The sequence below is a fragment of the Protopterus annectens genome, chromosome 5.part0 (assembly GCF_019279795.1).
Source record: "Protopterus annectens isolate FY-2018-M chromosome 5.part0, PAN1.0, whole genome shotgun sequence".
Lineage (NCBI taxonomy): Eukaryota > Metazoa > Chordata > Ceratodontiformes > Protopteridae > Protopterus > Protopterus annectens.
In genome coordinates, this window is record NC_056735.1 from 1,160,027,258 (window position 1) to 1,160,099,346 (window position 72,089).

Genomic DNA, 72,089 nt, shown 5'->3' on the forward strand with positions numbered 1-72,089 from the left:
GTGTATTACAGCTGCTGAAGACATTGCAGTGAACCAGAAGACACACAAAGAGAGGTTAACTTGCCTCGGAGAGGAATGAGATAACTATGTATCAGGCCTTACTGTAAACATAATAACTATTGTAATTGTATGCACTGTGGCAATACTGTAATAAATAGTTTTATCTTTGATATCATATCAGTGCAATTGATTAATGGTACAACAGATTTAAGACCTTCTCATCATACCTGGATGTGGCAAAGGTGTATAGATTGGATAATCATAAGTCTTTCTTTTCTGAAATTATATAGCCATGTGATATGCCATATATCTAATTCTCTCTCTTATTTGCCTCACCCACCCCTTTCTCTCTCTTTTTGTTTGGGGAGGATAGTTTATATGGTTTAAAAATGTTTTGTTGTCATAAATTTCTGCTTACAAACTCTGACATACAGTATGGCACAGAGAGACCGACCACTGTGTATTGGCCTGCCCTCCCTCCACAGGTTGCAGCACCTACACCCAGCACTTCATGGTCCCAAGCTGTCAGCACTTCCTCACAACCCTTGCTGTATCTGCCCCATCTGCATCAAGTTGCTCTGCCCTTTCAGCTAGTACACTGGTACTCTCCAGAAGTAGTATTAGTGGAAGTGGTGAGTTTGTCACCCACTAAGAGATGACAGGTCTGGTGGAGGATACAATGGAAAGGGGACCTATTGCCCTAATCAGCCATATAGAAAAGGTGCTTCATCACATTGCAAGGACAATGTGCATTGAACACTGACAAAGGAAATTGAGACAGAAGACAGTGATGACAGTTCTAAGGGCAATGACTAGATTCTTACTATTATCAGGCTTGACAAGGGTGCACCTCTGATGTCCCCTACCTATCCCCAATTATGGTGACCCCCAACCTTCTGTGCCCATCACCATCCTTGTCTGTCTTGTTTGTCCTGTATGTCTGCACCTGCTTCCTCACCTAACCTTTTTACCTCACTCTCACTTTCCTAAGCACCTTCCCCAGCATTCCTTTATTTGAAATTACAAAATGTAAACAAAAAGGGCAAAAAATTTAAAAAGTTGGGTATCTGCCCCACAAAAAAAGAATGACCCATACATAGCTCTCCACTTTACCTATGTGTCTTGTTGACACACTTGATTTGATTCAATTGGCTGAACAACATCATTCTGTTGTTGTCACCTACCCTTCATGTGCTGACATTCCAAATTCAGCAAAGTCTGGCTACACTTCTACATTTATGCTTTGAAGATGTGGACAGCTATCGTTCTCTCTCTCACTACCTTCCTGCAAATTCCCCTATTGCTTCCCCTCTGTCCTCACCTCTGCTTGCCCCCCTATTTCTTAACTTTTCTGTCAACCCCATTTTCACATGTTTAACCTGGTCAAAATACAGAACCGCACATAATACACATAACCAGAAATGGCCTATAAGAAAGCCTTCAGTTTCTGTTCTCAGCCTTTGTACAGAGTTTGACATTATGCAGCAATGCTGAGTGATGGTGAATGGCTGTTTATGCAGCAGTAATCTGGTTCTCCACGTGCAATGGTGCTTAATCATAGGTTCATAGGTGTGTACTAGGCTAATGGCCCTAGGGCCTTTACAAGCCTAGCCCATAGGATTACCCTGGCATCATGCCACCCAACCTTGTTTCCCAGTGCCTCTGTCGAGTAAAGCCACTGGAGTGATCCCAGGGGTGAATTTTCTATATCCCATCCACTTATCAAGATTTCTCTTGAAGAGGGCAAGTGAGGTGCTCTGCTTGACATGTATGGGAAGTCTTTTCCATAGCATGGGCAGTTTCTGGTTATGAACCTGTCCCTCCAGCATGTTCTGCTGATTGTGGTAATGAGTTTGAGGTCTCTGGAGTGTGTGGTGTGGAGAGATTGGGATTTCATTAGATGCAGCATTTTTAACAGAGCTGGGTCAGACATGGCTTTGTACGTCAAGCAGAGATCACCTCTAAATAGGCAATATGACACAGAGAATAGTTGGAGCTTTTTAGTCTGTCCATATAGGACAAATGTTTAAGGCCTAGGATCCTCTTTGTGGGGTACTTTTGCAGCCTCTCAGTTGTTGCAGGTGTTTAGTGAGGTACATGACAAATGGGGCATTGTACTCAATGACTGGCCTAATGAGGGAAGAGTAGAGGGAGACAATAACTTCTTTCTTCCTGGATGAAAAACTCTTAATAATGAGATGTGCCACATAGAAGGACTTTCTGACCACAGTGGCAATGTGGTGGTCAAAAGAGAGGTTGCTGTCAACCTGTGTTCCCAGATCTCTTATAACACCTTCTGTGTTCAGTGGACTACCATGGATGTGATAATTCATGGGAACTGGGTTTTTCCCAAAGGGGATGATGACACATTTTTTGGCATTGAGCTTAAGGCCATGGTTCTGACACCAGTCGTTGGTCTCAGTGAGGCCTTTCTGTAGGATGGCATCACTTGGGAGTTAATAATAGCTCCCAACTTGCAATCATCTGTGAACTTTGTCAGACAGAGTCCCTTCGTGTTGGCCTGGACTTCAGAGAAGTAGATACCAAAAAAGAGAGGACCCAGGACCAAACCCTGTGGGACACCACTTGTGAATGGTCAGCAGTCTGACTTGGAGTCAGCTACTTTCACACTGTGGGTTCTACCTGTGAGCCAGTTTGCAACCCACCTAGTGATATAGGAGTTGATGCCTAGCTTAGTGAGTTTTTCTATGATTCCTGAGTGGGGAATGGTATCAAAGGCCTTGGCCAGATCAAGGTAGGCTGTATGAACCACCTTGCCTTTATCCACATCTCTGGTAAATGACTCAAACAAGTCAACCAAGTTGAGCAGGCATGATCTACCCTTCAGAAAACTAAATTGTGTGGGATCCAGAGTTTGGAGATTCCCTATATCCTTGTTTATTAGGTCCATGATGATGCGTTCCATAGCTCTGCATATTAGACTCATCAGGCTAATGGGGAGATAGTTCTCAGGGTCTGTAGTTGCTCCTCCTTTGTGAAGAGGGATGACTGTAGCAGTGTGCTATTTGGTAGGGACAAAGCATGAGGTGAGGTTGTGATTGAACAGGGCACACAGTTGAGGTGCCAGTTCACTCTGTAGTTCATGTGGAACACAGCCAGGGATATTGTCAGGTCCCATAGAAGCTGTATTCTTGGCCTTGGACAGTGCTGTTTTAACCTGTGCAGCAGTAGTACTAGGTGTCTGGCAATCTACTGGTATTGTGACTGGTCCCTGTGGGGGGGGGGGGGTAAGTTGGCACTGAATCTGTCGGTCAGTATATTGGTAATATCTGTTGGCTCGGTATAGGAGGTACCATTGTGCAGTAGTTCAGAGCAAATGTGGGTATTGCCTTGGAGATTCTTTACATAACTATAGAAGGCCTTGTGGTTTTCTTTACTATCTGATGCAATTCTGTTTTCATAGCTATCTTTAGAGGATTTGATGAGGGATCTCAACTTTTTGTTGAGGCTGATAAGGGAGTTTTTCCAGTCTTGGGACATCACCTTATTCCGCATCAGTTTCCTCCTTCTGTTGCAGAGTTTGCTTATGGCAGGAGACCACCAGATTAGCTTCCTTTTTTTGGAGGACAGTGTCTTGGTTCTGTTGGGTCTGGTAAGATCCATGTATTTGTGTACGTTGTTCATACAGTGCATTGGTGTATGATTCGGTGGTTATGCAACTGATCTCCATTTGCATGGGTGCCATGAAATTAGCCACCTCTTTTTTCAGGAGCCCAACGTTAGCTTTGGAGAAGGTTTTCATGGTGATTACCTTTACAGGGGAGTGGGTGGAAGGGATTTGGATTTCCAAGGTGATTAGTTTGTGGTCAGATCTAACCAGGGAGGAAATGACTATTGGTGTAGAGCAATGGTTGCAAATGTTAGTAATAACAGGTCAAGGATGTTGCTACCTCTAGTGGGGATCAGAATGAGTTGGTCCATAGCACTGGAATTAATGAATTCCAGGACACGTTGGGCAAGTGTATTGGTACATGAGTAGTTTTCCCAGTTAATGGAGGAGTAGCTGAAGTCGCCCAGTACGAAAGTGTTAGGTTGCATCCTAATATTCTCCAGGGTGCGTAGGAAAGTGGAGTGTGAGTCTTGGGACATAGTTGGGGACCTATAGCAGGCTAGGACCTGAATCACCGTCTTACCCAATGCTAGCTGCACCTGAGTACCTCAGATGGCTTATGTTGGGTTACTAGTCTGGAAGTGTGTGCATCCTTTATGAATATGGAAACACCACTGCCTTTTGAGCTTCAGTCCAAGTTCTGGGGCCAAAAGGTGTGGAATGAGTTATAGCCTGGTAGTGCAAGGGTGCTTTCTGCTGCCTTGAACCAGGTCTCTGTTACTGCACAAATGTCAATGTTCTCCATTTTAAGGAGTGCTTCAAGCGAGTGCATTTTGAGATTTAGACTTCTAGCATTGAGCAACATGACCCTCAGATTGTATTTGTTTGTAGCTGTTACGGTGGTAATGTAGTCTTTGGAACACTGCCTAAAAAAAGCACTATAGGGGTGGCAAGAGCCTTGGCCAGTATCTGAAAGCCCAGGGGTGACAGATGCAGGCCATTTCTGGCAAAGCATCAAGGTCTATCAATCATGTCATCCCAGGCAGACAGATACTGGATCCCCTTAGAATGACACCAGAAACTTAGCCAATTGTTGAAATCAATCATTTTCTGCTTGTACTGTGGTATCATTCTGGGTGATGGTAGGATGCAGCTCAGGGCTAGGGTCATGCCCACCTGGGCTACATAATCCGAGAGCTCCTCCATGTCTCTTTTTGTGTAGTCCAGGGAGGTATATCTCAGGTCATTCACACCCACATGTTCACTAACAGAGTCATATTTGTACCTGTTGTTAAGGGACCCAAGTGCGTGCATTATGTGGTGGATCCTGGTGCCTGACAGGCAGCTGTTTGTTACTTCCTGGAAGTAAATGCACACACAGCCAGGAAATGGAACAGCTTGTTGTAAGTTCACCAAGGCAGATTCAGTAAATCCAGGTAGGCACCAACTTACAACAAGCTGTTCCATTTCCTGGCTGTGTGTGCATTTACTTCCTGGTTTGGTTCTCTGCTGTTTGTTTGACTTCTTTGTTTGTTACTTCCTCCTTATTCAACCTAGTGAGTGGGACATCAGTGTACCTCACTATTGAGTCACCTATGACTAGTGTATTGGGCATGCTGTTTTGCCTTAGGGGCTTTGGTTGAGTGCCATGCTGTTTAGGAATGTTATGTGTCTCGTGATTAGTGTTGTGTTGTGGTGGTTGAGTGCTATTCTGCCTTGGAGGTCTCTGCTGTTTGGGTAGATTTTTATTGAAAGCCTCCATGAACGTGGGTGTGTGGTTTGTGTTTTTATGTAAAGGCAGTGCTGGTATGTGTTCTGGAGGGCTATGTGTTCCATGTGGTGTGGTGCAAGTGTTAACCTTCTCCTCTTGACCAGCTATTCTGGTCTTGGCTGGAGAGTGCGTGGCTTATAAATATGGATATACAAGTGCATCTCTCACAAATCTGAGTGTTGGGACATAAGAGGAGAGGGTTGTCAGTGTACATGAAGCAGTTGCTACATTGCCTCAGGATGCCCAAGTTCACCAGGTTAATAAGAAAATGCACAGGGAGCTGACTTTTAGACATGCCTGGAGGGGTGGGCATTAATAATAAGTACTGGAGCTGTTTCCTTGTAGAATGTTTAGTGCTGGTAGCACTTTTGTGTGCTACGATAATTGCTACAAAAAGTCTGGTAAAGTGCTAGACTAATAAGTTAGTAAATGTGCAGGAGAAGAGAGAACTAGTAGATCTAAGGGAAAATTGAAGAACAGACTTTGGCACCATTCAGAAGCTTACAAACAGTCTTGGATAGAGTAAATCTGTATCTAGACTTGACTAGTTACAGGGAATGTGGGAAACAAGCGCAAATGCAGGCTTTTAAACAAGAAAGTTGAAAGAGATGGAAAAACTACCCAAACGGCCAATAAACTACAATTTCTGGGCCAGAAACCACTCCTCTTGTGGTAGATAGGCTACCTGGTGCTTACCACTCTCACTGATAAGCTAGAAGGCTTCCCTCTAACACAGAAAGGCTTGGTGGGCTCAAAGGCTTACATACAGTCCTGGATACAGCAAATCTGTATCTGGACTAGTCTAGTTACAGAAAAGGCAGGAAGAGTGCAAATTCGGGCTTTTAAACCAGAGAGTTAAAATAGATGGAAAAACTACCCAAACGGCCAATATACTACAACTACTGGGCCAGAAACCACTCCTCTTGTGGTAGATAGGCTACCTAGTGCTTACCACTCCCACTGATAAGCTAGAAGGCTTCCCTCCAACACAGAAAGGCTTGGGGGACTCAGAAGCTTACAAACACTCCTGGATACAGCAAATCTGTATCTGGACTAGACTAGTTACATGAAAGGCAGGAAACAAGCTTATAATTTGGGGGGGGGGTTTGTTAGTAAAGTAGAAAGGGAGAAAAGAAGAGCAGAAGATAATTCAAGGTTAAGAAACTAAGTGGGTTGGCCTTCTCAAGTGTTCTCTCTGTATTAGGTAGAATGAGCTAATGACACTAGACTGAGAGGAGTGTCCCAGATCAAATTTACAGTAGCAGCGGGCAACTGCAAAGCCACCAAGTATAAGAACAGGATACCAATAGGAAGGGAGGGTGGGAAACTAAATCAGTTATATGATACACTCCTTGGCAGGAAATCAGAACAAACAAACTCAAACAGATGTTTAACAAATGGAAACATTTTCCAGTTAATACCTCACATACAGTGAAACTAGCTAGAAAAGATTTACAGCGTGACAGTAAAAACCTTATTTATCAGGCCCTGTGGGGCAGACAACTTTAATACAAGTGTACAGATTAGTTTATAGCTATAAAATACAGTAAAAAGTATGCAGCAGACAATAAAAGTGCTCTAAATAACTAGCAAAAATGAGGATACTTATATATATCACAGATCAGAGTTTTGCTCAGTGCCCTTCCTCCAATTAGCTCTGTGTGAAATGGCAGAAACACTCACAAGGTAACTTCTTCAGTAACAGAAAGTTGAAACCTGAAACAACTTTTAAAAAAGCTCAAAAAAAACAATGAGGTGCTTACTCCAAGCCGTAGTCCAGGTAACCCCAAATAGCCAATGACCATAAACACGTCACTCTCACTGAAAATGCAAAATGGATTTTGCTAAACTAAGATGGCCTCGAACATGTGCTGAGACACACAGCCTCTTAAAACAACCAGTTATATGATACACTCCTTGGCAAGAAATCAGAACAAACAAACACAAACAGATGTTTAACAAATGGAAACATTTCCAGTTAATACCTCACACACAGTGAAAGATGCTTATATATCAGCGATCTGAGTTTTGTTCAGTGCCCTTCCTCTGATTAGCTCTGTGTGAAATGGCAGAAACACTCACAAGGTAACTTCTTAAGTAACAGAAAGTTGAAACCTGAAACAACTTTAAAAAAAGCTCAAAAGAACCAATACAGTGCTTATATCAAGCTGTAGTCCATTGGAATGCAGACTAAAGGCAGAGTAACAGAAATCATTGGCAACCTTTATTCTAATGGTTGTTTGACTATTGGATGTAGCCAAGAGTGTGTGGTGTGTGTAGGTAATTGTGGAGATATAGCATTAACTACTGGTGGCTTCAAAGAAGTACTGTAAGGTGAGTTCACATCCATGTCTGTCCCTTCTGCCAACATCACCTTCTTTTTTTGACACAACATTTATATGATCCTCTATAAAGTTCACTCTCACACTATAAAACTCTGACTTCTGTGGTGGCACATGTGTTATGTACTCTGTCCTCTAGATTGTATAACTAGATTAACTAGATGGGCAGGGAGCTAATCTCACAACAGCCAACATGTGTGTGTGTGTGTGTGTGTGTGTGTGTGTGTGTGTGTGTGTGTGTGTGTGTGTGTGTGTGTGTGTATACAGTTGTGTAAATATGACATTAACTACTACTGGCCTCAATAAAGCAGCAGCCTAGAGTAAATGATACACTGCAGGGTGAGTCCACATCAGTGTCGGACCCTTCTCCTAACATCATTTTTTCTGCAACACAACGCTGATATCATCCTCTATAAAGTGCGCTCTCAGACTACAAAAGTCATACTCCTGTGGTGGTGCTTCCATTACATTCAGTGTCCTCCAGATAGGTAAATGATTCTAATTTCACAGCAATCAGCTTGCATGTGTGATGGCAGGGGCCATTGCACCACTGGTGGATTAATTCAACAGGTGTACTTATTTGACTCTCATTTGTGAGAAACACTTACATGGTCAGATCAATCCCACATCCCCTTTACCCTCTGTCCACAAACACATACTGTCTGCAACATATAGACGAGGTCACCATTTCAATAATGTACTCTCACAACACTAAAGTCAAATGTCTCCTATGGCATGTGTGTATAATATTCTTGTGTGTAGACTGTGACAATCAATAGGCAGGTAGTTCAAATACAGCAGTAAGAATCTCCCAATTGTTTGTGTGACTGTATGGATGCAGGAGTGAATTACAATCTTACTATTCACAACGTTTAGAAGTCTACATAGCTGTAAAAGTCATTTTTGCACACTCATCTCATTTGTATGAGACAACTGATGTCATCCTTTCAAAGATGCTGTGTGCCTTACATGTAATCAGATTTCTCCTTTGGTGTGTGCATATAATAGACTGGTGTATAGATTCTGCTAGTTGATAGGTAGGGAAATTTAATATAAAAATTACTGTCATCTGTGTTTTCACCGCTTATTGTGCAGAACAGGCTTCAAATAAATATATGAGGTATATCTATACAGTATGATTGTGCTGTGCAACCACTTTTTTAGCAGAAACATGAAGGTAGTACACAATGGTGACATCATCCATTGAAGCATACAGTGTCACAGTCATCAAATAAATCTGTATTTGCACTTGTGTTTCAGCAAATCTTCATTAGCTTGTGGTGTTAGCCATATAGCTCAAATCCTGATGTCACTGCTTACAGTCAGTGTACATATTGCTGACAGTGTTGTCACCCACATGTGTTATGTTCATGTGTAGATGATGTTTCCCATTACAAGAGTTTATTCTACATTTCCTTTGGAAAGGCTGTATTAATGACTGGTTTCATTTGAATAGATTGTCATTCCATCACAGATGTAGTGAAGCATCTCCTCCAGACTAAGGACATGAGACAATGTAGTGTATGTTACTGCCTAAGTAACACGTGTTTCATTATAGGATTATATCCACATTGGACATAATTGTTGTTCTACCATCACAGTGACAACAGCAGGGGGTTACAGTTGTGTTTGGGTATACCTAATATCAGGCGATGTTGTCTGGCATTCAGCAAGATTATTTCTAAGTAATTACAGGGACACATATTCCTTGATTCATACACACAATGTAATGCTTTCACATAACCACACATATGACAATTGGTGATGCATTTATATCATGGCACATTCATTGATCCCACTACGGTGTTGATTTTCTTAATGCTCAGCCAAGTGTTCCAAACCAAAGAAAACAACAAAACCAAACCAATATTTAGTGACTGTAAGCATTTGTGTCCTTAACTGCTCTGCATGAAAGACACCCCCCCCCAAAATTATACTTTGTATGAATATAGTGAATGAAGCCTTCTCCATCAGTTTTAGAAGAGAAAAATTATGGGCAAATATAGTACATCTGATTGAATGACTTCACATAAGTGGAGTTTAACAGCTGTGATAACAGATCAGCTGTGGTGAATGTGAGTAATAATCATGTTGTTATTTGCAGTTGTACAGCTTGATGCTCAGTTGTAGCATAGGGTTTCATTTTGTGTGACTGTACTGACATCACACAACAACCATTACATCATGTCAGTCTTATCCCTTGATATGTGGCACAAACACATGTGAACGTAGCTTTGGATTTCGTGGTACTAGATAGTTGTTCTGCCAATGTCATGGTGAGAGGGCAACTTTGCCACATGCCTGTTCACCAGTGTGCTCCAGTTCTTGGATGATATGTGTGCAGACATACAGAGAAACATTCTATGACCACAGAACATTGATACAGGACTAATCACAATTGTGTGCACATGAACATACTCAGTTAATTGCCATCAGTCTGACATGCTGATATGACATTAATTCTCAGGGATCCTTACTTAATTCACACACTAATTTCATTTGATTGTCATAATACCCATTGCTACTTCCTGTGGCACATGCTGACAAAACACATCTTTGGGGAATACATTGTATCATAGTATGGTGTCTGCACAATAACTGTGTCGGGTAAAAGTGTCTTACACAAGGGTATTACATATGTCACACTCTGCTCCCACATTTGTAACACCACACACAACTACATATAGGATGCATAACTATTAGAATATTGAGGTGCATAATTATTTTCAGGGGTGATCCTCTTCATAAATGTGTTAGGCTTATTTATGTGGTATACACAGTTAATACACAGGTCACTGATGTGAGGGGATCAATTCTTGCAAAAGGAGATTGTGGCTTCTAAGCCATTTCTATTTTCCAACATGTTATATTGTCAAAATGCATGCCTGCAAATATCCCACAATGTAAGTACTGTCCTTGCAAATTGTCATCTTATCTCAGCATGTCAATGACATAGAATGTGAATTTGTGTAACTGCCACATCCTATAATATCATGTCTGTTTTTATTTACTTACATTTGCTCAGGAAGTGTGACCACCATTAATTATTCTGACATACGTATCACAAAATTTTATTATTACAAATTTGTCTTTGTGATATAAGCACCTTCACATCAGTTATCCTACTAGAATTTGAACATGTACCCTCCCTGCTTACATATTTCTGTATACCTGTGTTTGATTTCTGTACGCATTGTCCTCCGTGCATGTTTCCTGTCTGGTAACCCATGTATTGTAGTTACCTTTGCCATTTTACATCCTCTTACTTATTATTGTTGTCATATATATCTATTTGCACAGTACACTCAGTACACATTTCCTGCCTGTGTACAGCATGCATTATTCACCTTATGTAATTCTTTGTGCGCTCTGCATGAGAATGCTTAACAAGTTTGTCAATAAGCAAGCATATTTGTTTACTGTATGGGCTCATGCTGCTCAACATGTTTTTCTGGCCATGAAAACTTGCTTGCATTCATGTTGGCATGATGAGCAGCATGCATATGTGATTAGTACTGCTGTCTATCGCACTAACATGTAAACATTGTGTAGGCCTCATGCAAAGCTTACACAACTGTTCATGAATCTCACAGGTAATTTATTTATTTATAACAATAAGAAGTGTGCACAGTCAAAAAAGTGGCTATAACTGCTGGTTGTGGTAGACAGCTCCCTGAAATTACCTCATGCTCTTATTATCTGTTCATTTTTAAAAAGTCGTTAATCTGGCTTTGCAGAACCAGAGTGTGTGTGTGTGTGTGTGTGTGTGTGTGTGTGTGTGTGTGTGTGTGTGTGTGTGTGTGTGTATATGTGTATTTGTAAATTAATTGGATTACTTTGGCTACTGTGTGTTTGTGTGAAACAAATTTGAAGTGTGATTTTCGTCATTATTAATTTTAATTTTTGACATAGACATCTGAGAATGGTGCAGACAACAGTGTAGCAATAAGTGTTGAGTTTGAGGGGATGTCAGTGGGTAAAAATGTACACAGAATCTGCCAATGGCCAGATGCATTTTCAATGCATATGAATTTCAAGGGAAATGATGTTTACTATTGCTCATGTCAATTATATTTTCAATGTGAGACTATATTGTTTTGTTTAGCAAATGGCTATCAGTGTTTGTGCTGTAAAATTTGAAATAAAAGTTTGAAATCAAATCTCTGTAATCATTGTAAAAGTAAAGAAGAAAATAGTACGCATGCTAACAGGTTTTTGAACTGGTTTTGTGGTTACTGGGGAGAGACAACTAAGTAACGGAACACTGGAATGGCTACTGGGGGGCACTGACACATTACCCTGCCTAGGGACCCATTTGACCATGATCTGACTCTGCCCACAAGAGGCTACAGAGTGGTTTGTGCCCTACAAAAATATGCTTTTTTAAAAAAATGTTTCATCAAGTGGAAGGTTTGACCAGCTGTGTTCATGTGGTTGAACCTTAGCTGAGTTTTAAATATGAGATGAAGAGGAACCCTCTGTGCACTCATGCTTTTATTCTTGTTTGATATTAAAACATCTAAACTGTGTCCCGTATGTTAATTTTTCATGTGTTACATTTATGATAATTTTTCTGGACAGTATTTTACTATAGCTATCCCCTTTTGACTGGATCGCAAAACTTGCATGGTGTTCGCGTAAGACATGATAACTGCTCTGTCACCTACTTGGAAAACAAATATCTGAAAAGTGCACTGTCCTTTCTAATCTAGACAGTCCTAGAAGTGGAGCTGAGAATAATGTGAGAACAATGTGCTACTAGCCTTAATGATTAATCTGTATACCATCATTTTCAGCTTGGCATTCTTATGTTAAGTACAGTTGATACTGTTATGACATTTTCTGGAAATGCTGGAGACTTTACCTGGACCTTTTTTAGAACTAAAAGCACATTAGCGATAATATTAAAGTAATGGTCAGTGTTAGAATTATCATCCAGAATCAGAAAAAGACAAGCTTATTAAGTATATTTCTGACTTCAGAAAGTTGTTTAACAAGCTTTTGGTAAGCATCCCTAAGCATTGTTAAGCTCTAAATGTTTTCTAGATCATAACGGCACCCAGTGTCAGCCACCACAGAATATTATCAGAAGTTGAAAGAGCTTTAAAAGCTATTAGATGCTTTTCATCTGCCACACTTTAAAACAAAAAGTGTAGCAGAGTGGTGAGTAACAGTTTATAAAGCCTTTATTTCCTCTGAGGCGAAACTTCACTTCTGTCTGCTGTCTGTGTTGTAGTGCTGAGTGTATAATTCTTTCAAAGATGTAAAACACTTCATGTTCCAATGCTTTTTTTCTGTAACTAGAAGCACATGGAGCAAATGAAGCAATATGCCCTACAAAGAATAATGACCGGGTCTCTCCTCCACTCTCAAGGTAAATTTCTTGATATCCATGTCTCAAACCTGTAATAATGTTGGTTATGACGAGAGATCTGAGTCTAATCCTTTATGTCATGCAGTAAATTAAATGTCAGAAAACAGATTACACAGTCAGCTTCAAATTTATAAAAATGCAATTTCTTAATGAAGGTAAACAGATCACTACCCTATGGATTTTTCCCAAAGCACAGATGTTCATCAGATTTTAGATGAAACTTGTTTTGTTGCTTGGAGTGGGTGACAAAAAATTAACACCTATTAGCAAACATGACCATTAACAGGGTTAGTAGAAAGCCATTACTACATGCCATTTCACAAGACACTTCAAGGGCTTAGAACTAAACCAGCACTTAACAGTATGCAGCACCATCTGCAATAAATGTTTACCTATGACATCACTTCCTGTTTCACAACCTAAGATGCAATGCAATCTCAAGGCAAATATCTGGAGCAGCAGGTGGCAGAATTCATTTTTCATCTATTGCTGTTTGTATAGCACTGAGTGCTAAGCATGTAAAACATTTTACAATAATTATGAACTAAAATGTAGAACTGTACTTCTGCACATACACTATACAATTCTAAAAAGCAAGTTAAGTGGGTTGGAAATATAGTGAAACGATGCCTTTTTCTGTTTGTCAAACATTTCCCTCCATACTTCATGCATAAAATGTACTTATTTACTCCTTCAAGATGGCATATGAGACTTAGCAGCATGTAACTGAGGTAGATTTCCTCCTAATAAAGAAAGGGCACTGGGGTCAAATTAGAAATTGGAAAATCATTCATAGTGAAATGGTCAGCTCACAGCATAAACCGCTGCTGGTCACACTCAGTAGCAAACAATAGTCATAGAAGGCTCTAAGGTCAACACAGACTAAGTTGAAGACCTGGAAGCTGCTGAACTAAAATCAAAAGAGTTCTAGGAAATACTTAGGGCTCTAGCAACTCAGAAAGAAAAGGAAGTGGGGCAGAAAAAGAATGACAGAATCCCAGAACAGCATGTGTGAAGATGTTAGAACACAGGGCCGGATTCATGATGGCTTGCATGGAGTCTAAGAGTAGTGTAAGACTCCATGCAGCCATCATGTCCGATGAGCGATCCACGAACAGCCTGCAGGGGTGTGTAAGGGAGCTCCTAAAACGGCTCTTACATGGACAGGGCTTGGATATGCAAATTATCTCACTTGCAGCCGAAAGGCATGCAAATGAGGTAATTTTGCCATCCAGGAAGCACAAACTTGTCCGTGTAAGAGCCGTGTTATCTGCAGAAATGTACTCAGTTGACAACTGAGTACCGTTCTGCAAATAGCACAATGGAGCCTTGTCAGCTCCAAATAAAGGTTGCATATGTTCCAGGAAGCATGCCAATGGCCAAATATGTGGCCACTGGCAATGTACCTCCATGCAAAATTAAAATAAAAATGTTTTTTTTTATGTTTAAACGTAGCGCAGCTCCGCGCAAACAGGCTGCGCTAAAAAAAAAAAAAAAAACAGAAAAATATTTAAAACCCATAAACGTGGGTTTTATGCAAACCATCAATTTACAATGTAAGGGAATAGCAGGCTGAAAACAACATGGCCACCGAATAGGTGTTGCTAAGGGGGGAAGCTCAGTGTAAGACATGTAACTAAGCATTAGTAGGTAATCCTATTTAAATGAGTGTTAGGATAGTGAATCGCACTTTTACATAGCATATGAGCACATTCCCTGGAGTGAAGGAGTAGGATAAGGAGGAGTAACAGAGTAGGAGATAGGTGACATCACAGGGGCGTATGTATGAAAGAAAAGAAGCTCATTGGAGCAGAGTGGGATGTGAGAGCTGTCAGTTAGACATCATGGAAAGAGGTGTGTCAACAGGTAGACATGGGAAAGCCAAGAAATGGAAGGTGTACACTGCGGATAACACCAAAGTTTCTTGACAAGCATGCATGCATGCGTGTGCGCGCTGGGAAGCCCAAGTAAGATGGAGTGCAAGCATGTAAGTGTGAGTGCACGCGTTTACGTCGGAGTAAGCATGTTGAACCTGTTTAAAGACTTGTAAGCACATTTGCGCTAGTGTGTGCGCATTTTAACCCGAATAAGCAAGTTGTAGTCCATCTAAGCATGTGTGCGCGCATGTTAGCTGCTGTGCGCGTGTGTGCCCCTGTATGTGCATCACTCCCCTCTGAGGAAACAGACAGGAAAAAGGAAGCACAACAAATTGTAGGAAGCTACCAGGGAATACTAGCAGAGCTAGCAGGTGAAAACAATCAGAATCAGGCAATTACACAGGCAGAACAGTAGCCCAGCCCAGCACTGAAAACTCTGCAAACAACAGTGCAGTATGTGTCTCTCAAGAGACACTGCAACACTGGAGTAAGCTACTAGAAGTGAAAACTGAAAAAGCTTCACTCAGACAAAAAATGCTAGGGGCTGCCATAGCTGTTATAAGTTGACATATGCAACATGCTGAGGGTGGTGACAATGCAAATGCTGCCAGACAACCCACAGTGAAGTGACGGAGAAGAGTGTACAGGCCCAGGGTCACCTACCAGGGTTTACATGAGCTGGAGAAAGTGGAGTGCTATTGAGTGGACAGAGACCTCCTGCAGCAAATTGTTGAGCTGTGCAGGCCACGCCTCACACACAGAACTAACAGAGGGGAACCCATCCCAGTAGAAACCAAGGTATGTGTTGGCCTAAGAATACTAGCAACAGGTACCTTCCAGAGACCAACTGGTGATATGATGGGGATATCACAGGCATCAGCATCCGGGGTACTGCACCAGTTCCTGGATGCCATGTCAGCACATGTTGGTGATCATGTATATTTCCCCAATTCCCATGAGGTATTGGCCAGCAATATGCATCTCTTCCAGCAAATAGCGGAATACCCTGAGGTAGTGGGTGCAATAGACTGCATGCATATATGCATCAAAGCACCAGCCAGTGAGCGGGGTAGGGCCTACATTAACCACAAGGGCTTCCCTTCCATCAACTGCCAGGTTGTGTGTGATGCCCAGGGCATAATAATGAATGTGTGTGCTGGCTGCCCTGGAAGCTACCACGATTCCCATATCTGGCATCTGACACAGCTGTCCCAGACATTTGCCAATGGGGACATCCCACATGGTCACCTATTGGGGGATGCTGGCTATACACTGGAGCCGTGGCTGATGACACCCATCAGAAACGCACACACACCTGAACAGGAAGGCCATAATGAGGCACACGCACAAATACGTAATGTAATAGAGCATGTGTTTGGGCTGCTCAAGTCACGGTTCCGGTGCCTGGACACATCTGGTGGTGCCTTGCAGTACTCACCAACTGCATGTACCCAAATTGTCATGGTATGTGCTATGCTACATAATATGATTCTGTGAAAACAGCTGCAGCAGGACCAGCATAGGCCCAGCCCAAACAGCCCCCCACCATTGCCAAGGCCATCACAAGCAGAGCGTGACTCGGAGGAGGAACAACCTGAGTCTGCACCAGTAGGCAGAAGGAGGCATGCCCAGTATGCCTTGGCCTTGGCAAAGAGGCTACGCATAGCACATACACTGGCTCAGTAGGAACCCTGGAAATGATACCTCTCCCTGACTCACACATATAGTAAAAGGGATGCCTAAGTTGACACAACCTGCTTTCAAACATGTACATGGAGTGCAGTATGTGCATCCAACATAGGCAGCCCTGCAGCACCACCTGAGGTATAATTGCCATGTGTTAAGCAATGTAACACCATGTAGTATATGCAAACTTGATGACCCATGAGTAACATCCTACCCTCACCAAGCATGATGCCACAATATGAAGACAAGATGATCAATTACAACAATTGGTGTAACTATTGTGGTTAGTCAAAGGGGATCCAATGCCTGTCAGCCTGGGATGACATGTTGAGCAAGACATGATGCTCTGCTATGGATGGCTTGCACCTATCACCCCTGGCCTTTTGGATACTGGCAAAGGCTGTTGTCACCCCCATAGTGCCTTGAATAGGTAAAGCTCAAAACACAAACCCACCTCCATAGGTATCACAAGGGATACAAAACTAGAAGTAATGCTACCCAATGCCAGAAGTCTAAACTGCAAGATGCATGCAGTCCAAACTCTCCTCAGCATGGAGAATGTTGATATCTGTGCAGTAACAGAAACCTGGTTCAAGGCTCCCAAGAGCACGCTAGCACTACCAGGTTACACCTCATACCATGCTTTACAGCCCCAAAACATGGAACAAACTACAAAAGGAGGGTGAGTATCAATAATTGTCAAGGATACCCACACCCCCAGGTTGGTGCCACAGCATGAAGCAGCACAGACTATCCACCTGCAAGTAACAGTGGCTAAAACTGCCTCCCAGTTCGTAGCCTGCTACAGACCACCCTCCTAAATCCAGGAACCCTACTTGGCCTACTTGAGAACACATGAAAATATGAAGGTCTCTCCAAACAACATTATATTGGGCGACTGCAGCTACCCAAACATAGACTGGGAGCATTATCCTAGCACCAACACCCTAGGCCAAAGGTTCCTAGACTTCATAAACCGAAATGCTATGGAACAACTTGTCACCACTCCCATAAGAGGGGTAAACATACTGGACTTGATAATCACCAACATGGGGACTCTATGGCCAAGATGAGAAGTGTATCACTCACTGGTAAGATCAGACCATACAGTAATCTCAGTGAATATTCACATCCTGACCCCAGTCCCTGGCCAGAAAACCACAGTGAAAAACATGTGTAAAGCAAATTATGCACTCCTCCAAACTGAGGTGGAATCCATTAAAGCCCTTGTGCCTGTGGAAAATATGGCCCAGACCTCAGAACCCTTTATGAATGCATTCTATGAACACCTTCAGGAATGCATGGACTATGCAATCCCAAATAAAACCAAGACCCAATCCTCCAAAGGCAGGCATCCTGTCTGGTGGACCCCAGCCATTAACAAACCATGCAAGAGAAGGAGGAAGCTACTACATGATAGAGCAAAACCCAAAAAGGGAAGGCATCACTGATCCATATTATGACAAATAACTATGGCCACACATAAAATCATCTAAAGCCAGCTATGAGATAAAAAATTGTACAGGACACTAAGGATAATCACAAGGCTTTCTTTACTGATGGTAGGAACCTGGGTGGGAATTCCCAGATATGCTCAGAATTAGTCCAAAATGACAAACAATAAACCAAACCCACAGACATTGCCAACATCCGACCTGACAGGTTCAGTGCAAACCCCCCCCCCCTCCCACCAAAAGGCCAAATATCTATCCCAGCAGAGTGCTGGCCCCCTGACATTGCAAATGCTCAGGTAACAGCCAGCGTCCCTAAAGCAAAACACACAGCATCAATGGGACCAGATGGTGTCCCGGGCTGCATCCAACATGAAGTCCAAGAAGAATTGAACACCAAATAAAACCACTGCTCAATCTCAGCCTTACCACAGGATATGTACCCAAACAGCAGTGTACAGCAACAGTGGTCCCTCTTCGCAAAGGTGGTGCCTGAATGGATCATGCAAACTATCACCCCAGAATCCTGACTAGCATGGTCTGCAAAGCTATGGAAAGGATCATCATGGACCTCAGAAATAAAGATATTGGGGACCTACAGACACTGGACCCTACCCAGTGTGGCTTTCTTAAGGGCAGATCCTGCCCCTTAAACCTGTTTGAGTCATTTGAAACAGTCACCAAGGCCATTGATGAGGGGAAGGTGGTCCACACAGCCTACCTGGACCTTGCAAAAGCCTTCCATACAATACCCCACGTGGGCATTATAAATAAGCTAACCAGCTTAAATATAAACCCCTATGTCACTAGATGGGTTGCAAACTGGCTCAAGGACACAACTGACATGGTCAGAAATGCTGGAGCCATGTCAGAGTCCAAACCAGCTAAAACTGGCATCCCACAAGGCTCGGTCCTGGGACCCCCCTGTTTGGTATATAATTCTCGGAGGTACAGGCCAACATGGAAGGACTGTGTCTGAACAAGTTTGCAGAGGACTACAAACTGGGCACCTTATCTGACCCTCCAGCTGACACAAGCATCCTACAAAAGGGCCTCATAGAAACAGACAACTGGTGCCACAGCCATGTCATCAAGCTAAACACAAAAAAGTGCATAGTCATCCCCTTTGGAAAAACAGTAAGTGGCCACCAATTACCACATAGGTGGTAACCCATTAAGTACAGAAGAAGTAATAAGAGACCTGGGGACACAAGTTGATAGAAATCTTGCATTTGACAACCATGTGGCTGTAGTGGTTATAAAAACATTTCATATACCCACCTAATCATGAAGGTAATCACATCTAAATCAGGGGAGGTCATCGTGCCTCTTCAGTCATCCTTCATCAGGCTCACAATTGAGTACAATGCCCCTTGTGGGATGTACCTTAGCAGACACCTCCAGCAACTGGAAAGACCCCAAATCTGCCTGATTAAACAAACTGCAGCTCCACACAGTAGCAAACTGCCTGCCCAGAGGTGATCTGTGCCTGATGTATATAGCCCTGTCCAACATGGAATCAATGCACATGCTGCACCTTGTAAAATCTGAATCCCATTGAGCTATGCATATGAGAGACCTGAACCTCAGCAATGAAATAATTAGGACATGCTGTAGTGATTGATCCATAACCCAGAAGCTCCCTCCACTCTTGAGTAAATTCACAGTCCATATTAGCCAGAGAGTCCCTCACTGACTCTCTTCAAGAGGAATATTGATGAGTGGATGGCAGATTGTAGGTTTACCCTGGGTATCACTTTTATGTCACAGTTAGACAGAGGCACAGTATACTAACCTTGAAAAATGTCATGGCAAACTCCAGTTAAAATGTGTGTTGAAGGACAAACACACTCTGACTAGGATTAGAAATGCCCTAGGGCACATAGCCTAGTGTTTCTCAATGTTCACCCAAGTTGCGGAATACACTAGTAATGTTGGACAAGCCTGGTTTAAGTAGGTCATAGCTGAACAAAATGCAACATGGTCATACCTTAGTCTGGTGTGCACAGCATGAATATATAAAGCAGTGATAGGACTCAAACCCAGAATACTGTGTACCAGAGTGAAAGGACTGAGCCACTACACTATGACAATATCACAGTGTTTGGTCAGTATGAAAGAATGTTGACAAGTGTATGCAAACTGTCCCATGGAAACCCTGCAGGCACAGCATAATCCCTGTTGGGTTCAGACACAAAGCAGTTGGGCAGTAAGAACACAACATGACTTCCAACACACACACTATAAATGACAAATATTGTTCAAGTTCACACACAACCACAAATGTAGTGGACCTCAGATCTCAACATATGGAAAGGTCACACTGGGCATGCTCAATAAATGAGACATATTGTCAGGCAACAAACCATGGAAAGCCTGAATTGGGCATGCTCACATACTTAGGCCATGTCTCAGTATAGCAGTCGGACACACATATCTGGCATTTGTATGTGTTAAGCCAGGAACCTCCCACAATACAGCAATCTGCCCGGTGCACACAGTTAAATGACAACAGAGACATAAGTAATACACTGGAACCCTGCCATGATCAAACATCTTCCACAGATACACAAGTTGTTCATAGAAACAGGGAAAGCTATGGCAATAAAGACCTGCAAACAGTTTATCATCAACAAATATTGTGCATCCCAAACATAAACATATGGGTGCAGAGGTCGATACTAGGCTGTTTGCCCTAGGGAATACATAAGCCTAACCAGAGTGTATTTGGCATCTGCCTCCCCAGTACAGTAGCCTACTGTGCCTCTGTAAAGTAGGTCACAGAAGGCACCGTTTAAGGCTAGTTTGCTGTGCCTCCATCAAGCAGGGACACAGTGGAGATCCCAGGGGTTGAATTTGCAATGTCACATCCATGTGGCTGGAGTTTGCTGGAAGAGGGTTGGCGAGGGTCTATGTCTAACATTAATTGGGATTCAATTCCAGACTGAGGGGAGCCTTATCTGTAGTGTCTGGGCAATTTCACTGTCAAAACTTGCAAGTGATGATTTTGAGGGATTGAAATGTCCTGCCAATACTGTTCAGAGATGTCCTCCCTCTGTGGGATATTGCTCTGTTATGTATTAGCTCACTCCTTCTGTTGTACAGCTTATATATGGCTGGTGTCAACCAGACAGGTCTCCTGTTGTGGAGGAGTCTTGGTTTTATTTGGGATAGCATGATCAATGAAAACCTGCAGGTGCTCATAGAATGCATTAGTAAAGGATTCTGCAGATTGGGCTGTATAATCCTCCAGCACAGGGCCTTTGAAGTATTCCACTCCAGTCTTCACAAGTGCAAAGTCTGCTTTTGAGAAAATACTTTGTTAGCAGTGATTTCCTTGCCTGCGGGTGGGGATCGGATATGGACGTCCAGGGAAAGTTGGTTATGGTCATATCTTAACAATGGTGGTCTACCTTTGGTGTGGAACATAGAGTCCCCATGTTGGTGATGATCAGGTCCAATATGTATTCCCCCTTGTGGCTGTGGTGACTGGTTCTACCATAGCACATGGATTCACAAATTGTATTGGCTGTAGAGTGATGTTATTGAGGCCTGAGTAGTTCCCCCAGTCAATATTCCTGTACCTGAAGTTAACCACTGTAATGGCGTATGTGAACACCTTCATATTCCACACTGTTCCCAGGGAAGCCAAGTGTGGTTCCTGGATATGGGAGGGGGTGGTCTGAACTACACACCAAACCAAAAGGCAGTTTTGCACAATGGTAGTTGTATATGTATGGCCTGTCATGCTTAGTGCAGTGGTAACAACCCAGAGGTGTGTGTATCTGTGATGTATATAGGTTCATAGGTTCATACTAGGCTATCTGCCCTAGGGCATTTATAAGCCTAGCCAGAGTGTGTGTGGCTTTTGCCACCTCTTGGAATGAGAATACTATGCCCATTTAGGGTTTAGTTTACTGTGCCTCTGTGTAGTAGTGACACAGAGATGACCCCCGGGGTAAACCTACAAACTCCCATCCACTCGTCAAGATTTCTCTTGAAGAGAGTCAGTGAGGGGCTTTGCCTAATATGGACTGGGATTCTGTTCCAGAGTGTAGGGAGCCTCTGGGTTATTAATCTGTCCCTCCAGCACGTCCTATTTATTTCTGTGTTGAGGTTCAAATCTCTCGCTCTCGTGGCACTGGTGGATTTGGATTTTCTGAGGTGGAGCATGTCCATTAATTCCGGATTGGACATGGCCTTGGACGTCAGGCATAGATTGCCTCTGCGTAGGCGGTATGCGACTGAATAGAGCTGGAGTTTCTTCAGCCGGGCAGCATATGATATATGTTTGAGATCCTTGATCCTCTTGGTGAGGTACTTTTGGGGTCTTTCTAACTGCTGCAGGTGTTGGGTAAGGTACATCCCAAATGGGGCATTGTACTCAATTATGGGCCTGATAAGGGAAGAGTATAGGGGCACGATGACCTCTCTTGATCTAGATGTGAATCCTTTCATGATAAGGTGGGTAATATAGAAGGTCTTCCTAACCACCTTGGCAATGTGAGTGTCAAATGAGAGGTTACTGTCAACTTGGGTCCCTAGGTCCCTGATTACTTCTTCCGTACTTAATGGATTACCACCTATGTGGTAATTTGTGGGTACTTTGTTTTTCCCAAAGGGTATGACTATACATTTTTTTGCGTTCAGTTTAAGGCCATGGCTCTGGCACCAGTTATCCATTTCTACGAGGCCTTTCTGAAGGATGCTTGTGTCCACTGGAGTATCAATTATGCCGCCCAGTTTGCAGTCATCTGCGAACTTTGTCAGCCACGATCCTCCTATGTTTTCTTGCACCTTGGAAAAATAAATGCCGAACAAGAGGGGTCCCAGGACTGAGCCCTGTGGGACACCGCTTGTGACTGGCTTAGAGTCTGACATGGCTCCAGCAATTCTGACCTTGTGGGTTCTGTCCTTGAGCCAGTTTGAAACCCATCTTATGACATATGGGTTTACATTTAAGCTGGTGAGCTTGTCTATGATGCCCGAGTGGGGTATTGTGTCGAAGGCTTTTGCAAGATCAAGGTAGACTGTGTGAACTGCCTTACCCTCATCATTGGCCTTAGTGACTGTTCCAAAAAAGTCAACCAGGTTCAAAAGGCAGGATCTGCCCTTGACAAAGCCGAATTGGGTAGGATCCAGTGTCTGTAGGTCCCCAATGTCTTTGTTTATGAGTTCCATAATGATCCTCTCCATAGCTTTGCAGACCAGGCTCGTCAAGTTTATGGGGCAGTAATTTCCAGGGTCCGTAGAAGCACCTCCTTTGTGGAATGGGACCACTGTTGCTATATGCCATTCTTTGGGTATGTATCCTGTAGTAAGGCTAAGATGAAACAGCAGCCTTATATGCGGGTTTAGTTCCTCTTGGAGTTCATGTAGCATGCAACCTGGGACATCGTCTGGTCCCATTGATGCTGTTTTGCCTACGGTTAGTTGCACATGGATGGTCTCCAATGCTTCGTGCATTGCCACTAACCTGGAGGAGTGGGTATCTTTGATGAATATGGATACTCCCCCTCCTTTTGTGGTTTGGTCCAAGTTTTGGGGCCGAAAAGCATGATATGAGGTATAACCTGGTAGTGCTGGGGTGCTCTCAGGAGCCTTCAACCAGGTTTCAGTCGCTGCACAGACATCAATGTTCTCCATACTGAGGAGGGCTTCGAGAGCGTGCATCTTGAGGTTTAGACATCTGGCGTTGAGCAGCATTACCCTTATTTTTTTTCCACTTGTGTTTTCTAGGGAGGTGGGTTTGTCTTTTGAGCCTTGCCTAAAAAAGGCACTATGGGGGTGGCAAGGGCCTTGGCCAATATCCAGAAGCCCAGGGGTGACAGGTGCAAGCCGTCCCTTGCGAAGCAGCATGGCTTGTCAAGCATGTCATCCCAAGCAGACAGACATTGGATCCCCGTAGAATGACTCCAGTAATTGAGCCAATTGTTAAAGCTGATCATTTTGTCTTTGTACTGTGGCATCATTCTTGGTGAGGGTAAGATGCTGCTCAGGGTCAGGTTCATTACCGACCTGGGCTACATAATCAGAGAGCTCCTCTATGTCTCTTTTCATGTAGTCCAGGGAGGTACGACTCAGGTCATTCACACCGGCATGGACAATGACTGAGTCATATTTGTACTTGCTTTGGAGTGACCTGAGTGCTTGTGTTATGTGGCAGATTCTAGCACCCGACAGGCAGCTTACTGTAACCTTTTCCTTGTTCAGTCTGGTGAGTGGGACGTCAGTGTGTCTGACTATGGAGTCACCTATTACAAGTGTATCAGGCATGTTGTTTGGCCTTAAGGGCTGTGACTGTTTGGCACACTGACTTTGTGAACTATGTGTTGCATGTGCTATGTTTTAAGGTAGTGGTTGCTTGGATGTCTGCTCTGGAGGCCTCTGTTGTTTTGGTAGATTTTTAATTAGAGCCTCCGAGTATGTTCTTGTGTGTTTATGTGTTTGGTTTGCAGTTGTGATAGGTCTATGTGAGACTGGGTTTGTGATGTGTGTGGTTACCTTCTCCTCCTGACTGGTTTTGCCAGTACTGAGTCGAGAAAGCTCAGCCTCCAGTTTGGCTATATAGTTGCATCTCTCACATATATTTGTATTTGTTGGGAGGAGGAGAGGGTTGTCTGTGTACATGAGGCAGTTGTAACATTGCCTCAAGATTCCCAGATTCACCAGCTGAACTGGAGAGGATGCCAGTAATTGACCCTTCGACATGCTAGAATAGTGTAAGGGATTGCTTTGTAACTGAGTCAGAAAGGACCTATAGGGAAATGGGTACTCAGGGGGATTGTAGGTGGATGTAGTGCTTTCTTTTTGTTTAAGAGTGCTTTACCTGTGTAAAAATGCTTTAGGAGCAAGTGCTGAGCTTTTCAGATAGAGAATAGACTGTTTAGATTGAAAGTAGAGCAGTTCTAAGGGAAAAATTGAAGAGCATATGGATATGGATACACTCCCTGGTTGTGTTGTGTGTTACAAGTTCTGTGTTCATGAAACATGGTATAAAACATAACCAGGTAGTGCTGATGTGCATATGTGACCCTGAACTAGGCGTCTGTTAATGCATATATATTGTTATCCCCCATACTGAGGGATAGTAATAGATGTACATACCTCTTTGTAAAAACTGATGTCAGCACCCTATAAATACTGCAGGAGAAGAAAATCCATCCAGTAATGTGAATAGTGCACTGCGCTAATGCATCTCTCTAAAGTGTCATAACATAGTTAGGTAGGGGTTTGAATCCTGCAAATGCTCCGTGTGTTGTGGGGGTAGGGGGTGTGCTTGTGTGCAATTCTCTTTGAAAGAAACGTCCCTTTTGACAACTGGAATAACACACTACATGATGTACATTCCTCTTTGTAAAGACTGATGATGTCAGCATCCTATAAGTATAGCAGGAGAAGCAAAACCACCCAGTAATGCAAATAGCGTGCTGCACTAATGTGTGTCTCTCTCAAGTGTCATAACATAGTTAGGTAGGGGTTTGAATCCTACAAAAGCCATCCGTGTGTTTGTCACACAGTTTGTCAATGTGTGGTGGGTTTTGCTTTTATTATTGTATGACATATGATTATAACAGTAATTGCAATGCACACATCAGGTATGTGTGTGCCACATACAGATATGTACCTGTGACCTTCAATAGTTCCTACGTGTGAAGCCCGCCTCATACAAATACAGTTGTTACCTGTGCCAGCATGTCCTGCAGATTCCCAGACTGTACGCCATACATGTATGTTGTTGACAATGCAGGATACTGCAGTGATCTGTGTCCTAGGCCAACTGGGTGACACACACTCATGAAAGCTGTGATATATTAATGTGGGTGAGGGTTCATGTCTGGAGTATATGTCACACATGTTATAACACAGCAAAGTCTGTGAGTAATGGACATCCAGTGTAGGTGTATGGCAACTGTTGCTGATATGCATAAAGACACCTTCTTGCTTAGGCGATACACCAAGGGACTGTGCAATACCTTTGGAAATGTGAATATCACAGGATAGACAAGAAAACACTTGTACATATGTACACACCATTACCCGTTCTACATGATGGGTGCTGCCACCTACATGGTACTACTGGAATACTATGTTAAGTACATGCTGATGACAAAGTTACAGTTGCATTACAGTAATAGAGCATGGCTTGGACAACAGGTATCTATCTGTATGATACCCTTCTGGTGGTCATGTGTGTCATGTGCAGACTGCATTGTAGGCCACTGTATACATTTCCAGTCGTGGATGAACATATCGCTAGTGTGTTGGCATGTACGTGAGACTGCTATATGCCAAACAGTATTCTTCCCAGGGATGTGTGGGGCTCAGTAAGAATGGCTACTGGTATAGTGTAGTACTGCAGGGATATCACTGACACTGGGTTTATTACATCTGTGTATCACTTGAGGATACATCATGTAATAGGTTCATAGGTTCATACTAGGCTATCTGCCCTAGGGCAGTTATAAGCCTAGCCAGACTGTGTTTGTCTTTCACCACCCATTTTAAATGTATTTTCCTATGGCCTTTTTCCAGGTTAGTATACTCAGCCTCTGTGTAACAGTGACACAGAAGTGAAACCCGGGGTAAACCTACAATCTCCCATCCACTCAGCAACAGTCCTCTTGCAGAGAGTCATTAAGGGACTCTGCCTAACCTGGACTGTGATTTTATTCCAGAGTGAAGGGAGCCTCTGGGTTATGAATCTGTCCCTCCAGCATGTCCTATTTATGTAAGTGCTGAGGTGCAAGTGTCATGAGCGCATAGCTCCATGGAATTTGGATTTTTTGAGGTGCAGCATGTCCATTAATTCCAGGTTGGACATGGTTCTATATGTCAGGCATCTGTTGGAGCCCTTTGATCCCCTTGGTGAGGTACTTTTGTGAACTTTCCAGTTGCTGCAGGTCAGATCTCTGGTAAGGTACACCACAAAAGGGGCATTGTACTCAATTATGGGCCTGATGAGGGATGACTAAATAGGCAAGATGACCTCCCGTGATCTAGCTGTGAATCCCTTCATGATTAGGTGGCCTATATAAACTGTCTGTGTAACCACTACAACCATGTGGTTGTCAAATGAGAGTTTGCTATCAACTCGGGTCCCCAGGTCCCTAATCATGTGTACTGTACTTAATGGCTTACCACCTATGTGTTAATTTGTGGGCACTTTGTTCTTGCCAAAGGGGATGACTATACACGTTTTGGTGTTTAGCTTGAGGCCATGGCTCGGGCACCAGTTGTCTGTTTCTATGAGGCCCTTTTGTAGGATGCTTCTGTTGGCTGGTGAGTTGATTATGGAGCCCAGTTTGCAGTCATCTGCGAACCTGCTCAGCCACAGTCCATCTGTGTTGGCCTGTATCTCTGAGAAATATATACCAAACAAGAGAGGTCCCAGGACTGAACTCTGTGGGATGCCACTTGTAACCGGTTTGGAGTTTGACATGGCTCCAGCAATTAAGACCATGTGTGTTCTGTCCATGAGCCAGTTTGCAATCCATCTAGTGACATAGGGGTTTATAGTTATGCTGGTGAGCGTCTCTATAATGCCCGAGTGGGGTATTGTATCGAAGGCTTTTGTGAGGTCCGGGTAGGCTGTGTTGAACACCTTCCCCTCGTCACTGGCCTTGGTGACTGTTTCAAAGACATCGACCAGGTTTAAGAGGCAGGATGTGCCCTCAACAAAGCCAAACTGGGTAGGATCCAGTGTCTGTAGGTCCCCAATAGCTTTATTTATGAGGTCTATGATGATCCTTTCCATAGCTTTGCAGACCAAGCTAGTCAGGCGTATGGGGTGATAGTTTCCAGGATCCGTTGAGGCACCACCTGTGTGGAGAGGGATCACTGTTGCTGTACGCCACTCCTTGGGTACATATCCTGTAGTAAGGCTGGGATTGAACAGTAGTTTTATGTTTGTGTTTAGTTCTTCTTGGAGTTCATGTAGGATGCAGCCTGGGACACTGTCTTCTCCCATTGATGCTGTGTTTTTGCTTTGGAGAGGGCGACTGAGCATCTCAGATGTCAGGGGGGCATCACTCTGCTGGGATATATATTTGCCCTTGTGGTGGGGAGGGGGGTGAGATGTTTGTGCTGAACCTGTCAGCAATGATGTTGGCAATGTATGTGGCTTAGGTGTATTCTTTGTCATTTAGGACAACTTCTGAGCATATCTGAGAATTCCCACCCAGATTCCTAACATAAGTAAAGAAAGGCTTGTGATTATCCTTAGTGTTTTGTGCAATATTTCTCTTGATGCTGGCCTTAGACGATTTTATGAGTGCTCGTAATGTTTTCAAAATACTGATCAGAGATGCCTTCCCTTTGTGGGATATTGCTCGATCATGTAGGAGCTTCCTCCTTCTATTGTTTTCTGTTATGTGGCTGGGGTCCACCAGAAAGAATGCCTGTCTTTGGAGGATTGGGTCATGGTTATATTTGGAATTGCATGATCTGTGCATTCCTGAAGGTGTTCATAGAATGCATTTATAAAGGATTCAGCAGTGTGGGCCGTACTTTCCACAGGCCCGGGGGCTTTGAAGGATTCCACCTCTGTCTCGGTTTTGAGGTGTGTGGAATTTGCCTTAGACAACTTTTTCACTGTGGTTTTCTCAGCAGAGGCTGGGGTTGGTATGTGAATATACAGTGAGATTACTCTATGGTCTGATCTTACCAGTGAGGGATACACTTCTGGTCTGGAGCATAGAGTCCCCATGTTGGTGATGATCAGGTGCAGTATGTTTTCCCCTCTTGTGGGAGTGGTAACAAGTTGTTCCATAGCATTTGAGTTTATGAATTCTAGGAACCTTTGGCCTAGTTTGTTGGAGCTACAGTAATGCTCCCAGTCTATGTGTGGGTAGATGAAGTTGCCCAATATAATGTTATTTATAGACACCTTCATATTAACATGTGTTCTTAAGTAGGCCAAGTGGGTTTCCTGGGTTTAGGAGGGTGGTCTGTAGCAGGCTATGAACTGGAAGGCAGTTTTACCCACTGTTAGTTGCACGTGGATAGTCTGTGATGCTTCATGCTGTGGCACCAACCTGGGGGTGTGGGTATCCTTGACATCTATTGATACTCACCCTCCTTTCCTAGTTAGTTCCATGTTTTGGGGCTGTAAAGCATGGTATGAGGTGTAATCTGGTAGTGCTAGGGTGCTCTTGGGAGTCTTGAACCAGGTTTCTGTTACTGCACAGATATCAACATTCTCCATGCTGAGTAGAGTTTGGACTGCATGTCTGGCATTGAGTATCATTACTTCCAGTTTCTTATCCCCTGTGATACCTATGTAGGTGGGTTTGTGTTTTCAGCCTTACGACCAGAATGCAAACGTGTGCAAACATTACACTTTTGGAATCAACAGTGGTGTATAAAAACACTACAATGACAATCATACTGTTAATGCATCAGGCATGCTGGGATATACCCACATTGATATCATTACACTGTACTGTAAACAACATGATAATATTACTACAGTGCTATATAGTCACCCTGTGCATCAGCACCATGCTATCCTGTTCCCGCATCAATGTTACAGATTGCAGGAGGTGGCACAGTTTCATCATATGCACAGGGTGTGTACTTGGTATGCCAGAGTCTGCCATTGGCACATCCAATCAACATGTATGTGTGTGTGTGTGTGTGTTAGTGAGAGACAACAGTACAAAATGGGGCAATGTTTATGTGGTGTGTGTGTGTGTATGTGTTAGCCCTAGGTATTAGCATTATGCATGTGTGTATGCATGCACACAGTTCCACCACATGGCTGCCATATACGGGTGTTTATGGACAGCCACAGACTGTACCTGCCAGGTCATACAGATCACTGTCTCTGGCCATGGACATGGTACCTATGCCTGGCAGGGGTGCTACGGACAGTATCAGGTACTAAGCCAGACTGGGTACTGTCATCAGAAGCAGTTGGTTGATGACTGGACACATGTACCTGGTGGGACTGTCCAGAGCCACGTGCACGTGGTCTTCTAGGACAGTCTGATGATAGCACAGACCCAGCATTGCTGGGGCTGGTACTGGCACTATGGGAGCGGCTGCGGGTTTGTTGTCATCCGCGACAACTGCCAGCTGATGATGTTGCTGGCATACATCCACGTCGATGGCTCAACTGTCCTGCATTGCCCTGGCTCATGGACATGTAGTTGTGGAACAGATCTAATGTGTCCCCCCCAACGTCCGTCAATGACCTCGCCGACAGTACGGATGGCAGCCGCAACGTCACGCATAGTGTCATTCATAGCAGTGTGATGTGCTCTAAGCTCCCTCAGACCCTGTTTGGTGTACCGTTCCATACGTGCCTGTGCCTGCATTACAGCCTGGAACATAGCAGAGGTTGAAAGAGCTCTGTGGGCATGTCTGACAGGGGCAGTATGACCACGGATGCTCCCACGAGAACCCCTGGACATCTGCCTGTGTGGTACCATGTCAGGACTCTGGCCATGGCTGCTGTGAGGGGATGCATGTGCCATTGATACCACATTACCCTGGTCAATGCCCACTGTATGCTGTCCCTCAGCTAAGGACATCGGTGACAATGGATGTATCGGCAGGATGACTGTGCGCATTGATGGGGTTGACTGCTGTGTACTGTCGATTGGCTGACCAACAACAGACTCTATCACACCTCCCTGTGCCATTACACATGTATCATCATTATCACTATCCCCAGCAGTGGCTTCAGGTTCCCTGCTGCACGCCAACAGAGCAACACCAGAACCTGTGAGAGGAAGACAGGAAACACAGTTTATAATGTGTACACGATGTTACCACAGATGCACACAGGCACATGCACACATGCACACGGGCACATGCACACATGCACACATGCACACCTGCAACATGGGGACATGCACACATACACACATGCACACGGGCACATGCACACATGCACACGGGCACATGCACACATGCACACATTCATACGGGCACATGCACACATGCACACGGGCACATGCACATGGGCACATGCACACATGCACATGGGCACACACGCACACTCCTCAGTACAGCAGATACAAACACACACACACCTGCAATCCAACACATACACAATACTGTTTGAGGGTATTATAATTATTAATATTATTATTAGTATTAGTAGTATTGTTATTACACACTCACCAGCATGGATTGGCTGCCTTGCTGTTACTCCAGAGGGACCTGCACAAATAAGAGAGTTACTGTCAGTGGCCACAACTGTGCCATTGATACTGTGAGTATGATACAGTACAGTAGTACAACAGTTGGCTTTCACAGGTGTACTGATGATATTCAGAATATCAATCTTACACAAGAATAGGCAGGATAACAGCTACACATACAGTACACATCTCACACATGCATGAACTACCAGTGCAGAGAACAGTCAACTACAGATATGGCATGTTACCTGCACACTCCATGTCCACATGCTGGGTGGCTCCAGCCTCCATCATGACACATGTCTGTGGATGTTGTTGTTGTTGGCCTGGAGCCACAACACTTAGGAGGAGCTCCTCCACTCTGGTGAGGGGGGGTGGATAGGTACCCCACCACCTGTGGCAAGCTGTTGTCTGTGGATATCAGACGCACGCTGACGGACATTTCTAATTAAATCACTGTAGTGATGGCGTACCTGCTCATATGTCTGGTTATGCATGCCTATGTCATTTACCCGACAGACAAGGTCTTGTCACAGTGCAGCCCTCTCCTGCTGGTTCTGGCTGGTCCTGGAAAACAGTGTGGAAAAATCCCGCACCAGGCTCCAGTGTATCTCCTCATCCTCTGCAGCTGAATAACAGGGGTTGCGCTGATGCACCATCGCCCTGGAAGGAAAAGAAAACTATGTGAGCAAGTAATATGGCACACGTAATACTCTACTGAACTGATATCACTGAACTGCCATATATAGCATCTGTCTGTCTATCAGGGGATACACATGTAAATTACCACATATCAGTGCTCAGCCAACAACTGTGTGACAGTGCCTGGCACACTCCATACAACAAACTAGTATACACCAGAACTTGGCACACTGTTTGAGGTACAATGCACAACTTCACACTGGGGGTATGTATCAAGCTAATGGATGGAGAATATTGTCATCCCATGCAATGCACATTTACAGTTTCACTGGTAATCCACCCTAGTCTTTGCTGCCATACCCCTACCTACACCGCAGTCATACACAGGGAACTACAGCACAACATATGGCAATGTAGTATGTCTGTATCCCAATAACTGACACATCCTTCTCTGGCCTCACACCGAGGACACACACTACCATGACAGACACAAAGTCATGCTGAGCAATCACACCATTACAGACCTTGCACACAGTCAGTGTCACACTCATTCCACCTCAGATAGTTAGTATTGCAATGAGTACATGTGTGTGTGCATTGTGTCATAGGTAGGTACTATGCTATTGGCCCTGGGCCTACGGCAGCATAGCCTTAAGCTACCCTGCCCCTTGGGACACATGTAATGTGATTGTACTTGCTCCTGTCAAACAGTTACACAGAGGTGACTCATACGGCATATTACCTATCTCCATAACATTCATCAGGGGTATATCTGACATCTACTAATGAAGAGCCTTGCTTGTTAATGCTGGGTGGTTTATTCCAGGGTATGGCTTATTTATGGATAGGAACCTGTACCTCCAGCATGTGCTCTTTACTGCGGTGACAAGGATGAGGGCCATAGGTCATTTAGGCTGGACAGATTGTGAGGTGTTACCATGGCGGTTGGACAACTGGTATGGGTGTGAGTGGTAACCTCTGTGTAAGTCGTATGAAAGGCACTCTATCTGTGGTTTTGTCAGTCACTCTGCATAGGGAATGTGTTTGAGGGCATTATCACTCTTTGTTAGGTATGTCTGTGGCCTTTTCCCTTGCTGTAGTTGTCATGGGAGGTACATACCGTGTAGGACATTGTGAGGTGTGGAGGGGTACACTGACCTACGTTTCCCTAGCTGACACACCATTTGTGAAGACACGTACCATGAACAGGGATTACAAGACTAGTGTGCCACTGTGAATATCAAAGGGGAGGCTATTGTACACTTGTTTCCCATGTTCCCTTCTGACACCTTCAGTAGTAGGCAGGCAACCACCTATGTGGTAGTTAGTGGTTAAAGTGTTTTGGAATGGGGTATGGTACTCCAGTATCCACACTGGTGTTCAGTCCATGCCTTCGTCACCAGGCACCTGTTGCAGTACATCTGCCCCCATGTGCCTCTCTCACTCTCTCTCTCTATATATATATATATATATATATATATATATATATATATATATATATATATATATATATATATATACAGATATATTCATATACATACATATCTATAGACATTCATATCTGCCTGTATATGTGTATGTATCTATATATATCTATATATGTATGTGTCTATTACATCTATATGTATATACATATTCTATCTATCTATCTATCTATATATGTCTATCTATTTATACATACCTCTCTATCTATGCATATATATATATATATATATATATATATATATCTACATACACATACACACACTAACATACTTCTAAACATCCATTGCTGTACAACCTACATTGTACATTGTACATTGTACTACAACCTACATTGATATGTGCACATAGCAACCATCAACTACATATGTATGTCCAGCCTTCACTAACAGTTGCAGTATGTCCCTTGCCCTATGCACATCTTCATATACATATAGATACAGACTGCTAGCACATATGGAGGGTTCACAGTATGCAGATTATTAGATTATGTAGTTTGCATTACCTTTGTTTCTGACAGCTTTTTTGGATGGCTGGCTTAATGGCTGGCTTAATGGCTTGCTTTTTTTTTTGTTTTTTTTTTTTTTTTTTTGGTCTCTCTCTCTGTCTCTCTCTCTTCCTTCAGTGGCTGAAATGATATTATTGCATGTGTGGACTGGAAGTACAGGCTGCTTTTGTAGGTATCTGCACATGTGCATGTGATGGCCTCTGCACCAATTGTTGGCCAGCATTTACTAATTGCATGCAGCCTGCTGTGTGGTAATTTTCAGGGCAGTGCTATAAAATGTTAGGTTAGCTAGGCGTGGGCCTTTCAGTTTAGCAAGGTGGGGACCATGCTGGTTTGCTGTGGACACTGTTGTGTCAGTCAAAAGGTTGGTATGTCTCTCATATCTAAGGCTGTGTTGTAGCCACTGAAATGCATGTTGTACTGAAACCTGACTGTTGCTTCTTGCAGTTCATTCTTCTCAGTGTGTATGTTAACTCACACCTAATAATACTAACACTGTTTACATGGGAGTATGTACTTTCCTGTCGGACTCGTGGATTAAGTGGTATACAACAGTAGCTCTTGCAATGTGTTGCTATGGCTTCACTATTTTGCCTTTACATTCACTCCTTGAAGGCCTGATATTTGTCTTTACTGGAATGTGTTGCTATGACTTTCCTATTTTCCATTTACATTCATTCCTTGTAATGCATGATATATTTCTTTCAGCAGCAGTTTCTTATATGTTTGGTGTGGTTTGGTAACACTGCATGCAGTCTGGTGAAGCCAAGGTCTGGGGTTTGACACTTACAAGGGTATCTTATTTTGCTGCTGAGCAGTAGTAGGGCCTTGTACTTTGTACTAACAGTTATGAATATCAGGCACATGCAGTGCTTGTAAACTGCTATACTGTCCTTAGTTTGTTAGATGGCTACATCCTTTGATATTTCTGGGTTGTACTCTTACATGAGGGTATGCTTGTGGAAGCAATGCTACAGCTATTCGCAGAGTGTGTAACAGCAGACAGGCTGATATGCCTGTGTGTTTCTGACACTTGCAGGCCTCAGATATTCTCGGGTATATATTTGAGCAGCCTCAGGGAATGGTACATATCAGTGGGATACACCCGTGATATATTTCAGATATTCTGCAGTTGTGACTGTGGGGTATTTTGAGCATATGTATTACTACACCATTTCTGACATGCAAGTAGTGTGTACTTTAACTTATTGATGGTCACCATTATGTGGGATTCCCCACCTTTCTGCCTACTGTTAGTACATTTCGCAGGGAGTCAGTGGGGCACAGGTAACATTTTTTGACAAATGAAGGACATCCCTGTAAATCAGTCACAGTTGGGATGTCTGGCCTCAAACCTATTCAAATATGGTGGTGTTTATCCTGCTCTGATACAGTGTGTGGTTTGTAAGGTGCTACTCTAACATTATTACCTCTTAGCATGGCTGTTTCTCTTATCACACTAATTTAATGCAATTCCACAAGAACTGCCAGTAAAGATACAGGAAACAAGCTTTGTGTAATGGCCTTCCTATATTCCCTTTACATTCAGTCCTTCTATGTCATGATATATTGCTTTCAGCACCAAGTTCTTGTATATCAGTTATGGCTTAGTGGTAAGTCATGCAGACTAATGTTTCCAAGGTCCTGTGTTCAAGTCTGACAGCAGAATTTTATTTTGCTGATGAGCAGACTACAGGCCTTGTCATACAGAGTGACTAAGGCACTTTTAAGCAGTTGTAAGTGGGTTTGCGCTGGTTTGCGCGATGCTCACGCATGTGCACAGTCGCTTAGCTACACGCACACTCGCTTAGCTAAGCGTACACAAGCACACACCCGCTGACTACTGCTTAAAAGTGCTTTATCTCGCTAACACCCGCTCTAATTTGTTTTAAAGTAAAGAAAATGGGGAGATAGGAAAGTGGTGAAAAAGGGGGCACAAAGAGGGTAGGACAATAGGAAAACAAGCTCGGGATGTGCAGGAAGGATGTAGGAAAGGCCCATAGCTGCCCATTTCTTTACCAGCAACAGCTGTGCATATGTGTGAAATTTGGTGTGATGTTTGAAACCTTCCACCCCTGAGAGAGGGGTGAGGTCAACAAAATATGTTGTACAGCCAATGTTAATTATCAGTTGACATGTCCAGCAGACATGTCTGCAAAATGGGCAGCTATGTATGAGGCGTCATTATTTTGTGGGAACAGAGTGCCCTTTTTAATTTTTTTTTCAGGTGAGAGTGGAATGTGAAGTACAGGAAGTAGGTATATTTGGGGAGGTAGGTTGGGGAGGTTAACAGACAAGACAAACAAGACACATACAGGGGAGGAGTATGACACATGTGGGGGGTAAACACAATTGAAGGGGACGGATGTTTGGATATCACGAGCCCATGAGCCCACAGATGGCAACAGTGGAACTGAGATCCCCACCCATGGGCAGTTACCACTGCGCCTTCACTGCCCAGGACGAGGCTGTTCTGGGGGCTGTTTAGGATGGGCAGGCACACCTGTGAGTTGTGCCACCCTCGCCTTGAGCTGGCATAGGGGATCGAGCACAGCATGCCTGATCTCGCTACACACCACAGACCGGACACTATGGAGGGTGAGTGGACATTCTCCTCTGGCTATGCTTGCAGAGGGGGGACGAGCCCCATCCCCTGCAGCGCTTCCACCCGAAGGTGGCACAGGGCCACCGGAGGAGGTTCCGGCCTGGGCAATGGTGCCAGGTGCACTCGCCAGCTGAGGTGGGAGAGGTGGGTCCGCTAGAACCCGCCTTCCCTGTTGTCCTATGTTTATCAGTATTTTATGACATTTTGGGTTAGTAACAAACAACACCATTCAAAATTAGTTGTAACAGCATGCATCAGTATTCCCATTAACCAAACACCCATGAATTCCAAACATTGAACAGCAAGCATAACACATGCATATTTAGAACAACAGTACACAATCCAACAGCATACACAGTTGATTGATGGCAACAGGCCATCAGGTTTGGATATGTGAACAGGGCACATGCATCAACGTACATGCAGATTTGTATGAACCAACAGGGCAAATGTCCATGGGAATTTATTGTGTATACACATACCCAGTTTGGTGTGGAATGGCATCATTTGTGAAAATGGGGTAGGGTGAAGAAATATTACATTAACAACTTAAACTACCTATACATATGCTGTACATTCCTAGCAGCTGCAGATATATATCCCCTACATGTTTTGTACAGTTTCCTAGATGTAACCTTAGGAATGTTGGTCATGGGAATGTTACTGCTACATTAATATACATTCCATTTTTATTCATACATGTTCATATCTGGCTGTGTTCAGGTACAGCATCCTGCTACATTTGATTTATATGGCTCTAGACAACTGTGGATGTTCAGTATTTCATACAACAATACTATCTCCATATTGCAAGGGTACAGCACCATATCCAAATTGTGGGACAGACACATTCCAGGTTCAGTACTTTATTACACCCATTTCACTCTTTGGTTGTGGCTGTCTCATTCATTTCATTATGTACTGACTGCAGTATAACTTTATTCCAGACTTATTACAACTTTCTTGGTCGATTCATACCCTCTTTCTCACACTCTCACTTGTTTTATTTTTACAATTCAAGATGGTACTTAATTCTAGGTGTTATTAACATTTCTTACTTGGTTACAACAATCCTTTCCAACAGACTCACTTATTTCATATGGCAGATTTTAAAAGGGGATGTATTTGACACATGTCTATCCTTTGTAGATTGATTACCAGTCATTTTCAGGGTGAAGCAGTTATCTGATATTACAATACAGGTGGAAACTCTATTTCAGACTTCTTTAATGTTTATTTCTGGATTACAGGCTGCATTACTTATCTAATCTTACAGTACTAGCAGAATCTTTCTTCTAGGCTTATTTGAACTTTATTAATATGTAACAACACTGAACTCTTTTACAAGCTGTCTCACTTACATTCTATAACAATTCCAGCAAAATAATTACTAACCTGCCTGGTGGCGCAACCTCACCAGTCTATCAGCATAGGCTCGCTGATTCATGGAATGGACACCTGCAACTGTAATATAAATGAAGTAATATTGGAACATACATCTCCATAACATAGGCTAGGATAATTTCTTACATACTTAATTACATGTATACTTACTCAGTAGTGGGGTGTTGGGCATTTGCCGGGCCTCCTGGATCCAACGGTTCAGTTGGTCCTGCTTACATCTCTTCAGGTCTGCATGGTGGTGACGGACCTGTTCACCAGTCCTTGGTATGCCTGTGGCACTTGTGAGATCATGTGCCAACTGGTTCCACTCCTCTGCCTTGTATGCACCCCAGTGAACTTGGCCCTGCATGAGTTGAGCCTCATGATTGTGGACTAGGAGCCAAACCATATATTTGGACTCCTCAACACCCCACCTCTGTGCTCTAAAGTGACTTCCCTCTCCTGCACCTGCCTTCCTGACTGCAAATGGGTACCACAATCAGTTATGCTGTGTATTCCCGCCTATGGGGCTTATATATGCCCGTTTTTCCACACTTATCTGTGATTGGCCATTTTGGATATTTATCAGCTTAAAAAAAAATGCTTTGTCATGCTTCTATTTCCATTCATTCCTATATATATGCTAATACTGCATTTCTCAGTACAACTGTCATGGCTTAGTGGTTCAGTACTTTGGCTATGGTGCATGGTGTCCTGGGTTTGAGCCTGGGCATTGTTTTTTTTTTATTTTACTACTGTCTAGACAGGCTAGGAGGTGTGTCTGTTGTGTCTGTGTAAAGGCAACTTTGATACAGCTTGCTCGACGTTGCCCGCTGGTAAGGCGGTTGGCGGGCTGCGCAGCTCTACGCAAACGGCTTACGCTGTGTAACATGTTATTTGGCTATGAGCACGCATATTACATTGTGTGAAGTGTTGCTCAGCTACGGGCACTCATTTTAAGTGTGTTAAAGCGGTGCTCAACTCCGAGCACTCATATTATACCTGTTAAACCGCTGCTCACCTGCGGGCAGTCATATTACGCTTGTTAGACCGCTGCTCACCTATGGGTACTCATATTCAGATTTGTAAAGCCTTGCTCAGCTATGGGCACTTATACAATTTTTTTATATTTTCTTGTGTCGGATTTCTTCAAAATACATGGCCCATTTCATTACATTTTACTTAAATTATAGTTATATATATATATATATATGTCGGGGGATTATTTCATGCTTATTTAAATAAAAATAGAAAATTATGTTGTGGGGGCTTGAACCATGACTACCTCCTCTTTGGCCAACGTCTCTACCGCTACACTATTACTACTTGGCTTAATTTGCATATTTAGATCTTCTATGCTTTTCAATGACTGCTAACTGTGACTGAGCAGAGAACATACCCGCGCAAACGAGCGCAACTATGGGCAAACATTTTGGAAATTATAAATAAAAAATTAAACTGCTATTTTTATGTTTTAGATTACAGTTGGGTTTATAGTCTGTGGGGGCATGTGTGGTGTTGTGTTCCTTGACATTTCCGTGCACTCGCTCGTGGGAGTTTACTTTCAGGACTCTAACTCTTCTGGGGGTGTGTCCCTTTGCAGAACTCGGCATTCAGACACGCCCCCCTACTGTCCTACATTGACCGTGTTAGCCTAGGGTGTGATTCAGCATGCCCTCATGAATATGCATGGCATGCTGACATCATACCATTAGACTGCAGCCTCAGTGTAAGACATATTAACTCTTACACGGAGGTTTCGTGAATCCTGCCCACAGTCTAGAAGCAAGATACATAAGACAAGCTGGTTGTGGAATGAAGACTTTCAGAAAGTTACCAAAAGAAATAAAGAAAGAAAGAAGGCATGCTAACTTTCATGGCCAATAGGGATGAAACCCTTGTTAAAACACAGGCAGTCAGGGATTCATTACCAGCCTCAGGACTGAAAAAGCCCATTCACCTCTCCTGGCGGTGGGAGGAAACAAATGGAGTCAGTGTGGTTTTCTGGGGGAGGCTGAGATAACCACCTCTTAGGCTTTCTGAGAGGAGGCAGGGCTGATTGTTAGAAACCCCACCTTGCAGAAGTGAGGGGATAGCCTCTGCAGTTAACCTCTTGCATACTCCCCCTGTGTTTGGCTGAGTGTGTGCAGGGGGTTAGGGCCAGCAAGAAAAATGTATAATTCACCTAAATGGCTTCCTGAATGATGATGTCTCCTCACTAACTCTCATACCAGTGATAGAGAGTGAATGGGTCCTCTGATCAGGATAAGTAGCAAGCAGCATGGGCAAAAAAATAAACAGCAAACCAAGGACTGTATGAAGAAGTGTGAAACAGAATTGAAAGCTAAGAAGAAACACTTGGATAACATAGAATCTAAAGAGAGCAGTTGCTATGTCATAGAATAAGTTGTCAATTTTGCTGAATGACTTACATTATTTGCAATTATCACAGGACCTTTAATGTCTTCAAATACAGTAACGGTTTTGTTTTCTGTTTCTACCTTTTTTTAAAGTCCCTTTTATGCACTCATTAAAATCAGCCCTTGGCTTATTTCTGTCAACTGCCTGCTATTTCCCCACTTGTGGTTCTTCAGCAAGATTGTTTCAGGACATATTTGTTTTTAACAACTGTCTATTTTTTCACAACTTTTTTTTTAATTTTTAGTGCAACAATAATCTTGGTTGCACACTGTTTTTTTTTTTTTACATCTGCTCATCTTCGTTTTTTCTAAAACCTTTATACATCTTCACTGTATCTTTTCTTTAAAGAATACAGACACTTCCTGTCTGAACACAGCAGTATGTTTTCCTAAGACTATTTTTTTAATCTCTGTAATAGAAATCAAGATCTGAAATAGAGGTAGATATTTTATTTTTTTTTAATTGATGATCCATCAATGAGCTGGCAATAGACACACCTAACAAGACTAGTAAATTTCAACAAGCTAGGTACACATCTTTGCAGTAGCTAACCTACATGATTTCTAAAATGAAGAGCATTCTGCTTATCGATTTAAACTCAGAGTTTATACTCTTCAAGCCCTGTTATCCATACAAATCACTGCCAGTGTGATTTATATTTTTACGCCATCTCTGATAACACTGTCTGTGGCCTTTCCCCAATATGAGTATGACCATAGAATTAGTATAGATAAGTTTGGAGGGCTGAGGGATTTGCCCCCACAAGTGGGTACAGCAGGTTTTGCCTCCTGCAAAAAATATTCTTTTAAAAAATGTTTCATCGAGTGGAAGGTTTTACCAGCTGTTTTAATATAGTTGAGCCGTAGCTGAGTTTTAACTCAACAAGATTAAGGAACCCCACTGCACACTCATACTTTTATTCAAGTCTGATTTCAAAACATCTAAATAGTATCACGTGTAATATGATGCTCGTGTTTTGTGTTACTGTTAGGATACTTTTTCTGGGCAATGTTTTACTATAGCTCCCTCTTTTTGACTGGATCACTAAACATAACACCAGTTTCACATAAGACATCAGCAGTGACATCTGCTCTGTCACACCCATGAAAAACAAATATCTGAAAAGTGTTCTATCCTTTCTAATCTAGGCAGTGCTGGGAGTTGTAATAACAGTTATTCAAAAGCAGAGCTAAGAATTATATGGGAATAATGTGCTACTAGCCTTAATGATTAATTTGTACACTATGAATTTCAGCTTGGCATAACTGTGTTAAATGTAATTGATACTGTTATGACATTTGCTGGAAATGCTGGAGACTCCACATAGAGCTTTTTGGAAATAAAAGTACTCTAGCAATAATATTATTGTAAAGCACAGAGTGCAGCAATTATGCTTCAATTCAGGAAAAAAGGTTTGTTAAGCCATTTTCTGACATCAAAAAGTTGTTTACATTTTTTTTAATCACCCCTAAGCATTGTTAAGCTCTAATATTACATGAGGGCGTAATAGTGCCTAGTGTTGGCCACCACAAAACATCTTTAGAAGCTGAAACTACTTTAAAGGCTGCTAGAGCCTTTCATCTGCCACATTTTTAAACATTTTTAGTGGTGTCTAACAGTTTTTAAAGTCTTTAGTTCCTCACAGGAGAAACTTCACTTCTACCTGCTGCCTGTGTGGTATGACTGTGTTTAAATCTGTCAAAGCTTTATTAAGCAACTTCCTGATATCAGAAAAGTGCTTAAAATGATTTGCCAGTGTTTTTAAACCTACCTTTGTGCTACAGCATGCAGTGCATAAACTCCTGAACAGTATTTTCCCCCATCTGGAAATGTTTTTGCCCTCATCATCATATTTAAAGTCATCTGTACACGTTCTGTTTTCATTACACAGATGTCAGTTGAGGAAAAACAAGGAAGTTTAATTTTCATCAGTGTACTAGTCTGGTAAACAAATATAAATAAACGAAAATATTAGTACACTATTCCGGATTCAGGTTTTCAAGAGGTAGATAGATGTTTCTATTCAGCAATATAACATTTCTAATGCTAAATTTTTTGATTGCTGTTTCACAAAAAAAAAACTGATTTGTATTTTCTCTTTGTATACTGGCAGTGATTTTCTGTGTACAAGTTCACTTTTTTCTTGGTTGCAAACATTGGCTTAATATATTTAATAATTTTAAGTAAAGAGTTATCAGAAAAATTCCCCACAGTGAAAGTGCATGAGGATTTGCCCCATGGAAAGGCAGCTTTTTAGGTTGTTTGGATGACCTGAAGCTTCAGCCCCTCCCCCTACATCTGCAAAGAAAAACATTTTGGTCATTTGGATCACCTGAAGTTTCAACTAAATGTAGTTGAAACTCAGTGAAATGTAGAAGAAGCATTTATTTTTTGATAGAGTGACTTAACTGGGCAGAGTCCAGTTTTAGAAAAGAGCCAGGATTAAAACTCTATAATAAAAATAATTATTGAGCCTTCTATATGTGCCACTTAATTACATGTTAATGTTCATAAGTTATCATGTTAATCCAAGACAGATGGTCTGAATGATCATATACAGCCAAGCCGTGCACTCTAGAGAGTATAGCCAATAGATTTGTCTACCTTCCTGATAATAGCATACTACTAATTCTAAGGGTACATTTCTCTAAACTCATCCAATAGTCAAGACTTAACTTGAAAGAAGGCAAAGTATTATTTTGTTTAACTTGCAAAGTACATTTTTTTCCACAGATGGAAAATATTTTGAGTAATTAACCTTTTCCTCCAAGAAGGTCTATTTATGTTGCAAGATAATTTAGGAACCTTGGATAAAGTGTTCTTAACATTACCAATATTTCTGAGGTGGAGAAAATCTAGCAAAATGGATTATTTCATAGTCCTAAAGGCAAGAGAGATATCTCCATGAAGATGACAAAAAAGTGAGAGGATTTCAGCTTGTCTGGGTGACTAAAGGAGCCAAGCCCTTTTATTCTCTTGTTTAGAAAGTGTTGATATATTTCAAGTTGAGTTGCATGTTTGGAGAGATGCATGTTAAATGCTGTGTTGTACTCAATGATTGGCCTAATAAGGGAAGAATACAGGAGGACTATGATATCTCTTAATATAGAGAATATGTTTTTGATAATTATCTGGTCAATGTAAAAAGGGTAATCATTTAAAATGTTGGGACCCGCTACAGCAAGTCCCGAAATGTGGAGAGTGAATGGCCAAAAGAACGGACTTACATATACTAAGTCCAAAATGCCATTTTTCACAATATTCCCTTTTCTCAGAGATCTCAGAACTGGTATATGTACAAGTTCAGGGAGTGCAAAAAGAAATTTAAAGGAGAAGAGTGATTTTTTGAAATTCGCTCTTCTCCTGTGTTTTTGTTTTTCTGTCTCTTTTTTTTTTTTTGGCTTTTCGGCACTCAGCTTTTTGAGTGCTGACATTTCAGCAGGCAGCCTGTAAAAAAAAAAAACTATATCTGATCCTTAATGATCAAAGTAAACTCTGTTGTCAGTATATGTACCTAGATCTGTAAAAAAACGTATCAGCCTTAGATAAGATTCCACTTACATGATAATGATTGGGATAAACTTCCATCCTAAATGCAACTACTCTACATTTATTTGCATTTAGTGTAAGGCCATGGTCAGAATACCAAGTCCTGATTTTCATCTTGCCACTCTTAAAGGACATAAGAGTCTGTAAGAGAGTCAGTCATCCACAAAACTGATCAACAACAGACCTTGCACATCTGTCGTCACATCAGAGGAAGAGATTCCAAAGAGAAGGGGTCCTGTATGGAGCCCTAGATGGCAGCAGCGTATAGAGACTGGAGGCACTCCACTAAAGACTAGTTTACTAGATGAAAAGATTCCATCAATCCCCACTCTGTGTGCTTGATTCAAGATCCAGTTTGCAACACATGGAGTGATGTTGGCTTAATTTTTGATAGTCACATGGGGAATTGTACTGAATACCTTACCAAAGTCAAAGTAAGTAACATGGACTGAACTACTTTCACACCCTCAAAGCATTCAATAAAACAAAGCAGGCAACACCTACCCTTTACAAAACCAAACTGACCAAGATAAATAATTTGTAAATTACCAGCTTTGCTGTTAACAAAATTGAATACGATGCATTCCATTAGTTTACAGATAATACTAGTAAGGCTAATGGAATGGTCATTTCCAGCATCAGTTGCAAAGCTATTTTATGCTGTGGACAACTTCCATTTTCAATAACTCCTGCGGACAGGCTGAATTTAAATATCTTTAAAAAAATGGTTCATTCATAACACATTTTTGCTGCTGACAGCAAGGCAGTCTCATAGTTTGTCAGGGTCCATGGAACTTCTATTTTAAATTTTGATAATAGCTTCTAGGATCTGGTTCACATTATCACCAGAGGGCCAATTAACCATGACCCTTTCCATACCTCTCAACCTCTTAGAGCAGGAAATCTGAATAAAGCCATAAATAAAATGGGGACAAAGGCAAAAAAATAGGGACGATTTTAAATACTGCTCTTAGAAACTAAGAAAGTTGATAGAACAACAGGTTTTACATTAGCATGAATTTTCCGAATGATATGAACTCTGAAACTCAAATGTCTGTCATTATTTTTTAACTTCAGTCTTTAATGAGTTGCCACTAATTCTCCAGAAAACCACAGTTTTATGAAAAACAGACCAAAGATATGATGCAAAAATCTGGACATTCTGCGAAACCTTGTACAGTTGAGAGGTATAACCCTATCCTTGCATAACCTGGTAAATGGAGCATCAGTACATCTGACTATGGAGCCACCTATTATTAATACATTGCCACATGTAGCTCCAGCCTCAGGAGTCTATATAGCAGTAGGCATGAGTCCACAGTGACCCAATTTAGGTGTGGGTGAAAGTTCAAGTGTAAATGTATTAGAATAATTTGTGGCCTAGGTTTGTTTAAATGGGTTCTTTCGGTTTAATTTCTCCAAGTCTTTTAGGTTTCTAATACTATGACGGGAATGGATCCCATTCCTAAGTCAAAGTTTAATTAAAGTTCATTAAAATAGTATTGTTTTAATCTTTGACATTAGCCAGAAGTGCTCTTTGCAGCATCCACAGTGTGCCCAAAATTTGCAGTCGTATGGAGTTGCATGTACTGGTAACATATCTAAGGCCAATTGTAAATTCTATTTTATAAGACCCATTGCTCCTACTACTATAGGAACTGTCTGTGTATCTTTCTTCCACACTGCTCTCATTTCTGCCTGTAAATCCTGCTATTTTTTGACTTTGTGTCTCTCTGTACATAAGGAACTGTAGTCACTGGGTGTAGTAATTTCAATGATCAATGATACTTTTGTCTTCTTTTCGTGGACTACTATATCTGGTTTTCTCACATCTATTTTTTGAACTGTTGGTAATGGGTGATCCCATGTGATATAAACTTCTTCATTTTCTATAATGCTGTGTGGTTCATGTTTCCAATGCTTCTCAGCTACTTCAATATTATAATGTTTGTACAATGCAACAGTCCTGGCAAATTATTATGCCTTTCAGTATACAGTCCTTCTGCCATTAGTGTATCACACCCAGGAAAAAGATGCGCGACAGTTTCCAATTCTGTTTTTCAAAACCTGTATTTGTCTGTTTCTCCTGCATGTTCAATGGACTTTGTAAACCAGCATGTACGTAGTCCACTATCCTGGTCTGCCAATATTAACCTTTCGTATTTTGGTTTAAATTCACCTCTCCTTAACCATTCCTGTATTTTGTCCTTTTCAATATGAGGTTTTTACAAGAGTTTTCTGTACTTGCAACTATATTTATGCATTTTCCACATTTCTTGCCTTCTTATCTGATTCTTCACCTTATATTCTTTTTTTTTTTTTGGCACATTCAGTTGCTGCCTGATTTTTATGTAGTTCTGTTGTGATTTCCATTTCCGCTTGACACCGATATGCTTCTGCTAAACTAAGCAAGAAAGTCATCTTAGACTTATTGTACTCATGTTTTAAAACTTTCACTATGTGTCTTGTGAGGTCAGCAGATCTGTATACAGTCCTATGATTCCAGACGTGTAATCAGTTTTGAGGAGGCCCATACCTCCTTCAGAATGGGAACTCCATAATCTTGGTATACAGAGATTTTTATAAATCATTTGATAATTTCCTGTCCAGCTTTGGTAATGATTTCTTAACAACCTTGGCAGTGAGTATATTTCCAGGTGGTGTTACATGTATACCTCAGAATTCTATATTCACCACTTACTTTTGAATATTCCTTTCTACTTTATTACTTTTTCCTATCCACAAAGCCATATAAAAACGTATTCCATTATCTTCTTATACAGTTCCTTCTTGACATACTTTCTGATATTCATGCAATCGCACTGTTTTAATCTCTCAAGTCATATAGCTGTTTTATTTTCCTGCCTTTTGCATGTCATTCTCTCGTATCTTATGAAATTATCATTAAAAAATTAAACCAGTATTTTCTTTTTGTTTCTTCAACAAACTTTTTTCCAAAAACTGTGAAAAGAATTCCACACAGTTTATTAAATTTAATCCGCCGTTCTTACATAATTATATAAAAGCAATAATCATTTAACAACATTCAGTTCATTCTCATATACATCCTCAAACCAATCTCTGAAAAATCTCATTTCCATTTGCAACAGAAAGAGAGAAAAAAGGCAACAAAATTTAGCATTCCTAAAACAAAAACATTACAGAAAGCTTTGTTTTGCCACATATCTGATAATCTGGTTATCTTTTAACCAGAGCTTTCTCATGGTTTAACCTTTTTGTGTGTCTTGTCTGTTTTTAACCTTTAAAAATGATGGTTCATTCAGCTGAAAAAAAGGGTGAAACATAGTTCATAGGGCAATAATTTAAAGTGACATAGCCATCATAAATTATTTTGACATTCAAGTTAAACAACTCTGTTGACATCTATTACTTTTAAATACGAATGCCCAATTTGGTCTTTAAAACAATGAAAACATGACAGCTTTAAATTCTTTGGTTGCATCATGACATATGTATGTATAACCTTTTTACCCAAAAACTCACTGAACTTGTTTTACAGTTCATTTGGAATGCCAAGTGTGCCTTGTGTTTTATTGGTTTTCGGTGCACTAATTCCTGTTATAAAGGTCTGCTTTGAGTATAATCTCCTTACAGCTAATGTAAATCATTCTCTCTTTTGCTGTTCTCTTCTGTTAAATCTGCAGTAAGAATACATTGTACATTTCCATTTAAAAGCACCTCGTAGATATGTTTACAGAACTGCAGGACTTGTAGCTTTATTATAATTTTAAATTACATGCTCTAGTTAGGACATCTTCAAAAAGAAACAGACTGTATTCCAGCATCTTGCATCCATGTAATAGTCACTGCACTTGTTTAATCAAAATAAAATAAAAACTTTATTCAATAGCAATTAAATAACCCTAAACCCTTCCACACAGGCACCTGCATGAGCATGTGCATGCACACACTCACACACACACACACACACACACTAAATCAATTATACATTTTGCATCACTTAATAGAAGACAGATAAACATTTAGAGTACAAATATAATAAAAGGGACATTAATCATTGCAAATTAACAATCCCTTAGTAATTACAATGCAGATCAAAAGTATCTGAAAAATGACTAGTGCTGAGTGTCTACATTATAACATACTAATACACTGTTTTACTCACCTCTGTATTACTTTTTTTACTATCCCTGCAGGCAGCTTTTCCAAATAATCTGCTAACAGTAGATCACTAAATATGTTTAATCATCAGCAACCCCAAAACAGATTAGGGAAAACTTGTATTCTGACACAAAATCATTTATCTCATGTGTCTGTCTTAGTAGGGGATTTTAATTACCCAGACACAGACTGGTGTACTTGCAACTCTAAAAATGGATACATCCAGTGTTTCTAGACATGGTTATTAACAAAGCCATGAAGCAAAATGTAAAGCTACTCACTAGATGCTCTAATAACCCTGACCTGGTCCTTAACAACCTATCCTTGCCTGTAACCCACCACATACCTCATGAACTCCTCATCCCTGATTAAATCTGACCACAAATCAGTTTCCTTATATGGCAAGCTTAATAGTACCACCTCACCACCAAATAAGAACATCTTTAGGGATTTCTCCAGGTCAAACCTACTTTAGTTTGTAAAAGACTTATGCAGGACTTGCAGCAATACTCCGCAAATAGACCTAACTGAGTGTGTTGCCACATTCACCAACAATTTTTACCAGCATCTAAACCATTGCATAGAAACATCTCCAGCTACCTACCCTATATACAATGGTAGAGTCAGAAATAAACATTTCTTATTAATAAACTGTATAATAAATGAAGAAAAATATTGAAGAGTTGAAAGAAATCCCAAAGCTATAAACCAATTTGTTCTTCTTGTCCTAACTTACAGTTTTGGAGTGATTGACTGGCTGCAAAAGGTGTTGGATCAGTTAGACAGGAAAATAAGAAGGATGCTTCATGCTTATCAAATGGTTTATAAAAATCAGTGTGTATACCAAGATTATATACTCCCCATAAAGCGAAAAAGTATAGCAGTAATAAAAATGAAACACACAAACACAGAAGTAGATGTACACCAGGTATAATTTAATCCTGGTACCTTGGCTATTCGCCTTCAAGGGATATTTTACTTACAACTGGTTATTATGCAGATATTATAATATAGAACTAGCTGAAAAACATTGGAAACATGAGCCACAAAGCATTATAGAAAATTATGAAGTTTATATCACATAGGATAACCCATTGCCAACATTTCAAAAATAGATGTGAGAAAACCAGATACAGTAGTCCATGAAAAGAAGACAAAAGTAGCATTGATCATTGAAATTATTACACCCGGTGACTGTCTTATGTACAGAAAGACACAAAGTCATAAAATACCAGCAATTGCAGGCAGACATAAGGGCAACGTGGAAGACGGACACCCATTCTGTTCCAATATCAGCATGAGCAATGGAACTTATAAAAAGCATTTACAATTATAATTAGATATATTACCGATACATGTAACTCTGTATAAGCTACAGAAGGAGTCAATACTGGGCACATTGCAGGTGCTGCAACAGCACTTTGGCTAATGTCAAAGACTGAAACAATACTAATTTCATGACCTTACCTTGACTTAGGAATGGGGTCCATTCCCATCATGCTATCAGATTCTCTTTGGGAGGTATTTTTGTGGCTTGCACCAACTGGAAAGGCCACAGAAATACCTCACAAAGAGAATCCATGGCCTCCAGCACCTGTCCTATACAGACAGGCTCAAATCACTATCAGTCTACTTGGTATCATACAGATTGTTCAGAGGTGATCTGTGTCTCACCTACAAGGCAATCTCAGACCCTGCCCTACTAGAGATGCTCCATATCTGTAAGTCTAACTCCTTGCACATTACCTGCTCAAAAGGCCTAAATCTAATATGTGACATCAACAAAACCTGCTAGAGGACAGATTTGTCTCTCAGAGGCTGCCCCGTCTCTGGAATAGACTCCCCATACACTTTAAACAGAGTACCTTGCTGACCCTCTTCAAGCACAACCTTGATGAGTGGATGGGAAAGCACAAATTTGTCCCGGGGTCCCAACTGTGTCCCTCATTGACAGGGATGACAGGTGCTGAGTGAGGTTTCTTTTTGGGGATAAACTCTTGGCTGGGCTTGTAAGGGCCCCAGGGACATTAGCCTAGTAACCTCCTATGATCCTATGAAACTCAAAAGACTTGGAGAAATTAAAATGTGAGAAACATCTGCAGCCACCTATCCTATATACAATGGTAGATTCAGAAATAAACCCATCTTATTAATAAACTGTATAATAAATGAAGAAAAATAACAAAGAGTTGAAAGAAATCCCCATTGCCCTACCTCAAGACTACACTGAAGCATGCCAGCAAGGAACTAAAGAGTACTATAAGAAAATGTAAAACAGAGTAAGAAAATAAAGCTACTATAGAAAACAAAATAAATTACAAATCTTTCTTCAGTTACATAGGAAAATAAAGGAATAATGTTCAACAATGCATTGAGCTTGTCCATAATATTACACCTTCCAAGCATAAGGATTTAGTGTCAATATATTAGCAGACAAATTTAGTGCTAATGTCACTGCACATACCCACATTATTGAGCCCACTAACCCTGGAAATTGTGTTTCTCTTGATATCACCTTGGAATAAGTCAGAATCCATGTTAAAGATTAAAAATAATATTTCTGTGGGACCAGATAACATACCAGGCTGCATTCACATCACTACCAAGTATGTACTATATGAGCCTCTATTTAAACTGTTCAACCTCAGCCTATCTGTAGGGTTTGTACCTGATTCCTGGAGAATAACCACTGTGGCTCCAGTACATAAGGGTGGCCTCTATACAAACTGTATCATCATAAGTGGAGCTAGCTATTCTGGTGCTCACTGCTCCAGCTCCCCCAACTTTAAGTTCAGGAGTACAAAAAAATCACTTCTGTCCTCTTTAACTATGACAAACTGCTTGCAACATTTATAACAAGCACACAGCGAGTGCTAAACCATTTCAGTTCTGCCCACAACTGCATTACTGGCATTTATATTTGAATGCTAGTAATTCACTGAAGACAAAGTGGCATCTGGTAATTGCACCCTTTAATATTTTGTGCCCACTAATACAGCTGCCCCATTCACCCCACCTAACTTTGCCTGTCAGTGTCATAATATAATTAATTTATGCAAACATAGGCAACTTAACTAATCTATACCCGACTCAGTATGGTTGTGAAAGGCAGGTCCTAACTCCTGAACCTAGTAAACTTGTTTTAAAGGCTACAGAGGCAGTGGACAGTGGTCGGTCTGAGCACACTAGTTACCTTGACCTTGGTAAGGCTTTTGATACTATCCCCCAAGCTGGTATTATTGAAAAGTTAGGCAAATGTAATGTAAACTTCTATGTCATCCACTGGATTGTGACCTGTCTATGCAATAAACTGCACATAATGAAATTTGCTGGTACCCTCTCTGAATGCAAAACTGTAACTAGTGTGATAACATATGGTTTGCTGGTACCCTCTCTGACTGCAAAACTGTAACTAGTGTGATACCACGTGGATTAATGTTGGATCCTTTCCTGTTTGGCATTTATTTTGCAGACATCTAAGCCAATTTCGCAGAAGGGTAATTGACCATATTTGCTGATGACTGATTTGCTGGGCAGTGTTATTCACTCATCCACTGATACTTAACTCCTCCAAAAGGGATGGAATTTACACATATCTGGTATACTGAAATGTTCTCAAGCTAAATACAAAAAGTGTAGCGTGTTCAGAAATAAAGCTGATCCCACCACATATGTTATAAATGGTACTCCTTTTCAAACAAATACCATCATTAGACTCCTGAGTACTTATGTAGACAACATTCTCTCATTTGATCATCATGTTTTCACCATAATCCAGAAATCCTTTTATATGTCCCGCTTAATTTCCAATGAAGTTTCTTCAAGTTCCAAAGAAGTCACCTCACCGTACTCTTTCTTTATCAGAACCTTCATGGAATACAGTAACCCCTTTCAAATGTACAAATCTAAGCATATTCCGTGACTAGAAAGGCCCCACTGAATTTTAACCCCCAAAATTAAAGGTCTAAAATCTTCAACCTGTCCTAAGAGATTATCATAACTCGCGTTATATCTTGAACTTTACGGCTTGAAACACTATGGCATCATACATGTCATTGATTAGCAACGTACACATTACAATGTAATCTACACTTCTCATTTAAATCTCCTTCCCAGTTCCCAAGTGAATACAACACTGGGACCTCTTTCTCATTCAAGTCATTTATTCGTACATGGGTAGTAACATCCAGATTCTTACCAATGGTCCCAAGGAAAGAAAGTAAATTAAATAATTATAGATGTATTTAGTAGAGCATGAGACAGATGAAAAAGAAGCAAGGGGAATGGGTTAAAGAAAAAAATATGGAATAGCAGGCTAGATACACAATAAATGTCATCCTGCTAAGACACAAAAAAAGGAAAGAAAAGATTCACTCCCTGTCCTTTCTGTAATAGGATCAGGAAGTCACTTTAGTTCTTTGTCTCTTCATCTAGCTTAACTCTCCAAATGCAGAGACCTCCATTACAAGTTGTCTTAACTTGTGAAGTCCCATGTCACTCTTCCATGATTTCCACATTAGAAAAGTTCAGTCTCTCTCTCTCTTGGTTTCAACTTTAGAGCCTCCAAAGAGGTGCCATCTACCACAGAACAGCATATAAATTACAGTGAAACAGTACTGAAGAGATTCCTTTTGCCATACTTAACCTTATAAAATCCACTGTTGTCCAAATGACCTCTTCTGAGGCAGTGCTAGTTATCCTTATATCCCCTAATTAGGGCAAAATTCCTCAAATCCTAGCTTGTGTCAGTGCTGGTAGCATTCAGATCTAAAGCCCTAACTATTGCCCACCCAGGTAACCTCAGTTCATTTGGTGGCTCTGGCATTTGGCAGAACAGGCAGGAAGGATGGATGTGATTTTCATTGTGAAGACCTGAGAAGCATAGGGGATGTTGTCCATAGTAGGCAGGGCTGTGTCTGAGTCACACGTGGCGGTTCATTACACATCATCCCCTGGATGGGATGGACATATTCAGGGGACTGGACAAAGCCTTAGAAAAAACATTCCTTTGCAGCAGTATGGCACTGCCCAGAAAGCCCAAGTCTTCTCACTGGCTGTGAAAATGGGTCAAAGCTAATTCAAGGGTGCCCAAGTCAGGTTTACACATCAAATGGATGAGGAGAGGCCCTGGGAGTAGCTGCTGACTAGCTGTGGGAAGCCAAAAAGTGAGCAAACAATCCTAGCCTACTTTGATCAAATATGAACAACTTTCTCTCAATCTGGAATCGTGCCTGCAGATGTGGGAATATGTGTTTTAAGAATCTGATGGACCACAGCAACTAAATGCATTCTTCTCATAACCTCTAAATGTTGCACCTAATTGCTTTTTATAAGACTATTTACTGTTTATTGATTAAAAGTAAGTCTCTTTTGGAGTTGTGCTTTATGTTAAATAGAGCTTATTACTCTTACTCATACCTCTATCAAGAAATGTATACTGTCCATAACATTATTCCACTCCTAGGACTTCACACCATAGGGGGAAATCATACTTCTCCTCTGTCCTTGATTTTGCATCACATTTTTGCTCTGTACCTCACAAAATTTCCATTTTCTGGTAAATCACCGAGGATTAGTCAGTCAGTAATGCAGTCATTAGAGTTTCATATTTCGTATGTTTCAAAATCTGCATGTTGAAGCAACGTCTGGTATTCTATAAAAATTATACAGTTTTGGGCCTTTGCCTTCCCCCATTATTTTTTTCTTTGTCCAGAGTTACTGAGCAAAGAGGTTGAGAGGTATGAGGGGGGGTTGAATGCCTTCTGTGATGCTTCCTTGATAAATTTCATCAGTCTTCCATTTTCTCTGGTTAAGATAGGCTTTATGTGTGCTTTGCAGACTTGTTTGCTGATTCTTGTGATTTACCTTGGATACAATAACAATTATAACTTATTGTTTTCTCTGTCCTCCTCTTCCAGGTTCCACAAATGTCTTCTGCAGGAATATTTTATTATACAGCAGCTCTTGCCACATATAATCATTTTTATACAATGTTTTTAATCACTGAAAAAATATATATATAAATGATGGGCTTAGGTAGAACATAACATTTTTCTGGTAATGTAAGGTCATATGCAAGAACAATTATTCATTTTATGATTTGTTTAGCATAATATCTCAGTTCTAGGTCTGTAATGAAATGAAACATACTGAGTATAATATATACCCTTGCATTACAAAATTCAAATGAAACAACTTGAATTGCTGAAATGATACACCCTATCACTACCATAGTTTCTACAACAGTGTTATGCATGTTCACATAAAAATTAAACATTTTCTGGTGACAGCGACCTGAAGTACTACAGTATGTAATTTGGTTTAATGTTTCTATAGCTGATGGTAAGTAACTATTGATAATCTGGAGGCATTTTTATTAGAAATATAGGGTATTTGTTATAGTTGCCTAATACAATATTTGTAAAGTATAGTGCTATCAAATAGCATACTGTCTGAAATGCACTCAATTATTTTTTTTCTGGTAGCCTGTATTGGTACACCAGAGAAATACCACAAACTCATTCTTTCTTCTGTTCATAAAAAGTATCATTGTGTACAACTTTACAATGCTCATAAATAACAAGCTACTTTTGACATAAGATGCTCTATGACAGTAACTTCTTGTCAGAGGTTGAAACAAGTCTTATCACGCAGTCCCTTTATTTACTGTTGGTTTTAACATTGCCTTATTTTGACAAGAATGCATTTCTTATCCATTTGATAATATAAAAAACATTATCTGTATGGAGAATGAAGTGTTCAGTGAACAAGACTTTAGATGGACTCTGTTTCAGACAATGCTACATGACTTGCTTCCAGATCTGTTTCAGCAGCTGACGTGTTAAGCAAAGTTTGTTATTTTTGCTTTTTGCTAGTTGCAGTGCACTGTGTACCCAACAAATTATGGCATATCAAACACTATATAGAAAGAGCATGAGACTCTTACATTTTATAAATATCTTAAGGGCAGAATGGTATCTATGTACATTTGCAAATAAGATTGCTGTTATAAAAGGAGGCTATCCTTGCAGCGAGTATTCTAAAGATTTGATGTGAGGTTAGATATGAAAATAAGACATTATGTATTGGTGTAACGAACAATCCAAAAACAAAGTGAATTCAGACAAGACAGAGATGGCAACATTATTTGGCTGGAGAAGTGGCTGAAAAGAAGTATTCATATTAATATTTATCCACTATAGTAAATGAAGTATGTCTTTGTTTCAAACTGGTACAGAGTAGGAAATTCTATTTTTTTTTAGTTTCAGGTCTAACATAATTTAGTTTTTCAGCACTTTTCTGCTTAAAAAATGTTTCTTTGTGGTATTTTACTTATCAAAAGATCTGCATGATATGTTATAAAACCCTTTTTCAGGATTAAATGAATTACTAGAAAATGTGAAAGTGTCAGTTCCAGTCAGTGGCAGATTACAAAAAGGGTAATTTGGGTGAGAAACCCAGGGCCCACAGTTCCAGGAGGGGCCATAGCCAGATACTCAGTTCTCAACTGTACCTCTTTATTGGTACTTTTATCAGTCTGCTTTTCTCTTCATTAGTTTACTTCCCTCAAGCTGATTTTTTAGGACTCATTCTTTTACAACTATAATAGGGCCTTAGATATGTTCTAATTCACAGCACTGCAGATCGCAAGAAACGAAGGTAGGAAAAAAGTTTAAATTGCACTTCTTACTAAGACAGAAAAAAATAACTGATTTCTACTGAATAAGTATTCTCTGGCTACCCAAAGTTATAGGGATATCACTTTGGTCATGTACTGTTTTTTTTTCTCTTCTGTTTACAGTTTTGTATGCTACTCTCAAGCACACTCTCATTAGCAGAATGTTTAGCTTTTAATAGGAAACAGAAAATGTGTTCCGCTGTCCCCAGTTGACCACTGATAGTGCATATTTCTGCTCTATTCATTGGCTGGGTTTGGGCTTGCAAAGCTAGCAATGAGAAATTGGTATTGAAGTAAATAAATAGATTATTACTTTTTAATAATGTGGTTAGTGCCATGTACTCTTTATTATGATAAATTATGTTTCCTACTGATGCTTCCCAACCCTCATGGTTAAGGCATCAGGGACTAACCAGTCTCCCACTATGAATTCCACAACCAATTTCAATCACAGCAAGGTACCAAATCTGCTAGTGTGCTACCCTGAAATTTAAATATGCTTTTTAATTGTATCCATCAGTAAAGAGGACTATCTATGGTCATGTCCAATATGACCTCACAGAATCTTTCTGGAATCTGACATGTACACTATCTGCCAGTGCCCCACTCTGAAACAGGAAAAACTTCCTTTTCATTTTATTTTGCAGCAAAAATAGAGCCATGTATTTGCATAAGGCATTTGCCTACCAACCTGGGAAGAAGAAGGCAAGCTGAGGCAGGCTTGAGTTGCTGATCACCAGATCACTTACTTTGGGAGCAGGAAAAGAGTTTTACCCACTGCAATAGCACTCACTGCTGGTAAAACAAGGGATTAATCTGACAAAGCTGTGACATTATTCCTAAGGAAGCTGACATGCATGCTATGAAGAAGAGCATGGTTTCAGGTATGCAGAGCATGAATCCACACCCATCCCTCAATAGTGCATGCAATGTTTTAAGTAAAAAAGCCTTGGCAGTACTGATGATGGTGTGGCCAAAGAGATGACTCTCCTCTCTACCTTTTCTAACCTGCACCATCACTAAGTAAGGGTACCTCAGTATTCGGGGTTAACTAGATATGGATAATAGAGACTGAAGAGGAGTCCAGCTGTAACAGGTGGTCAATGTTAAGTAGCAACTGATCACTATTACAAAGGTAGATTATCACAAGTTCAAAGACTATCAAGGACACTAACCATCTGTATCCAAGTTTTTTGGTCAGGAATTTTAGGTCACTATATTCTAATCTGTTCATGAAGTCATTTTGGGACTCCATGCATCTTAAGAAAAGAGAAACCCTGGATCATACATACACTCTGTATGGGAAGGTTCTCTTTCAAGCAAGGCTTAACAGGATACCAAGTCAAAATATTTCCATATTTCCTTTGTCCATAAACATAGGTAGCTATGGTTAGGTGTATTCCAGCAAGATAGTCTTCACTAATACCTAAAACTTCTAAGGTTTTTAGAATTTCACAAAATTGTGACCCCCTAATCCCACAAATCCTCTTTATAACTGTTTTTTTGTACTTCTTCCAGTGTTTAGATATCAATAGCAGGGCACATAAAGATGAATTATATACTAAAATAGGTCTTTGAATACTGTGATATTTGCTTCTGCTGGTCTAGGGATTTTGAATTAGAAACTGATTACCTTTGGCTGAAGAGGCAACGTCTTTTCACCTCAAGTAATACATGGGCTTCTTTAAAGCTTGGTAATGTTATTATTGCAGTTAGTTTTCCAGCTTGACACTTTACTTTGCCCCTATTTATAGTTAAATAATCACACACTTTATGACGCTACAGAAATTAAAATCATTCACTAACGACTGATTTTGCCTATGCATATAATCTAGATATATGCATAATGGAAATTTGCTGGGTACTTGCTATATGTACTAGGCTCATAGGTGTATTCTAGGCAAGCAGTCCAGAATATCACTGAGAAGCCTAGTCATGTAAGTCCAAGAAACATTTTATTAGTTAAGTTTCACAATTGAGGAGCGCTATCCTATCTACTCCTGGGGTGAATATACACTTGCCCCAGCCATCCAATTATCCTCAATAGTTCTGAATGGTGACAATGAGTTACATTGCTTGACAGATAGTTTGTCTCCCTGTAAAAAATACTCCCACATGATTCAATAAACTCCATGTAGGTTTCACACAGAGCCTACACAGAGTGTTTTTGCCTACACAATGTTGCTCATTATATCTCTTCATGGATATTAATGAGGCACAGTGCATGTAAACAAGGTTTTGTGGCTCACACCAGTGTGCTGGCTGTGAAACCACTAGTATGACTGCGGATCATACCTCTCAACCTCTTAGTGCAAGAAATATGAACAAAGACTAAAATAATGGGAAGACAAAAATAGGAACAGATTTTAAATATCGTTCTTATAAACTTAGAAAGTAGTTAGAATAATAGGATTTATTTGTGTTAGTGTGCATTTTCTAAAGAATATGAAGTACAAAACTCAAATGTATGTCATTATTTATTGACTTCAGTCTTCAGTAATTTCCCGGAAAACCACAAATTTTACAAGGAACAGCCCAAAAATATGAGGCAAAAATCTGGACAGCTGAGAGGTATGATGCAGATAGCATCTCTATGTAAGCTTGCTGGCTGCGAAAGTGAATTCATGACAGCACTGCAATTGCTTTTCCCTTTCTTGAGTTTTCTTCATTAAAATTTGTTTGTGGCATTGCCATAGATTGTTTTTCCTCATTTTAACTATTTCTCCAATTGCTTGGTGCACAATGTTTACAATTGCACACTAATGCTTTTTAAAAAATAAATAGGGATCACGCAATAAGGCTTTATAAAACATTAATGGGGATCGCGCAATGATGCTTCATACAAAATTAATGGGAAGATACAAAATTGGTGATATAGGGAGCAAGCATGGGGGAGTAAGGGAAATCCTTTCTAAACTGTGACATTTACTATTGATTGTATAAAATACATTTGCTACTTAACTGACTCTGTGTAGCATCTGTTAATGCCTTGTTGCTGGAGGCAGATGTTACTGGGTCTGAATACAGGTATCAGTCATAATTTAAGAAGTGTGTATAATACTTTTAAATATATTTACTTATATTGCTGCCATTCGCCATTGCTTCGAGATGGTGAGCAATGCACACAATCAAGCAATTATGCTTTAAAGAAAAGAAATGGGGAAGAAAGGAAAGTGGTGAAATGGGGAGCAAGCAGGGGGAAAAATAAAGTGAAAGTGGGCAGGAATATGCAGGAGGGATGTAGGAAAGAACCATATATATCCATTTCCTTAACAGTAAAACATGATCATATATGCAAAATATTAGCTGAATTTGCAGTGTCTCCTCCAGAGAGAGGGGTGACCATAATGCAATCATGTTGTATAGCCAATTGGACCAAATCAAGTGTGTCAAGAAGACAAGTGTGTGAAATGGAGAGCTATGTATGGGAATAATTTTTTTTTTTTGGGGACAGGTGCCCTATTTTTTTTTTTTTTTTTTTTGAGACAGAGAGAGGAATGTTGGTGAAGGGACAATCACAGACAGACAGGCCATACAAGACAAGACATAGGGATGGTGAAGGACACAGAAGGTGGGTGAACATCATGGTTGAGGTGAGGGTGGGGACATTGCAAACCCCTGGACATCAAGTTGGGTGACAGTGAGAATTGAGTCATCACCCACTGGACTGTCATCACTGTCACCTCACTGCACCGATGGCTGTAGTGTCTGACATCCATGTCCCCTTGTCTTTTTCAGTATAATGATGGAGAGCAGTGTCCCCATCCAACATAGGTGTGCACCGACTGTGTAGTGCACAATCCTATGTGTCAACCCTGGCAGTTCATCACGGGTGATAAAATCACTATCACTGCCACTGCTCCCAGAGGAAACCATTGGCCTATCCTGCAGGGCTGAACTACCTGAGGGTCCAGGTAGTACAGTGGCAGCAGAGGAAGTGCTACTAGATTGCGGCTCAGACGTGCTGGGCCTTGATGCTGTAACCTGTGGAGTTGGGGCAGGTGGATCCTGTGGGCCAGGCCTAACCTGCTGTGCTGTGGGAGAAAAAAGAGAAGAGAAGGGTTGGGGTGAAGGGGAAAAAAGGGAGAACATTAGTAACTTCATATGTGACAGACAGTGCATTGATACAATTATTTGATTCTATTTTGCTACCTTTACTTTTAAGACTACCAACTCCTAACAAATAAATTTTTACTGTCAAGACTACACAGCTTATAACAGATGCACACTATTCTACAGATTGCAGCAAGAAATCTTTGATGTGTGCATATATTGCACATATGTGTGCTCCAACTATACTGATTACAGTTTACAGCATCCCTGATAAGTATTAGCAAGAAACTACGAGCCCTCATAAAATCATCCAAGGCCAGTTTCAAAAGAAAAATTGCCAAAGACTCTAAAGATAATCACAAAGCCTTCTTTAGCTATGTCAAGAACCCAGGTGGCAACTCTCAGATCTGCTCTGAGCTAGTGCAAAATGGCAAAAAATACACTGAACCAATTGACATCGCCAACATCCTGGCCGACAGGTTCAGTGCAATCTTTAACCCCTCTCACCCCCCAAAAGGGCCCGTGTCCATCCCAGACGAATATAGAGCCCCAGACATCACAGACATGCAGGTGAAAACAGCCCTATCCAAAGCCAAAAACACAGCATCAATGGGACCGGATGGTATCCCAGGCTGCGTCTTACACGAGCTCCAAAATTAACTAAACCCTCACCTAAATTCATTGTTCAAACTCAGCCTTACCACAGGCTATGTACCCAAGGAATGGCATGCAGCAACAGTTATCCCACTCCACAAAGGTGGTGCCACAACAGATCCTGGGAACTATCGCCCTATAAGCCTGACTAGCCTGGTCTGCAAAGCTATGGAGTGCATCATCATGGAACTCATAAACAAAGACATTGGGAACCTCCAGACACTGGACCCTACCCAATTCGGCTTTGTTAAAGGCAGATTCTGCCTCCTAAACCTAGTTGACTTTTTTGAAACAGTTACCAAGGCCATAGATGAGGGAAAGGTAGTCCACAAAGCCTACCTGGACTTCGCTAAGGCCTTCAACATTCCCCACTCTGGCATTATAGATAAGCTCACCAGCTTGAACATTAACCCCTATGTCACGAGATGGGTTGCCAACTGGCTCACAGATAGAACTCACATGGTCAGAGTTGCAGGTGCCATGTCCGACTCTAAACCAGTTACAAGTGGCATCCCATAGGGCTCAGTCCTGGGACCCCTCCTGTTCGGTATATACTTCTCTGAGGTACAGGCAAGCACAGGAGGACTGTGGCTGACCAAGTTCACTGATGACTGCAAACTGGGGGCCATAATCGACTCTCTGGCTGACACAGACATCCTCCAGAAGGGTCTCATGGAAACAAATACCTGGTGTCAGAACCATGGCCTCAAGCTAAATGCCAAAAAGGGCATAGTCATCCCCTTTGGGAAAAACAAAGTGCCCACAAATTATCACTTAGGTGGTAATCCACTAAGTACGGAAGATGTAATTAGGGATCTGGAGACCCAGGTAGATAGCAACCTCTCCTTTGATAATCACATTGCCAAAGTGGTTAGACAATCCTTCTATGTAGCCCACCTAATCACGGAAGGGTTCACATCTAGATCAAGAGAGGTCATCTTGCCCCTTTACTCATCACTCATTAGGCCCATAATAGAGTGCAATGCCCCATTTGGAATGTACCTTACTCGACACCTGCAACAGCTGGAAAGACCACAGAAGTACCTCACCAAGAGGATCGTGGGCCTCAAATAGATGCCCTATGCAGCTTGACTAAAGAAACTCCAGCTCTACTCAGTTGCTTACTGCCTGCTCAGAGGTGATCTCTGCCTGATGTACAAGGCCATGTCAAACCTTGAGTTAATGGACATGCTCCACCTCAAGAAAACCAAATCTCTTAGAGACACATGCTCCAGCGAGTTAAACCTCAACCCAACAATAAACAGGACATGCTGGAGAGACATATTCCTGTCCCAGAGACTTCCCTTACTCTGGAATAGAATCCCAATTTATGTTAGGCAGAGCCCTTCACTGACTCTCTTCAAGAGAAATCTTGATGAGTGGATGGGAAATCGTAAATTTAACCCTGGGATCACTTTAATGGCCCTGCTAGATAGAGGCACAGGAAACTAGTTTAAAAGGGAGGCGAAAGCCGACACATTCTGGCTAGGCTTATAAATGCCCTTGGGCAGATAGCCTAGTACCTACCTATGAACCTTTGAACCTATGAACCTATTGGTGCCACTGGTTTAGAGGTCTGGCATTACGTTGCATGAGAGAGGCTGGCATAATAGTTAGGATATTTGCCTTACAGACACAAGATGCAGGTTTTGATTCTCTCATGGATTAATTGGCTAGACTTAAAATGACTCAAAAGGGCAGTTTGCCTAGTACTAACCTATGAAAAATTTAATAGTATTATATATTTGGGATGTGTGGCTTTTGAACCCACAACCTCAGACTACTCTCTAATACTGAACTGGTGTTTTAGACTACAGACTAAGGCATGCAAACATTCCTTTTACTGTTACGAGATGCATGCTCAATTTGATGCAACTGTATAATGAACGAAAAAGGTATAATGCTACAATAATAGTACTATTCGGATGTATACATACCACATGTATCTTGCATCAGTGCCAGTCTCACAGCATGGGTTTGCACATTTAGTTCTTGGTCTGTGATGGCTGCAGAAAAAAAAAAACAGAACAGAAGAGAATACCATTGCAAATCCTAATACTGACTATATCCAAGTTTTAACTCTTATAAGTAATTTCTGTAAGTCATACTTACACATCTGTGGGGTGGCCCCCAGTCCTACATTCCTCTATCCAGTGTTCAAGGGTATCCTTCTTCCTTATCCAGATAGTCTCTGTAGTGATTTCTGCAATGTTCAACAGCGTGGGGAATACCGGTAGCACTGGTCAAAGCCCAAGCAAAACTATTCCATGCCTCTGACTTGTAATCAGAGCCACAGTAGTCCTGCTGCAATAGCCTGAGCCCATATTAATTCACTAGGAGTCCCACAAACACTTTGGACTCCTGGTCACCCCATCTTTGAGCACAAAATCTCAAACTCTCTCCACAAATGCCTGCCATGCCTATCACAGATCAGGACCAATGTAGAGTGATGTTTTCCCACTAATTGCAGGTCTCATGCTTACTGAGAGTGCATACTTGCATACGTTTTGGTTTTGCAACATTTATTATTGTGCAGAGTGATTGAGGGTGCGCACTGCTGGGTAACATGTTTAGTATTAATTGAATGCACCCAGTGTCTATTTGCAGCTATCTGGGTCCTGACTTCTATCTGGGTGGTCCATTCATCCATTTTGTGCACTGCCACACTTCACGCAAATCAGGTGAGCACAGCCAAACCTGTTTGTACTAAGTGGAGCATTGGACAGACACTGGCCCAAAACAAATTAAAAAGGGAGAAATGCTCGAAATGAGGAAAATCAATCTGTGGCACACAAAGTAGAAAATGTTAGTACACATGACATATGTCTACATGGATCTATGTTAAATCATCAAATGCTTAAAAAAGCAAACAATGATTTATGGAACCCATGTAAGTGAAAGTTTACAATCTCAAATGCTTAGAACAGTGATTTGCTGTTCCACAAAACAAAACAAAAAAAATTTTAAAACATTACATAAAGTGGGGGGCTTAGCCCCTACACCCCCCCTACTTAAATATACCAACTCTGAGATTGCACTACAGTGACAAAAATTGCAAAGTAATGGAATCAGCCAAGCAATTTCTTTCTCAGGGAAAGAATTTGCTTATATGCTGTTTCACAATTTTGCCTTTTCATGCTTTCAAGTTCAATCAAGACACATTCGAAATAATGCATCTTCAATCATTTAATAGGAACCCTGTCTACATAGGTCTGAATTTTAACTCTTACTCCAATGCACCTTCAGAAAACAGGATGGGTGCCTTATCCCTCTTTTGCAAGAACTGAAGTAATTCTTCACACAAACAACTGCATCAGAATATAAACTGCTATCAAACCATCAGCTGTGATTTGTACATTTAATTATCTTTATTATATTTGGACATAGTGTACTTTGTTATCACACAACCTGATATGATTATTGCTTGCAAATATGCAGCTCTGTCTTGCTTTTCCCTGTTTTTTGATCATTCATCAGTTATCTGACCAGTAGTCAGAGATGTGCAGTGTGTAAGCCAGCCTATAGCATTGACCTTAAAATGTGTGAGGATATTAACTGGGAATAATATGATATGCAGTGGCCAACAACTGAAGGGCAGGTTGGATGGCACAAACAAGCATGATTTGTACATTTAATTCTCTTTATTATATTTGGACATAGTGTACTTTGTGATCACACAACCTGTTATGATTATTGCTTGCAAATATGCAGCTCTGTCTTGCTTTTCCCTGTTTTTTGATCATTCATCATTTATCTGACCAGTAGTCAGAGATGTGCAGTGTGTAAGCCAGCCTATAGCATTGACCTTAAAATGTGTGAGGATATTAACTGGGAATAATATGATATGCAGTGGCCAACAACTGAAGGTCAGGTTGGATGGCACAAACAAGCATAGGCTGCTCTTTTGGGAGGGAGCAAAGGTGAATTTCTGTTATGGCACATGCAAGGGTACACTGTTCTTTCAAGGAGGGAATAAAGCTGAGTTACTGTTAAGCCACAAACAAGCACAGAGTGTTCCCTTAGGGTGAGCAAAAGTAAGTTACTGCTATGGCACAAGCAAGGATATGCTGCTCTTGTTGCCATCTTTGTTTTGCATTCTGCTTGTTGTTTGGTCTTGTGAGGGTTGTGAAGTCAGAAATTACAATGAGTCTCACTACTTTCTAACTTCTCTCTTTAATGATTTTCCATTGCAAACATATGTTGCTAAACTGAGGGTATGCAGTGATCATTGGTACTTTGGAGAGGTATGACTGTGTGAATCTTTGATACTTGAGGCCTACTACTTGCTAATGGACACATAAATGTCAAATGTCTCTGCTGTCATATGTTAATGGACTTTCTGTACAAATCTCTCTCCTTTGACTTGCTTATTGTACCAAGTGATGAAATGTAAGGATATGCCATGATATATTTAAACAAGACACTCCAGGTTCAGGACATACCTCATAAATGCAGCAGTTGCCACAGTGTTAGTTCAAGGCTGATTCTGTCTGATGCATGCAGTACACAACCAATACATGGGAAGGTAAAGGTTGTTTGAGCTGCCTGGCATCAATGCTACTACATGTATGTGAGTAGGAGGAAGGCTTTAGGCTCCTAGTTGGTTAGTGAGTGTACTATGCATTGTCTCTTAGCCAATGCAAGGGCATACTGAGCATGGCTATGTCTGCCTAAACCCACAGCAACTGGTGGTTGCTCACATGAATGCAAACAGTGGCAGTAAATAAGAATTTTAAATGAAGAATGTTAAGGAAAGGGAAACAAAAATGCTGTGCTGTCATACAATCCTATGGTTGGAATATTGTGGCATGACCAGTGATGTGCATCATACATTTGGACTTGCAAATCCTGTAAGAGACATGTCAGAAAGTAATTATACACATTGCAGTCTCTTACTTCACAAGCCTCACAAGAGCATCTACTATAACACTGTGACATTTTGATGCTATCAACTGCTCTCAACTGTGGAACTGTGGAACTGCCCAAGGCCAATATACGTTAAATGTACAATGACCAGTTAAACAGCATGAATGCAGATATATTAAGCACTAATTTAGCTATGTACCCTGAGCATCAGAAAGAAAGCCTTTGCCTCCCTGAATCCAAAATATAGAAAACAGGGATATGGGACAGGTATCATCACTCACAGAGGGTGTTGTGTGGTGGTCATTACAGAGAGAAGTTACAAAGTGATGATACACATTGCAGTTTCCGACTTTATAACTCTTACAACAACATTCACTATAAAGTTGCGACATGTGGATGCTATCAACTCTCTAAATTTCCAAAGGCAATGAAAGTCGCAAGTACAATGAACATTTCTACAACAGCAATGCATATATAGTAAGCAATAAGTTAGCTATGCACCCTGAGCATCAGACACTGAATTTATATATCTGAATCAGAAAGGTAGAATACAGGGATATGGCACAGTTATCATCACTTGCACAGGGTGTTGTGTGTGGGGGGGACAGGATGCCTAGGCTGATAGAGGTCAATGAGTGTGTGTGAGTATGAAGGAGAAGAAGGCAGACAGCTGGACAAAAAAAACTGTCAGTGAGACAAAATAAGTAACTGTTGTGTGTGTATCTGTAGGGGCCCACCAGGTGAGGTTCATCCGTGAGTGTATGCATGAACACAGCCAAGCTGGGTGCCAGCTCTATATAATGGTGTATTGGACAGGTGTGAACCATGATAGTTCACTGTTGTCATCCTCTACCCCAAGAACTGGCTCTGCCAGGAGCTGCACTGGCATGTTGGCATCTGCACCATGCTCAGATGCACTGTGGCTAACTGAATGTGACTGCTGTCTGTTGGAAAAGCTCCCTTCACAGGAACATCCAGGACCATGACCCCATGACCTGCTGCATCTGGGTGTGGACAGCACTTTCACTACAGGAGTGTGACCGGGCACCGCCACATTGGATTTCAGCAGATGTTGTAGCTGACCTACACTCATGAGGACAATGTTTCCCTCCCAGAAGACATTCTATCACAGACATGGCTTGTTCCATAACAGACACCCTGCGGTCCATCACAGACACTCCTCATTCCAAAGTGTCATTCATCTGATCCAGTGAATTGACAACACAGTGGAGGCAGTCACAAATGTCAGAATGAGCTGCATCTACAACTCTAAGCATTTGTCTGGAGTACCTATGGGAACATGCCTGTGCCACCGTGACAGCCCTAAACATATGTAGAGTGGAACAAGAAGTGACACCTGCACCAGATGGAGGAGGAACAGCAGGCCCTCTTTGAGCATTCCTAGCAATCCTCCTGCATGTTACCTCATCCACACTTTGGCTATGGCCAGACTCAACAGGCACTGAAGCCACAGTAACCACACTTCCCTGATCAATGTCCTTGCCCTCCATCTCTTTAATAATTATGTCCTAAGTGGACTAGGTAGGTGTAGGTATACTGACTGTGTCCAATGGAGATGCAGGTGATGGAAGTATGTCAACCTCTGTGTCAGATTCAACCTTGTCACCCTACTGATTGTGCTTCAGGTTGGCCACCATCATCATCAAAGTCTGATGAGACCACAGGGCCCACAGTTTCACTGCCAGACTCACCTGTGATAAAAAAACAAGAAATACAGGAGTACATTAATGCCTGCACTACCACTATTATAGACAGTCCTACAATACACACAACACATCTGAGATCAATATCACACACTACAATATTTGTTTAAATTGATCAGCAGTACTGCCATCAAAGTAATTGGCTTATCAACTGCAGAAGGCAAGCATTGCTGGAGGCCTGATGGTCCTGAAAGAAGTTAAGCAAGAGGTAAGGGTAACAACATCAAAATCAACAATAACGCATAGGCTAACACATTTGCCCCTTTATAGCTGCAGTAAACAATTGTTTAAACAAGGATGTGGCTGACAAGTTCAAGATAAGCTTATACCTGTAGCAATCTTCAATCCCCTACCAATCAAATAAATCCATGTGACACAGATGTAATGTATTCCTTTAAAATCTTTACCTATACAGCAGCATTAAACTGCTCAGATAACAAGGCCTACCTGGAAGCTCTTCCTCTGATAAAACACTGGTTCCCACATTCAGCAAGTGTGGTATGGCAGTGTCCTGGGAGCTGACTGTGTTCCATAGATCTGCTAAGAACAGCTCATTGGGGTTAGTGATGGTTCCCTAGGAGGGTCTCCACTGGTAACCAAGAGGTCATGGCCTACTGCAGCTGCTCACCTTCTTGCAGCAGTGATTATATCAGTGGCCCTGTGGTGCACCTGTTCATAAGTTTGACTGTGGCTACCCATGCCATTCACATCAGCAACAATTTCTTGCCATAATACAAGCCTACAGCCCATATCTTGCCTTCCCCTTTGCAGTGCCATAATAGTAACTCACCTTAGCCCCCACCCCCAGAAAAGAACAGGCAAATGACACTTTTAGCTAATAAAATATCTTGGAAATCCTACAAGTGCTGTCAAAGGACCCGTCCCTGAAATATTTCTACATAATATTGACACAGCAGTCATTTCCATTTATTTTAATGTCTTGCCAGTCATGTCTAGCTCTGAAATGGCTGGACAAACATGGCCATGACATCAGTGCACTTCTAATACATACAAACAGATAACAGTGTAAAAGACTGTGCTTCACATTATTGCTAAATACATCAAGCATATGTAGTATGTAGGAGACCAAGTGGAACCATGTCTTGTGAGAATCAGTATTCCTCTGAAGAGATATACTGAAGAATATGCTTGCTCTCGATGTTCCAAACATACAGAACTAACATCAGCATGCCTAACTACAGGGTTGCCTTTTTATATGTTATAAATTAGTAATGGATTGCAGCTATGAATGAGTACTGTTTGGGAAGAGTTATTCACAACGGCACTGCATGCTGCCTTACTTCCACTGGGAGGGTCAGCTTACATCTAGAAAATATGTCTGGAGACACCACAGGCCTTTCTCATCAACATAAAACAGATACTACAAACCATGCCATAATGTATGTGGATAGATTAAAAGCCATGTAACTGTAATATGTCTGGTATACAATGAATACACATCTGCCTATCCTCCAGACCACTGTATGACCATAACCTGGTGGGATTACTGCATATTCAAAACTATCATATAGCTGATGACTTCAGCAGTGTCTGTTGATGACAAGATAACAGTGTCTCACATGCTGGTGTAAAATGCCCTCTGTAATGTCAAGTAACTGTGCACACACACCCAGATTGACTGCAGTGAGAAAAGAACCCCTACCTATCTAACTGCATAGACTACAGAACACAGTACTCAATGCAAGCACCACAACTAAAGTCTGACTTGGAGTCTATCAGACAACACGTTATAGATGATGACATCAGCAGTGTCTGTTGACAAGATAATGATGTCCCATATGCTGGTGTAAAATGCTCTCTGTAATGTCAAGTAACAGCTCACACATACACACAAAGTTGACTGCAGTGAGAATAGTACCCCTACCAATTTAAGTGCACAGACTGCAGAACACAGTACTTAACACAAGCACCGCAGCTCATTTTGGATTTGGAGGGTGTCAGACAACACTTTATAGATGATGCATCATCAGTGTCTGTTGACGACAAGATAACAGTGTCCCACACATGCTGGTGTAAAATGCTCTCTGTAATGTCAAGTAACAGCTCACAAATAGACACACCACATTGACTGCAGTGAGAATAGAACCCCTACCTAGCTAAGTGTGCACAGTACTTAACACAAGTGCCACAAAACAAGTCTGACTTACACAGGAGTGCAGGAGAACTTATAGTAGATGACATCACACACACACACACACACACACACACACACACACACACACACACACACACACACTCATGCACATGCACACTCAACTGAAGTAAGAACAGACCCTCTACCTATCTAAGTGCACAGACTACAGAACACAGTACGTAACACAAGTGCCACAACAAAAGTCTGACTTATATAGAAGTGCAAGTGAACTTATATTACATGATATCAGCAGGCCATGTAAGGGACAAGAGGTTGGGAGGCTTGTATGAAATGGATGTGTAGGGATGAGCAACTATCAAAAAACTTAAAATCAGAATAGTGAAAACAAACCACAAAATCCAATCAGCACACAGTCAACCCAAGGAATCCACGGCTTGTCCAGGGATATGAACAATTTATTAAAATTTGACAAAATAGTTCCAACGACAATAACGAACACCAGAGGTTAAGCGCTTTCATCTGATAATCCAGACTTCCTCAGAACCCCGAACCATATCACCAAAACCATTTAAAAACCTTTTTTGGCACCAAAAAATAGCTTACATTTAAAGACACAAGCTCCCAAAAACAAATATCAATTAATAACAAATAAATCAAATAAACAAATAAAAACAATCATATTCCACTCACCCTATTGTAAATATATTTATATCACCTCCACCTTTAAACGATCTGTCACTCCCACTGCAGTCCCTTCACACACTCACACTACCTCGTATATTATCCTGTACCACTTACATACTGCCACACCTGACTCCTCACCAACAATACCAACTCTTCTCTAGGGCACTCTGCTGCACTTTGCTTCTCAGTAGCAGACGAATGCAACTCCTTCTGACCTTCTCCTTCTTCACTCCATGCTTCCATTGGTATGTCATCTGGGCCACAGCCTTTCCATTCTTCATCTCCTCTCTCTGCCCCTGCCCTTTTCATTATCATCAATCTCTGTCTCACTTCCTGATTCCCTACCCCCACTTCATTCTCCTTCTCTCTCTCATCTTCTCTTCATTCATCAGCTTCATTCATCAACCTACACTAAAATGTATAATAAATAATGATTAGTAATAACAATTAATAATGAATGATTTGTAACATCCAAAATTGGATACTGTAATTTAAATTAATTGATTATTAAATAAATTAAATACGCCTATATAGTAACAATCAACTTTCTTCAAGCCAAAATCAGGAAAAGCTTGATGCTGATATAGTCATTGATTCCAGGAAATCGTGTGGCGTCTGTTAAAATTTGCCATTTAGCTTCTTTCATGGCAAGCAATGCTTTCCAGTTACCCCCAAATGGAGAAGACTCCATGGTGTCAATAATAGCAAATTTAAACCTATGTGTTTCACCATAAGAAGAAATGTGCCTGTAAAGTGCATTCTTAGGATCTTTCTTTTTAATCTTACATAAATGTTCATAAATACGTTTTCTAAAGTGCCTCTCAGTTTTCCCTATATAATGTGCTGGGCAGGCCAGACATGTAGCAATGTAAACTATTTTTGTAGTATTACAGTTCCCTGCCCTGCATCTCACATATGTCTTCTTAAAGTCTGCCAACCTAATATCATCATCTTCTCTAATGGCATCACACTGCCTACAACGTCCACATTTCCTTGTCCCTCCATATTTGTATTTAGTGTTGGTCCTCGTCACAAGTAAGCTCTTGAGATTAGGTCCAGTCTTAAACACAAACGTAGGTATCTTACCCAAAATTACTTCTAAATCGTGGTATACAGTAAACAACTTCCAGTGCTCACAAATAATGTTCTTAATGTATTGGATATAAGGTGAATAAGTCAAAATACACACTCTCTGCTTGTTCATAGCATTTGAATCTTCCCTATTCATCATAGGGGAACCCACACCCAAAATTGGGGGGTATCTATTGCCCCATTCACCTTTAACAAAAGATACAACATCATCCAATAGTGAGATAGGGTACCCTCTGTCGAGGAACATAGTTTTAATAAATTCAAGTTCCTTACACATAATGTCTCTATGGGAGGACATCCGGGCTGCCCTGATACATTGTCCCTTGAAAACATTCTTAAAAACGTGTCTAGGATGGTTACTACTGTATTGCAAGTAGTCATTAGAAAATTTCTTTTCTATAAATATGGGACACAAACCCATTGTCTGAGTGACTAATAAAAAGATCCAAATAAGAGATACCAATTGTATCGAACTGGTACGTAAATTTCAAAAAGTCTGTAGTTTGATTAATATAGTCGATAAAAAGGGGGATCTTATTGGTGGGGCCATTCCATAAGATGAATATATCGTCCAAATATCGATTATAATATGCCACATGGGAAAAAATTGACTAGAAAACAAAAATTTGGTTTCCCACTCAAGCATAACCAGATTGGCGAAGATGGGGGCACATGAAGCCCCCATCGCTATGCCTTTCTTTTGCTTAAAATATTCCCCTTCGAATTGAATGAAGTTATAATCCAATACAAGAGCTATCATATCGACGATGAGACAAGTTCGGTCCCAATTAAAGTCAGAATAGTATCTAAGACTGTTACTAAAAAATTCAAGACCTATGTCCCTCGGTATACAGGAAAAAAGGTCAACTACATCAATTGTGATAAACGTTAACCCTTTTCTCCACAGGTCTGGTGTCAATTGACCAAGGAAAGACCAGGAGTCCTTAATAAGATGTGGGACATTTTCGTATAATGGTTTAGTCCATCTTTCTATAATAACCCCTATGGGGTAGGTCTTAGAACGACTGCCGGAAACAATAGGTCTAAAAGGGGGCTGGGATATACTTTTATGGACTTTAGGTATACCAAAGATTGTAGCAAGGACAGGATATTCTACCTTTAAAAATTCATAGATGTCCTTAGTAATCCTCTGATCCAGAAAATATTCTTCAACGGCTAACTCAATCCTTTTGTGTCCTATGTTAATTTCATTCAAAGATACCAATTCATAATTACCAGATTGTAAAATGATATTGGTCATTGCGT